This window comes from Zingiber officinale, chromosome 10B (genome assembly GCF_018446385.1).
Source record: "Zingiber officinale cultivar Zhangliang chromosome 10B, Zo_v1.1, whole genome shotgun sequence".
NCBI classification, from domain to species: domain Eukaryota; kingdom Viridiplantae; phylum Streptophyta; class Magnoliopsida; order Zingiberales; family Zingiberaceae; genus Zingiber; species Zingiber officinale.
This window is the reverse complement of record NC_056005.1, coordinates 67,269,663-67,341,751: the sequence shown is the minus strand read 5'-3', so window position 1 is coordinate 67,341,751 and position 72,089 is coordinate 67,269,663. Positions and strand designations below refer to the sequence as shown.

General features: G+C 37.5%; 2 protein-coding genes and 2 long non-coding RNA genes across 6 annotated transcripts; 3 read left to right on the top strand and 1 right to left on the bottom strand.

Moving 5' to 3' along the window:
- Positions 1-22,074: 22,074 nt before the first annotated feature.
- Positions 22,075-22,605, top strand: LOC122028698. The gene is made up of 3 exons (XR_006124919.1): positions 22,075-22,166; positions 22,257-22,353; positions 22,546-22,605. It is a non-coding gene; the product is annotated as an uncharacterized LOC122028698 (long non-coding RNA).
- Positions 22,606-29,142: 6,537 nt separating this feature from the next.
- LOC122028574 lies at positions 29,143-29,761 on the top strand. Its single transcript, XR_006124861.1, has 3 exons — positions 29,143-29,322; positions 29,413-29,509; positions 29,702-29,761. It is a non-coding gene; the product is annotated as an uncharacterized LOC122028574 (long non-coding RNA).
- A 20,030-nt stretch (positions 29,762-49,791) lies between these two features.
- Positions 49,792-59,189, top strand: LOC122030052. 3 transcript variants are annotated; one of them, XM_042589205.1, is made up of 5 exons: positions 49,792-49,941; positions 50,500-50,746; positions 52,609-52,760; positions 58,102-58,238; positions 58,753-59,189. In XM_042589205.1, the coding sequence occupies exons 2-5, from the start codon at positions 50,520-50,522 to the stop codon at positions 58,918-58,920; spliced, it is 684 nt and encodes a 227-aa protein (XP_042445139.1). In that variant the 5' UTR covers positions 49,792-49,941; positions 50,500-50,519; the 3' UTR covers positions 58,921-59,189. The 3 variants fall into 3 exon arrangements, with proteins under 3 accessions (XP_042445139.1, XP_042445137.1, XP_042445138.1); XM_042589203.1 differs by having other exon boundaries at positions 50,373-50,746; XM_042589204.1 differs by having other exon boundaries at positions 49,794-49,941; positions 50,378-50,746.
- A 9,963-nt stretch (positions 59,190-69,152) lies between these two features.
- Positions 69,153-70,383, bottom strand: LOC122029180. The gene is made up of 3 exons (XM_042588120.1): positions 69,762-70,383; positions 69,352-69,546; positions 69,153-69,214 (listed from the first exon to the last, which is right to left on the bottom strand). Exons 1-3 carry the CDS (start codon positions 70,381-70,383, stop codon positions 69,153-69,155), a joined length of 879 nt encoding a protein of 292 aa, XP_042444054.1.
- Positions 70,384-72,089: the final 1,706 nt, after the last annotated feature.

Here is a 72,089-nt window from a genome sequence, read left to right as displayed (position 1 = left end):
TCATCAAATGAATATAATTCTCTTGGTTCATCATATGAACTTAATCTCCATCCAATTGTCCTTAGCGTGTGACCCTATAGGTTCTTGTAACGTTGGCAATGCCCTAAACCCATTTAGGAGCATAAGTAATGAGCGGTATCTAGCAACACATCATTACTACCCAAGTTACAAGAATGTCGAGATCCGACATCACCTTGTGACTACTAATTGTGACTCCTCACAAAATATGACAAGTGTCCTTCTATCCTAGACATCTAGATTGATCAATGTGAGGCATAGACCGTGTCATCCTCTGACCAATCTAAATCTTGAACTCCAAGTAGACTCACTAAATCAAATGAGCTCAATATCCTATATTGACTCATTTGGGCATGACCATGCACTTCGTGGTCTCACTCTATCAAGAATACCGATGTCTCTCCCGTCATATAGGAGGGATAGATCCCATCTACATCACTCACATCCCTCTGCATAATTTGTTATATACCCAGTAATCGCCTTTATAGTCCACCCAGTTACGGGTGACGTTTGACGAAACCAAAGTACATAACTCATTATGTAGGGATCTATGGTGACTTCAGGTCTAAGGACTAGTAGTCATACTAATAGCCACATGAGAAAGTATATGACACTCATATAACGATCCATGATACTTTCTCATGGCGGGTCATTCAGTACACATTCTCTAATGTATACCCATGTGTCAACTTGATATCTCTATATCCATGACTTGTAAGATCAAGTCATCGAGTTGACCTACATGCTAGTTTTATTGCATTAACATTGTCCCTGAATGTTAATACTCGACTAGGAATGATTAAGAGTAGTGTTCCCTATATCATCTCACTATTGGTTCAACTAACCGATTGATATAGGTGAGAACCGTCTACTCAAGGACATTATTATACTTAGTTTATTTGGCACAAATACAAGTAAGTATAATAACCAAAATCCAAATGCCTTTATTTATATAGAATATGATACAATAAGTTCAAAATACAATCATCAAATGATTGGCTCTAGTGCTCTAGCTAACAATCTCTCACTAGCACTAGTGCCAATCAGTGTAGGCTCTAAGCCCAAATGACCTAGTGTGACCATCATGCTTCTTCTGTGCCAAAGCCTTGGTCAAGGGATCTGCGATGTTAGCCTCTGTAGGTACTCTGCAAATCTTCACATCTCCTCTTTCGATGATCTCTCGAATGAGATGGAAGCGTCGTAGTATGTGTTTGGTCCGCTAGTGTGAGCGAGGTTCCTTCGCCTGTGCTATAGCTCCATTGTTGTCACAATAGAGCTCAATAGGGTTAGCAATGCTAGGAACCACCCCAAGTTCAGTGATGAACTTGCGAATCCAAACTGTCTCCTTTCACGCCTCGATGCAAGAATATACTCGACCTCGTAGAATCACATCGTGTCCCGCTCAACTCTTCCACCACAAGACCACCATTAATGCAAAATACAAACCCCGATTGCGATCTATAGTCATCCTGATCGGTCTGGAAGCTTGCATCACTGTAACTCTTTACAGCTAGCTCATCATTGCCTCCATATATCAAGAAATATTCTTTAGTCCTTCTTATGTACTTAAGAATATTCTTGACCGCTATCCAGTGACTTTCACCTGGATCTGACTAGTATCTGCTCGTAATGCTCAAAGCGTACGAGACATCAGGTCGAGTACATAGCATGGCGTACATGATCGATCCTATGGCTGAGGCATAAGGAATCTGATCCATGCGGTCTCTCTCCTCTCTAGAAGAGGGACCTTGAGTCTTCGAAAGACTCACGCCATGTGACATCGGCAGAAATCCCTTCTTGGAGTTCTGCATGGCAAACCGAAGGAGTACCTTGTCAATGTATGTACTCTGACTTAGGCCAAGCAATCTCTTAGATCTATCTCTATAGATCTGTATCCCTAGAATACGGGATGTCTCACCTAAGTCCTTCATTGAGAAGCAACTCCCTAGCCAAGTCTTGACAGACTGGAGCATAGGGATGTCCTTCCCAATGAGTAGTATGTCATCCACATACAATATGAGGAATACAACTATATCCCCTACAACCTTCTTGTAGACACAAGGCTCATCTTTGTTCTTGATGAAACCAAACTGTTTGATTGCATCATCGAATCGAAGATTCCAGCTCCGAGAAGCTTGCTTTAGTCCATAAATGGACCTATGCAGCTTGCATACTCTGCTAGTATGCTGTGGATCTACACATCCTCGAGCAGGTTTCCATTCAGAAACGCAGTTTTGACATCCATCTGCCATATCTCATAGTTATGGTAGGCTGCAATAGCAAGCATGATCCGAATGGACTTAAACATCACTATTGGAGAAAAGGTCTCATCATAATCAATACCATGAATCTGCTTGAAACCTTTAGCTACCAAGCGACCCTTATAAATAAATCCATCCATGTCAGTCTTTCTCTTAAAGACCCACTTGCACCCTATGGGTTTTACCCCTTCAGGTGGATCAACCAAAGTCCAAACTTGGTTGGTGTACATGGATTCCATCTCGGATCTCATGGCCTCTAGCCATCTCTCGGAATCTGGTCTCATCACAGCTTCCTGATAGGTGGTAGGCTCATCCTCAATGAGCATAATGTCATCATGGTCAGACAAGAGAAATGAGTATCTCTCAGGCTGACGACGTACCCTATCAGACCTGCGAAGAGGTATGTCTACATGAACTGGTTGTTGTTCCTCAACTCCTTGTGGAACAACATCATCCACAACACTTTGTGGTTCCAATTTAATTTCCATCGAGGCATCAGTGCTATTGTTCGCATCTTGAACTTCTTCAAGATCGAACGCACTCCTACTAGTCTTTCTAGAAACAAAGTCCCTTTCTAGAAAGACCCCAGTCTTTGCCACAACTACCTTGTGCTGACTGGGAATGTAGAAGTAATATCCCTTAGTTTCCTTGAGATATCCAATAAAATAGCACTTGTCGGATTTGGGTCCTAACTTGTCTGAGACTTGACGTCGAACGTAAGCCTCACAACCCCAAATCCTCATGAAAGACACCTGGGCATCTCTCCCAGTCCATATCCTATATGGTGTCTTTATCACGGCCTTGGATGGAACTCGGTTGAGTATAAAAGCTGCCGTGTCTAGAGCATAGCCCCAAAGGAATGTCGGAAGATCTGTGTGACTCATCATAGACCGTACCATATCTAATAAGGTACGATTCCTCCTTTCGGATACACCATTCCACTGTGGTGTTCCAGGAGGAGTGAGTTGGGATAGAATCCCACACTCAGCTAGGTAGTCACGAAACTCATGGCTAAGGTATTCTCCACCTCGATCTGATCGAAGTATCTTAATACTCTTGCCAAGCTGGTTCTGTACTTCATTCTTGAATTCTTTGAACTTTTCAAAGGATTCAGACTTATGTGTCATCAAGTACACATAACCATATCTACTGAAGTCATCAGTAAATGTGATGAAGTACCTATAACCACCTCTAGCAGCGACATTGAAAGGGCCACATACATCACTATGTATGAGTCCTAACAAATCAGTCGCTCTCTCGCTGTGCCCACTAAAGGGAGTCTTGGTCATCTTGCCTCGTAGGCATGACTCGCATATCTCATATGATTCAAAATCAAATGAGTCCAACAAACCATCCTTATGGAGCTGGGATAAGCGCTTGTCATTTATATGACCTAAGCGACAGTGCCAAAGGTAGGTTTGGTTCATGTCATTAGACTTGAACCTTTTGGTATTTACGTTATAGATATGGCTCTCAAGGTCTAGAATATAGAGTCCGTTTATCATAGGTGCACTACAATAGAACATATCGTTTAAATAGACGGAACAACATTTGTTCTTTATAGTAAACGAGAAACCTTTCTTGTCCAAACAAGAAACTGATATAATGTTCTTAGTTAATGCAGGCACATAACAACAATCGACTAACTCTAGTACAAGCCCAGAGGGCAGAGATAGAAAGTAAGTCCCTACAGCAACAGCAGCAACCCGTGCTCCATTGCCTACTCGTAGGTCCACCTCGCCCTTTGTCAATGCCCTGCTATTTCTCAGCACCTGCATATCAGTACAAATGTGAGAAGCACATCCAGTATCTAATACCCATGATGTAGAAATAGATAGATTGACTTCTATAACATATATACCTGAAGTGGAAGTCTCACTTCGCTTCTTCTTAAGATCTTCCAAGTACACCTTACAGTTCCTCTTCCAGTGCCCGGTCTGACCGCAGTGGAAGCAGCTAGCATCCTTGGCGACCCCTCCTTTAGGCTTCAGTGCCTTGCCTTTGCCCTTGGCTTGGGACTTTCCCTTGCCTTTGGGCTTGCCCTTGCCCTTATGTTTCTGAACCATCAGAACAGTGTTGGGCTTAGCCTTCTTAAGGTTTAGATCAGCATTTCTCAACATGCTAAGCAGCTCGGGCAGTGGCTTGTCAATCTCGTTCATATTGTAGTTTAGAACAAATTGACTGTAGCTATCCGGCAAGGATTGCAAGATCAGGTCAGTAGCCAGCTCTTGGCCAAGAGGGAACCCCAACCTTTGTAGGTTCTCTATGTACCCAATCATTTTGAGTACATATGGGCCTACAGGAGCCCCGTCTGACATCTTGCACTTGAGATCTCAAATCTCTCATGCCTCGCTTGACCTTGATATAGTTGATGAAGATGTTCAACCATATCGTAAGCGCACATTAACTCGTGTTGCTTCTGAAGCTCAGAGTTCATGGTCACGAGCATTAGATAAGACACATCTAATGCGTCATCTTGATGCTTCTTGTAAGCATCTTTGTCAGCTCGCGGGGCATTGGCAAGAGGAGCCTCCGGAATGGGCTGCTCCAGAACGTACAGTTTACGTTCCTGAGTGAGAACTATTCTCAAGTTCCTGTACCAGTCCATGAAGTTTGCTCCGTTGAGCTTGTCCTTCTCAAGGACAGATCGCAGGGAGAAAGTGTTCGTATTCGACGTCATGGTAATCTACAACAGAAATAAAAGCAGAAATAAATATCATATTCTTAATCATTTAATTAGGCTTTTAACTAAATGATGCTCCCACTGAATTCTATAATTCATGTGGGACAAGATCCACATCATACTAACCCTTGAGTTAGCTTTGGCTTATACGCCCAAGACTTAGTATGATCGGTAGGTAACGATTACCAATTACATCTCTATGCAACTCTTGTTTATAGAATCAAAATCCGCATTTATATTAAAACTCGAGTTAGCTTTGGCTAATACGCCCGAGAGTTAATATATATGTGATTTTGACCTAACTTTCCAACCGTTGGAAGAATGCCTATAGTTATACTCGATCCAACCGAGTTAACTAGGAATACTCAATCTAATTGAGTTGTACTCACCCATGCGTTGATAGGCAGGACCAAGATTATCCCTCCGTACCCTACCAAGATAGTATGTGTTGCTCTGCTTTGGCAGATTCAACAACTACATGCGATCGAGGTAGTGGTAGGTATCACGGCATGGTAGGCATTACGAGTTGACGTGATTTAGATCTAATCTAAACGATGATGCGTATCAAATACTTGATTTAGATCTAATATAATCGTGGGGTGCATCATGTGCACGATTTAGATCTAATCTAATCGCTAGACACTAATTAATTACTTAATTAAACATGCATCACATACACAAGTAATTAATTAATTTTTTGTGATTATGTCATGGCCCCTACTACGATCTTCTCAAGCCAATGAGAAGATCGGATGGTCAACCTAAGGTCAACTTCTCAAGCGCCTTCCTTTTGACCACCTTGTGCTGCTTGCGCCTTCCTCGTAACTCCGTCTTGAGTGGACCTTCCACCGCTCCAATTTTGTACGTTACAATTTTTGAAACTCGAGTTACATTCGAGTCTAAATCTAATTTACAACAAGAATATAATCAGGAAAGGCACGACGCCAGATCGCGAATAAAAATAAAATAAAATAAAATACAGCACACACATCACATAACGGCACGCAGGCCGTATTATGAATTACAACACATTTCCAAATCTAATTTGGGTCGTTTGGGCCATGACTATCACAAAATTAATATATAATTTAAAATTATATATTTTTGTAATTTTTCATAATTTTACAGATTTTATGAGTAAATTTTTCCCGGCAGTCCCGATTAGCGATTTCGGGCGCAATCGCGGAGCAAATCCTCTTGCGGGGTTAGGGGCAGTACCCCTACCCACGATCTAACCATCGCGAGTTACTCCTAAGCGATCCAAGAGCGCCTTATCCCGCTGTCCCAAAAAGATTTGGGTCGAAACGATGCCGTTTCGGGAAAAACTTCTTGGTAGTCGAAGCCTACAAGTGTATAAACACTTGTGCTTCGCTTCTACGAGAAAAATTACTCTTAAAACTATAAAAACCATAAATTTACAGAAATGTACAGAAGCTTTAATTTTTTCATAAAAATCAAATTAAACTCGTACAAGCTTCGCACGTGGCTCTGATACTACTGTTGGGTTTTTCCGCTTTTTCGCGTCGCGGAAACCCCGAATCACCCTAGCCAACGGATCTCGTGCGAAGAAAAATTCGAAAACATACGAGTACGAGTTACAAAACTTCTAGATCTACATGATGAAGATCTTTACCCTTGTTGCGTGCCCTTTTGCGTATCCCGCTCGTCCTCGGTACGCCGGATCTCGAAGTTGTCAATGTAGACAACTCTCTACACGTATCCACACGAACACACTAGGTGGAGGTGACCAAAAACCAAGGTGTGCTAGCACCTATGTGGTTCGGCCAAGGAGGGAGGAGAGGGAGAGCTTGAGAGGAAGAAGATGCAATAATTCCACACTTGAATGAATAATGAAAATCAATTCACACCCCATTCAAAATGTGGCCGGCCACCTTTCTCATGTGTAACTCCCCTCATTAATGCATTAAGTTATCATCAAGGAGAGAATGTAACCTCCATGAGGTGGCACTCACTAGTAACTCCCATGAGGTGGCAACCATGATGATGTGGAGTAACATCATTAGTCCAAATCAATGCCAACTCACCAATGAGGTGACATAAAGTCAAGTCAAACTAGACTTTTAATCTTCCTCTCAAGTCAAGTCAAACTTGATCAAATCTCTTCCATGGTTGATCTAATCTAACCATTTGATTCAAGCCAATTTAATATATAATGAATCTAATTCATTAAATTAAATTGATTCAATGAGTCATAATCTAAATTAGACTCATTGAACACATGAATCAACTTGAGTCCAACTCAAGTTAGCCCAATTAGGATTACTCTTAATCCAATTAGATTCATCGAATGAATATAATCCTCTTGGTTCATCATATGAACTTAATCTCCATCTAATTGTCCTTAGTGTGTGACCCTATAGGTTCTTGTAACGTTGGCAATGCCCTAAACCCATTTAGGAGCATAAGTAATGAGCGGTATCTAGCAACACATCATTACTACCCAAGTTACAAGAATGTCGAGATCCGACATCACCTTGTGACTACTAATTGTGACTCCTCACAAAATATGACAAGTGTCTTTCTATCCTAGACATCTAGATTGATCAATGTGAGGCATAGACCGTGTCATCCTCTGACCAATCTAAATCTTGAACTCCAAGTAGACTCACTAAATCAAATGAGCTCAATATCCTATATTGACTCATTTGGGCATGGCCATGCACTTCGTGGTCTCACTCTATCAAGAATACCGATGTCTCTCCCGTCATATAGGAGGGATAGATCTCATCTACATCACTCACATCCCTCTGCATAATTTATTATATACCCAGTAATCGCCTTTATAGTCCACCCAGTTACGGGTGACGTTTGACGAAACCAAAGTACATAACTCATTATGTAGGGATCTATGGTGACTTCAGGTCTAAGGACTAGTAGTCATACTAATAGCCACATGAGAAAGTATATGACACTCATATAACGATCCATGATACTTTCTCATGGCGGGTCATTCAGTATACATTCTCTAATGTATACCCATGTGTCAACTTGATATCTCTATATCCATGACTTATGAGATCAAGTCATCGAGTTGACCTACATGCTAGTCTTATTGCATTAACATTGTCCTTGAATGTTAATACTCGACTAGGAATGATTAAGAGTAGTGTTCCCTATATCATCTCACTATCGGTTCAACTAACCGATTGATATAGGTGAGAACCGTCTACTCAAGGACATTATTATACTTAGTTTATTTGGCACCAATACAAGTAAGTATAATAACCAAAATCCAAATGCCTTTATTTATATAGAATATGATACAATAAGTCCAAAATACAATCATCAAATGATTGGCTCTAGGGCTCTTGCTAACAATATCATGAGAAAGCATATACAAGCATAGTTAGGTTTCAAACTTTTCCCTAAGTCTTCCATTCTTACTTGGCTGAAACCTAAAGTTGAGGTTCCAAACTTTCTAACATAACATGAAGCATAAAACTTAAACCAAACATATATTAGAGATCATACATCATGAGAAAGCATACACAAGCATAGTTAGGTTTCAAACTTTTCCCTAAGTCTTCCATTCTTACTTGGCCGAAACCTAAAGTTGAGGTTCCAAACTTTCTAACATAACATGAAGCATGAAACTTAAACCAAACATATATTAGAGATCATACATCATGAGAAAGCATATACAAGCATAGTTAGGTTTCAAACTTTTCCCTAAGTCTTCCATTCTTACTTGGCTGAAACCTAAAGTTGAGGTTCCAAACTTTCTAACATAACATGAAGCATGAAACTTAAACCAAACATATATTAGAGATCATACATCATGAGAAAGAGCATAGCTAGGTTTCAAACTTTTCCCTAAGTCTTCCATTCTTACTTGGCCGAAACCTAAAGTTGAGGTTCCAAACTTTCTAACATAACATGAAGCATGAAACTTAAACCAAACATATATTAGAGATCATATATCATGAGAAAGCATATACAAGCATAGTTAGGTTTCAAACTTTTCCCTAAGTCTTCCATTCTTACTTGGCCGAAACCTAAAGTTGAGGTTCCAAACTTTCTAACATAACATGAAGCATGAAACTTTAATCACCATAAACAACCTTTTAAACCCATCTTCACCGAAACTTACAAGACAAAAACCCTAGTTTCTAAGAAAACTTTAAGCATAGAACGTATGGAACTATTGTACTGCAGGTGAGGGGAATACTTACTTCCTCTCGCTTGATTCTCTAAGGGAAATAACTTTGCTTGTGAAGCTTTCTTGGAGAAGAAATCTTCTAGTTTGGCTTCGGCAATGGTGAGGAGAGGTAAGAGTGATTTCGGTGAAGAGAAAGGAGGAAGTGAGAAGAAAAATAAATTTTCTCTTTCATTTTCTCCTTTTATTCCAAATGAATGGAAGAAGGAAAAATGAATTTTTCCTTCCCTTTCTCTTTTACTCATCCTAATGAAGGAAGAAAGCAAAACTTTCTTTTCATTGAAAGAAGAAGAAGAAAACTTGAACTTCTCCTTTTTAGTGAAGAGAGCCTTCACTTTCCTTACCTTTAACCGTAAGTTCTCCCTTTTCATAACAGCACACCCCTGCTGGGGCCACTAGTTATGACATGAACCACTTACCAAGAGGTCCAAGGCTCAATCCTTGGTCATGCCTCTTTTTGGTTCTTTTTATTATATTTTCTTTTAAAGAAAAATCCACATGAAACCTATTTAATCATGCATAATTTTATGTAAAATTTCTAGGGATCCTATGGGTGTTACATATTTGGTAGACCCTATATAACTTAGCATGCACATATGATAGTCACAAAGCTACCTTAAACCCTTTTGCTAATATTATCAAAACCATCAAGATTCTTTGTCGCTTAAATGCAAAGGGAGACGACAGTCCTAAAAGGTTTGACCTCCTTTTGCTTTTCCTTCATCTTGGTTGTAACCTAGATTTTCTTCTTCGCTAAACTTGAACACTTGCACTTGTATTATTCTCCTTATACAGAAATCATATAATATATTTTTATTTTTAATAATTAAAATTTATATACCTTTTTGAGTGGCATCATAAGTTTCATATGTTTTTATTCAATAATATAATATTTTAAATTTTAAATTTTAAATTAACTACTCAATTGGCTAGTTGACTCCATTACAAACTAAAATATTTTATTTGCTCAAAATATAGCCTTAATCAATTACTCAATTAGATAACTTATCATGAGTTGTTCAAAGATTCAGTCTACTCATCTTGGAACAAAAACTTTTTATTTTAAATAAGTGCATCAACTGCCTAGTTGACTAATTAAGCATCACTCAATTAAACTAACATCTGGTCAACTCAACCTAAAACAAAACCTTATACGTCCACACTATCGTGGCATACAAAACTCACGGGGATTTTAAGGTGTTGGTCTTGACCAAATATTTTTGTGATTCTTAGGATTTCATATGTTTGTCAATCCCCTAGCCATTATACTATAGAATAGATTTAGTTGTCCCAATTATATTGATTAGAAATAAGACTTGGACATTAAGATGGATTGTCCTCTCAGAACTGGGAACAATATAGGTGTATTTTATTCATTAGTTATTGAAACATATTTAGTGGTATTATCTACCAGTACTTGGTGTGTAGATACGAGGAACCACTGATTATGTCTGCAATTCATTGCAGGGTTCCAGGAAACTCGACAACTACATGAAAGGGAAAACACTGTCTACATGGGCACTACTGCAAAAGTAACAGCTGTTGCAGTGAGAGATGTTTATCCTCTAATAGAAATAAGATATGGATTTTGAGAAATTATCTTTACGTGCCAAGTTTAGAAAGAATTTGATTTTGGTTTCTAAACTATCAAAGAACTTGATGTTCTGTCTCTTTTGATAACAAAGTTGTTATCAAGAAGTTATCTGTTCTGGTACGTTGGTTGACAATTTATAATCCAATAACTCCCATGATGCAACAAATGGAAATTAATAACATATCTTCTAACTCTAATAAGAGAAAGCAACCTTCGGAAATGAACCAATCATATCTTTGGCTACTAAGGCTAGGTTATATTAACTTAAGTAGGATTCAAAGGATAATAGCCGATGAACTTTTGGGTTCATTGGTAGTAGAAATCTTTCCAACCTGCGAGTCTTACTTGCAAGGAAAAATAACCAAGAAGATTTTAAGTCTAAGGGGTATAGAGCTAAAGATGTGATGGAATTGGTTCATTCTGATTTGTGTGGATCTATAACTATCCAGGCAAGATGTGGATTCGAATATTTCGTCTATTTTATAGACAACTATTCAAGATACGGGTATATTTACTTGATGCGTCGCAAGTCTAAGTGCTTTGATAAGTTCAAAGAGTGCAGGGCTGATGTGGGGAAATGTCAAGGTAAAAGTATCAAGACACTACGGTGAGATTGTAGTGGTGAGTATCTCTTGGGAGAGTTTAGGAGTCACTTATCAGAAGTCGGGATTCAATCCCAACTAACTGTACCTGGTACACCCCAACAGAATGGTGTAGTAGAAAGAAGGTATATGACTTTTATATAAATGATTAGATCGATGATGAGTTATTCAGAAAATTATGAAATTTTTTTTAAGGATATACTCTGGAAACAGAAGTGAACATAGTATCTTCTAAGTCAGAACTCTCTACTCACATAGAATTGCAGAATAGGCGTAAGCCTAATTTAAAGCATATTCGGATTCGGGGTAGTCCAGCATATGTGCTGAAGGGAGACACTGATAAGATGGACAGGAGTTCACTTGTTTATGGGTTATCCTAGAGAAATGAAAGGAGGCTTATAGTCTTAAAATTCAGAAGATCATGGTTAGCACCAATGCCCGATTTTTAGAAAATGACTATGTAATGAACCATAAGCCCATAAGTAAATTTATTCTTAATGAAATCACAAAGGACACGTCTAATCTAGTACCAACTATACAAGATGAGATATCACAAGAAACTGCAACACGTACACAATTACAGACAGTGCCACGTTGTAGTAGGAGGGTTGTTAGGCGACCTGAAAATTCATGTTTTGGGAGAGTCTTTGGACTTGATCCCTGATGAACATGAACCTGCTCCCCGGAAATATGACGAAGCACTCGAAGATAAAGATGCAGCATCTTGGCAAAGAGCGATGAATTCAAATATAGAATCCATGTATTCTAATAAAATTCTGGGAGCTTATAGAACCACCAAATGGTGTAAAAACCATTGGGTGAAGATAAGTCTATAATAGAAAAAGAGGAACTGACGGGAAGGTGGAAACTTTCAAAGCAAAGCTTGTTGAAAAAGGGAAACCTTTTATCGGCAGTCATGCTTAATTCTACCCGGATTCTTGTATCTATTGTTGCTCATATTGATTATGAGATTTGGCAAGTGGATGTCAAGACAGCTTTCCTTAATGGAAGTCTTGAAGAAAGCATCCATATAAAGCAACCAGAGGGGTTCATTGCAAAGGGCAAAGAGCATCTAATATGTAAGCTCAATCGGTCTATTTATGGACTGAAGCAAAGCTTCAAGGTCTTGGAACATCCGGTTTAATGAAGTAATCCAGACCTATGGATTTATTCTGTGTCTGGATGAGTTTTGTGTATACAAGAAGTGTGATGGAAACGTGGTGGTATTTATTGTACTATACATAGATGACATTTTTGGTAGTTGGAAACAATATCAAAGTGTTGTCGGAAATAAGGGTATGATTGTCCAAATAATTCGATATGAAGGACTTTGGGGGAGTGCACACATATTCTCGGGATTAAAGGGATCACAAGGAAAGAATGTTGTGCTTATCCTGAGCTTCATACTATCCTAGCTCGTTTAAGCATGCAAGACTCCATGAAAGGTTTTTCTACCTTTTGGGCATGGAGAATCTTTATCTAAAGAGATGTCTCCGAAGACATCAAAATAGATAGAGGACATGAAGGTAGTTCCTTATGCTTCGTCTATCGGAAGCCTAATGTATGTAATGTTGTGTACGAGACTGGATATCTGTTTTTCCCAGGGCATAGTTAGCATATTGATAACTATCATTTTACCATAACATTTTGATCCATATAGGCATACATTTTAACCTTCTCATATGTTAAAGTCATGTTTACACCATGTTTCATGAGTTGGAGTCATTTGTGGACTTAATTACAAATTATATCATATTTGTGATATTTGATGCTAATATTTGGATATAATCTTTGTAGGCATCAAGGGATCATGGATCCGAGGTTGATCAAACCAGATTGAACTCAAATCCGAGCTTGAATGGGAAGATCAAGCTTTGAAGCCACATGAACCGTTCGTTCAAGATTAAGAGAGATCTGACAGATCCGTGAAGAATCTTATCCATCCAAGTAAAGGGGAAGTAGATCATAACCAGTGATCAAGATCTGAAGATTTGGATCAGATTTGGAGCAAGATCCACCGTTGGATCGATCCGGAAGAATCACAGCCGTTTGTCACAGATCTGAGATCTGATTTAAATCACAAGAGAAGCTACAGTTCGTGGGTGAACTTTCTACAGTAGCTTCGCGTCAAGAAGCAGAGGAGCGCGATCGGCTTCGGCGATCTCGATTCCATCCACCGCCGGCGAGCAAGCGAGGTCAAGGGCGTTTCCCTTCCTCCGGTGATCTTCCATCTTCGAGCCGGCGATGCCATTTCAACAACCTGATCCAGATTTGATTGCATTTTCTGCCGCGATTCTGAGAGGGAGAAGAAGAACGGAGAAGTGGAGCGATTTGGAGGTTTCAGCCGAATTTTCTTCCTCCTTCCAACCGGCAACCTTCTTCCTCGAAGCTCTGTTTAGTATTTGCTTCGGACTTCTCTGATTTCTGCATCGATTTCTAGTCCTAGCTGCATTTCATCTGATTTGATTGGTTATTCACCACTTGTGTGCTGTGGACATCTTCGTCCAATCCAATGAGTATTTGGGAATGCCCTAGCTCACTTCGGTTCAATACTTTTCTCTTTAATTTCTGCATTGTCGTTTTCCAATTTCCAGCTTCGTTTATTGTCTCTTGGCTGTTTAGTTTCGTAGATCTGAATTGGTAAGGTTACACGAAGTTTAGATCTGTTTCTTGTTGTCTTTGATGCATCTGAATGTTTGTTAACTCTTTGAGTGGAGATATGATTTGTTCTTGAGTTCATTGTTTAGTTCATAAATGCAAGAATCTGAATTGTTTGCTTTGTTCTTGTCTTGTTCTTATTTTGCTCTTGTTTAGTTTCTAATTTGTTTGGATCTGTTAATGATGAAATTCACAGCATAGTGTGACAATATGTTGTAGGTTCATGATTAATAGATAGATAGATAGGATTTCTTCCATTGCGTTAGATTTAGTTTCATACTTGTCTTGCTATTTCATTCCTTAATCCAAGAAGTCAATAAAACCCAAAACCCCAAGAAAAATAACAATTCAATCCTAAAATATTAAGCATTGGTTACATTCGTTGGGAGACGACCCGAGTTATCTCTATGCTACATTAGTGTAGAATGGATTCGGTCACTTAATTCTTTTGATACCCGTTTCACGACAAAATCGGGCTTATCACATATATCGAAGTAACCCAGGACCGGGACACTAGACTACCGTAAAACATATATTAAAGTACCTTAGAGGGACTAGAGATTATATGCTAGTTTATAAGGTAGATAATTTGATCCCTATGGGTTACACGAATTTTGACTTCCAATCAGATAGGGACAATAGTAAGTTGGCCTCGAGGTTTTGTGTTTACTTTAGGAGGTGAAGCCATAACTATAGAGGAGTGTTAAGCATAGATGCTTTTCCGGACTCCACCATAGAAGCTGAGTATGTGGCAGCCTCTGAGGTAGCCATAGAAGTTATATGACTCAGAAATTTCATGATGGACTTAGACATGATTTCTGGTTTGTCCAAAAATTATTGCAATTTTTGTAATAATAGTGGTGCAGTAGCAAACTCGAAGAAACCATAAGTCCATAAGGCAAGTAAACACAATAGAGCGCAAGTACCACCCAACACGAGACATCGTATAATGAGAAGTTGTTGCCTCCTAGATTGCATCAGGTGATAACCTGGAGATCCTTTCACAAAGGTCCTTAAGGGAAGAGCTTTTGATGGCCATGTTGAAGGTTTGGGAATCAGATGTATGGCAGGGTATATGGCAGCATAGTCTTTTAGTATAAGTGGGAGATTGTTAGAGTGTATACTAAAAGCCTAGCTTTTTGTATAAATATTTATTTAGAAATAAGAATCACATTGGTCAAATGACTACATTTATATGCTAAATGTAGTTGTTCAATTAATCTATATTGTAGATAACATGGTGTGTGGTGTCACATGCAAAAGATCATGTTATCAATTCCTTATAAATTATAAACAGTAGCTCACGACTAAAATGGAAAGGAACAAACCATTGGAATAGTCATAGTGTAATTTGGTATTAGTTTATCTTAACTATAAAATTATACTAGTACACTCTGAGTGTATTGAGTAGGACCATTTAAGGTAAGTTCTTTTTATGCTAACTTAATAAAAGAACAAAACCTTAGTTATTATGGAAGTGTGTGCTCTTAATCCTAATATAATAATAAGCACATATATTTAGTATTTATTTCTTTGACTTATCAAAGGGTGAGATTTAGCTCGATAAATCAATAGGCCCGATAAGTTGGGAAATGATATTACTTATAGTGTGTGTTGTTGATTATAGAAGGAAACTGTGTCCTAGTAATCTAGGTTGATAATGTCCCCATGAGCTCATAAGGATTGTCATGTTAAACCCTGCAGGTGGACTTAGTCCGACACGACAATAAGGTTGAGTGGTACTACTCTTAGACTAAGATATTAATTAAAGTGAGTTGTCAGTAACGCAATTAATTAGTGGATATCTGACATCTTAAACACAGGGAGATTAACACACTCATGATAAGAAGGAGCCCATAATGTAATTTAGGATTGGTGAGGTAGTGCAATAATAACTCTCTAGTGGAATGAGTTATTATTGATGAACTTGAGTTGTGTGTTCAGGGCGAACACGAGATACTCGAGCTCGTCGGGAGGCCAAAACCAATTTCTCCTCTAGGTCCCTGTCGTAGCGTCATTAATGCCTTATATCCACTCATGAAAAGTCTATCTTGGTGTCCAAGAGGGGGCCGGTCCATGGCTTGGTGACCAAGCCATGAGGTCGGCCACTTCCTCCTCAAAGGGGTCGACCTCTTGCTTAGTGCCCAAGCAAGAAGGGGGTCGGCCACATAATTCAAAGTATGAGGGGTGTTTTGAATTTTTAAAATCTTCTCTTTGTAGATATCTATAGTTTTAAAAAGAGAGATTTTAAAATTATAAAACTTTCCTTATTTGAATTAGACCACATGGTTTAAAAGAAAGTTTTAAAAGTTTTAAAACTTTCCTTTTTAAACCATCCACATGGTTTTTTAAAAAGTGAGTTTTAAATTTAAAACTTTCCTTTTTTTTAAGCATGTTAAAAAAGGAAATTTTAAATGAGAAGTTTTAAATCTTAAAACTTGTTTTAAAATTTTCCTTTTTTAAAAACATCCACATTAGGAAATTAAAAGAGAGCTTGTAAAATTTTTTAAGAGCTTTCCTTCTTTGCTTATAAAATTTTTACAAGATATATTTTTCTTCTTTTAAGGGTCGACCACCCTTGCTTGGTACCCAAGCAAGGGGCCAGCCATTCAATCAATTAAGAGGAGGAAAAGGAATTAAAAAGGAGGAAAGGAAAACAAGAGGAAGATTTTATTTTTTTTTTTTGTAAAAATCTTTCCTTATTTGCCTTGGGCAAGTATTATAAAAGAAGGGGAGGAGAGACCTCATGAAATATTCTATTCTTTTCTCTCTTCTCTCTAGTCTTCTCCTAAGGGCCGACCCTTGTTTCTCTTCATGCTAGGGCCGACCACCTCTTGTGGTTGCTTTGTGTGGCCGGATACAAAGAGAAGGAGAAGAAGAGGAGAAGTAGGAATTGCATCAATTCTTATTCTCTTGCTTGTGCTCTCTCTTGTGGCCGACCCTCTCCCCTTTCCTTTCCCCTTGCTCTCTTTTGTTCCTTGCTGGTGGTTGTGGCTGAAACTTAGAGAAAGAGGAGGAGCTTTTGGGTGGTGTTCATCTTGGAGGTTCATCGCCCACACGACGTCCAAGAGGAGGCGAGGAATATGGCAGAAGATCAAGAGGTCGTTGCATACAAAGAAAGGTATAACTAGTAATTATTTTCCGCATCATGCTAGTTTTTCTTTGTATGAATTCCAAACACAAGAGGCATATGATTCTAGAGTTTCGAATTTGTGATTCGAGTTTGTGTTTTTTTTATTTTTCGAATTTGTGATTCGATTGTTCTTTTTGGTTAAACCTAGAGTTATATAAGGAAATTAAATATTAGATTTCTTTAAAAGGCTTTGTCTAGGCGGTGGTCGATGATCCCATACCCAAGAAGGACTAGTGCCTCGCCATGCAGTCCTGGAAGCCAATTTTGGAAATTAATATTTAATTGAATTTATAACATAGGTGGATTTGGATCAATAATGTTAAGCATCGTTTGCGATCTAAATCTAAACCATTAAGAACAGATAAGTTAAATTTGGAATCAATAATGTTAAGTTCCGTTTGCGATTCCTAATTTAATTTCTAAAGAATACAATAGGTTTTTTAGGAAAGGTTCAACACTTGTACAAAATTTTTGTACAGTGAAACCGGTATGATCTTCCTAGGACCAACCAACATAGAAGGCACCCTCTAGAGGATAAAAAAAATCATAGATTGCAGTGATTATCATGACCGAAGCTTAGGGGATTAACTTTGCTATTGGAGGTGCCTTGGACAAGGCTAGAGGCGCCTTCCATAGTCTATAATGTAGGTCTGTGTAGTCCGGCAAGAGGGGGGGAGGGGTGAAAACCTTGAAAATGGTTAGCCAAAGTCTCTTGTTAGGAACTTGGAAAGGATACAAGATTAATAGAAACAAGTGATTAACATAAAAAATAACAACTTAATGAAAAAGTAAGAAGGCTAAGTTTTTTACTTGGTTACAACATAGGTGGTTATTAATCTAAGATGATTAAAAAAGCTCTACTAGAATGACTCCTTCGTTGAAGGCGAAGTAATCTCTTATACTCTTTGAAAGCTTAAAAAAAGATTAGGAATGAATTATAGAAGTTGTTGTTCAAGTTATTTTTAATTCCTAGCATCAGGGGCTTTTATAATCTCCTGGGATGAATTAGTCGTTGCTTTTCATCGTTGGAGGCGCATCCAAGAAGATAAACTTTATCCTCTTGAGATAAAACTTTATCTTCTTCTAACAACAGCCTAGCGGCTATTGAAGGCACCTCCAATAGGATTGAGAGCACCTTCGATGAAGGGTCGAGGGCGCCTCCAACAAGGTTGGAGGCGCCCTCCACAAAATAGCACAGGGGCGCCTCCAACCTTATTGGAGGCGCCTTCCATTAGGCATCTCGTCCAATTAACCTTCAAAAGCTTGTTAACTCTTCCTTGCTTGCTTGGGTGATGCTCCGGCCATCCAGAGTTGAGATGACTCGAACCCAACTCCGACCTCCTCCTTAAGCAGACTTCCTCCCAGGCTTATCATCCCTCAGATATACTACACGCATCTTTCTCATCCACCAGTGTACTCTTCTGTAGCTTCTCGTCCCTCAGACATACTGAGCTCGTCGACTCCCTTCCCGTGTCATCATTTTCGTCCACTGCTTCTTCCACTTGACTTCTTGTGCTCCTAAGTTTCTGCACACTTAGACATAAGACATCAAACACAATAGGACCTAACTTGACTTGGTTTGACAACATCAAAAGTAATTCGAGGTACTTACAATCTTCCTCTTTTTTGACGTGCATCAACCCAAGTTAAGTTAAGTAGAGCAAATAATAAAAAAAATTATAATTTATAATTTATTACAAGTAACAATTCTGAAATAAGTGCAATCATAATTTTACAAAAATTATGCGATTACCTCCTCTTAACTTTCCTCTCCCCCTTTGATCACATAAAAAAACCCCAGGGGTAATTAGTGAAAGAATAAAAAAAATATTTTAAGGTTGAATGAATCAATAAACAAGTTAGAATAGTTTTTAGAGATTTATTTTTCAAATATTCAAATTTTGGGGATTAAAATACTAGTTTTGTTAAAGATAATTTGAAAATTAGGTTTAAGTTTTAAAAAATACTAAAAATAATTTCTGATTGTAAAACAAAAAATCAAAATCGAAATTATGATGATAAATAAATATTTATTTTGGCCAGTATAAATTATTTACTAGGAAGAATAATTTTTGAAGTTAAATGCTTAAAAATAAAATCTAATATCTAAAAATTATGATAATTTTTTAATATATAAAACTTAATATTTATCTAGAGAAAAATAAAAAAAATTATAAATTTAATTAATTTCATACAGAAGGTATACAAAACAATAAATTCAACTATAAGAGAATTTAAGCATGTAATTTAAAAATTAAGGAAAATTTAAATTAAAACTTGCATAAAAAAATTATTTAAACTAAACATGATTTAGGAACCTAAAATAAGTTCCTACCTACTAGATTTATTAAAAATTTGTGTGGTATATAATTTCTAGGAAGTTTTCAAATTTGGCTCTTATGGAATTTAAAATACCAATTTAGCCCTTGATAATTCCTTAAATTTGGAACAGTGGAATTTAACATGCAGAGCTTTTAAAATTTTCTATTTGCTCTTTCAACTTTTCATTTTCGACCTTTAATTTGTTGAAATCTTCTAATAGGCATGATTTTGCTAAGGTAACTCTTAGTTTTAAAATCTCCTTTTTTTTAATTTTTAATTTTTTTTCTAGTTTACATAAATTTCTAGAAAACATTTTGATAAATTTATATAATTTATCAGGAAGTAGAGAACATACCTCACTTACTAGGTCAATCTCATTATTCGATGCTCCCCTTTCATCTCTACTTTCTTCTGAAGTGTCTTCCCCTTCGTCGATGCTCATTTCTAATAAAATCTCATCATCTTCTTGGTGACTTGTCATTAGTGCAAGTTCAGCGTACTACTCTGTCTCGAATTTGGATGACGTCTCATCCCAAGTCGCCCTCAGATTTTTATGCTCCATCCATCTTGGTCCTTTATACTTGCCTTTTTCTTTGGTCTTCAGTTTCGGATAGATTGTCTTTAATGTGCCCTTCTTCTTGGCAGTTATAGCACTGAACTTTTCATTTGCTTCGTAGAAGCTTCTTAGCCCATGACTTGTTAAACTTGTTAGTCTTAAGGAACTTACTAAATTTCCTTACTATAAAGGTTACTTCGTCTTCATCGAGTGATGTGTCAGATTCTGGGTCCTTTTTCTGGTTAGCTTTCAATGCTAAGTTTTGAATTGACTCCTTTTCCCTTTTTAGACCTGTGCATCTTGACTCGTGTAATTCAAAAGTGGAAAATAAATCTTCTAATGTGCTTACCTCAAGGTATTTGTAAATGTAGAAAGAGTCTATTATCGACGTCCACTTGAGTGTTATTGGAAAAGCATTTAAAGCGTATCTTAGCAAATCTCAGTTTGTTACCATTTTCTTTTTCCATGTTGAGAACTCCCCCTCGAACTTTGGCGAGTAGATTTTTGGTCTGACCATTGTCTCGTTGCTTCAATTGGCGGTTAGTCATTTTGAGACGATTGAGCTCTGATGTCAATTGTAGGTCTACATAGACCTGCAAGAGGGGCGTGAATTTCCCTGAAAATGGTTAGTCAAAATCTCTTGCTAGGAACTTGGTAAGGATACAAGATTAATAGAAGCAAGTGATTAACATAAAAAATAACAACTTAATGAAAAAAATAAGAAGGCTAAGTTTTTTATTTGATTACAACCTAGGTAGCTGTTAATCCAAGGTGGTTGAAAATACTCCACTAGAATGACTCCTTCGTTGAAAATAGAGTAGCCTCTTATATTCTTTGAAAGCTCAGAAAAAGACTAGGAATGAATTACAGAAGTTGTTGCTCAAGTTATTTTTAATTCCTAGCATCTGAGGGCTTTTTATGGCCTCCTCGGATGAACTAGCCATTGTTTTTCATCACTTGGAGGCACCTCCAAGGAGGTCCAAGGCGCCTCCAAGAAGATAAACTTTATCCTCTAGGGATAAAGCTTTATCTTCTTCTAACAGTAACCTAATAGCTATTGAAAGCCCCTCCAACAACATTAAGGGTGTCTTCTATGAAGGCTCGAGGGCACCTCCAATAAGGTTGGAGGCGCCTTCCACAAAAAGGCTTGAGGGTGCCTCCAACCTTGTTGGAGGTGCCGTCTAAAACTTCCCCTACGCTAACTAAATGAGTTATGTTTGTTTTCCCAGATGTCTCGAATATAAAAACATTTGAATCTATACATAAATCTTGAATTTATTGAAAGTACCCAAATAGTTCTCAAACAATTAACCACTAGTAAATATTAAGTACTGGTCACCAAGGTCCAGAATTTATACTTCCTAAAGAAAATATCTAAATAATGCGGAGCATGAACTGGAAGGTCTTTAGATTGTATGTAAAATACCGAAAATGATAAGGGAATTTTCCGGAATTTTTATAAATTTTTTGAGAATTTTTCGGAGCTCGTATGGACATGTTAACGGGGACAAAAACAGGGTCCGGGAAAGGTCTGTTTAGGTTACCCTGTTTTAATGAGGAAAAGATTTATTTTCTTTTCCTTTTCCTTTTCTTTTTCTTTTTCTTTATATTTTTCTTTATTTCCTCGCCGTTTCTTTTCTCACTCGCGCACCCGAGCGCACCCTTTCTCCTCGCGCCGATGCCTCTTCCTCGTGCTCGACTCCTTGCCCTAACCGCCGGCCCCTGCGGTTCTCTCCTCTGCCGACGCCAGCGACCCTCCTCTCTGCCTTAGTTCTACCGCCGACCGAACCCCGAACCTTGTTTTCTTCTTCTTTCCGTGTGCCCTAGCGCCGCCACCCGAGAACCCGCGCCTTCTCTCGATTGGTGGCAGCGCCGAGACGAAGCCGAGCGCCGGCCACAGGTTCAGCACCAGTCTCCGGTGCCTAGTTCCTCCCTATGTACTGCCGCTGTTGCTCTTTTGCACAGTGCCGGCCAATTTCTTCTCTGCCGCCGGCGACTAGAGCCACCGCCGATCGCTCTGTGCCCTTCTACTTCTCTGCCGCCACTCTAACCGGAGCCGAGACCTTCTCACAGCAGTGCTGCCGGCCGGGAATCCTCTGTGCCCTAGCTGTGAGCATTTCTTCCTCCTCAGAGCAGTGGTGATACGGTATTGTGACAGAAAGGTGAGGGTTTAGGTCGTGATCTAGTGTTCTGTTCTTGTTCTATAGCTACTGTTGATCATAACATTAGATCGGTACCTTTTGGTTTTTCAGATCCTTGGTACAACAGATCGGCGATATTAGAGTTGCCCTATTCCGGCAGCCACTTTTTGTAGCAATCGACAGCACCTTTCCTGCCTGTTGAATTAAGGTAAGGATTAGGGTTTTGATATTTGTGGTAGATTATTGCTAGTTGAGTTAGCAATAATTAATAATTAGGTTTGGAAGTTATGTAATGGTGTAATTGGGGTTAACGAAACTAACCCTAACTGGTTAGTGGGTTAGAAATTTGTTTAGCTATTTGTTTATAATTAAATTAGCTAAACTGTGCGATTTAACACAGGACTTTGATTCGAGACGAGCATCTCGACGTCCGAGTTGGACCATTTCGATTGGAGGCGGGAACTTTGACTTATGTCTTTTGATATGCATGATAATATGTTTAACATATAACAGTAATTGTGTTACCTGTTTATTTCGGTTGGTCACTACAGGATTGGTACATGTTGTTTGTTTATTTATTCTGCACTGCATATTATCTACCTGATCACATATGCCTTAGGTAGTGACCTAACCACATACTCTGTTATATTCTGGAACTAGGGTTTATTTGATACCCTCTTCGATTTGTGTACCTTCTATTTGATACGTCTTCTTGTGGTACACACTTTGTATCTATTTATATGGATCATGCCATGTTATTCATGAGATTGCCATGTTCAGTATCATGCATCATGATTGCATGCTGTGCGATTGTCGGCTCTACTTTGGTTGAGCTCATCGCCAGTTACATGTACTGCACACATCACCCATGGATTTGTATATCTGGCTGGTGTGTGGCGGTTCTGCTGTTTGGCTCCGTTGGTCGAGGACTCAGCGTGGTAGCTGGCAGTCAGCTCGTCATCGTGTACCGGGAGATGAGAGCATTGAGCTCCCCCATTTATGATTTGGGGTCACAGGACAGGAGTACTCCGACAGCATCCCGTTTACTCTGTCATTGCTCAGGAGCATTGATTTCAGAGTATGGGGTTGACATATGCATTTATTGCATTTTTATTTACTTGTGATTGCTGCACTTATATGCTGCATTTGTTTGGATGCATTGATTGACATGCATACAGGATTATGACTCACTCGGTCTGACGACCTGTTACCTTTATACTTTGATCCGGTCAGTACAGTTATCTTCTGATTTCATTTCAGTTGCATTTATCCTCCTCATATTCAGGAGACTGTACGCATGATTAGTGTTGTCTGTTATTTGTTTTATTATGCATATCAGTTGACCTCCATTGTTGATATTTTCAGGTTGAGGCTGTCCGGAGCAGTTCCAGTCGCTGGCCCCCCATCTGCACGTAGAGCCAGTTCTCTACTAGTTCTTTATTTGTTTATTTTGGCATTTTTCTATATCAGACTTTGTTTTAGTATTGTCTTTGGATTTTTCCTATGGATATTGTATGGAGTGATACCTTTTGATGGATTTTTGATATGATATTGGATTTCATTCTACTACGTGCCTGCCTGGATAGCAGAAGAGGTGAGTTCGTTGGATTTGAGCTTTACGAGTGTAGTGGAGTAGGGTGGATTTCGAGTCAGAGTCCTATTGTTATTGATTACTATTATTAACTGCGTGGTTGTGACAGCCAGAGGCTGAATATCTTTATAAACTGCGTGATGTTTGTTTTTATTTTTGTTATCATTCCAGCCGCCTGTGGCTGATGTATATGTGATATGTAGAAAGTTTCATATTGTCTGCCGTACAGGGGAGATGCTGCCGAAATTTCTTCGGACAGAGACTCCTCTGGGGCGTGACAATTAAGTGGTATCAGAGCCAAGTTATACGATACTTGCTGTGTGTTTTGGATTTTTACGATCTTTGTTTTCGTATTTTTCATAGTTGGTATAACCTGGTACTAATTGATATGGTATCAGAGCGCTAAAGTTTGGCGATACTTGTTGGATTTTCGTGTGTTGGATTTTTGAGATTTATCTGATACCAATTTATTTGGTATCAGAGCGGGTTATGATACCTGCTTTCGGTGTTCTGGTGATTTATCGGATATCTGTTTTTGGGTATTCTGGATTTTTGGATTAGCCCAAGTTTGCGAGTCAAACTGGGTAGTTGTTTGAGTGACATGGATTTTTCCATTACGATTGGGTTTGGATTTCTGTTTCGGATTTATATGGATTTCCGGCGATTTTCTCGTTCGGAATTTTGAGGTCAGAAGTTGGGGGCTGGACAGCGATGGAACATCTCCAGACGGCAAATAGGTATGATGTTTATTTTATGATAGTTATGACATCTATTAGCACTTTATCTTTAGTACCTGTCTGATTGCTATAGCCTATATTACATGTGATGGGTTAGCCATTGAGCATAGTTGACCTTAATAGAGATCAAGGATTATAGTCTCTGGTGATTTTGCACATCATACCATCAGTAGTTTTAGTAGGAGATGGAGGCACATACCAGCCTCTGCTATTGTTAGCTGAGTAGTGGATGATACTACTTATTCCTGTTGACTTAGCCAGTAGAGTTTTTATACTGATATCTTTTGGATATTAGGGTATCAGGTACGATGGAAATTGTTCATTAGGGGAGTTACCATGTTTGATCATTGTTGAGAATGGTTTGAGGTTGAGGGATATTGTGAGATCAGATATTTTGATGTGTTGATTTCTAATGATTTAAGAGAGTAAATGTTATGTGGTTGTTGATGATCTTTTAGTGGATAACTATTTTGATGATTATGGTTGGTGATCAGATTAAAAATTGGGTGCTGGAGAGTTTACGGTTGAATGTGCCTATGAGATTTTAATAAATCTAGTTGGTTATGGATAGTTAACAGGATGGAAAAAAAAAATATGATATATGCTTCCTCTGATTTGGGACTATGTGGATATATAATGATCGATGTTTTGAATGCTAACTTGCCCTCATGGGGAGTAGAGACTGATTCATCTGATATTATGTGAGCTGATATTTTTGAGGATAAAAATGAGAGTGTCTAGATGATCTTGAATTCTGACTTTTTATTTTGGGTCGTACACATTTATACATATGGTATTATGTGGGTTGACATTCTCTAGTTTGAGTTGATGTAATTAGTGTTGAATTGACCCATGAAATGATTTAGTTTTGTTGGTTGATCTGTAAAGGATTGCCATGATCTATTTTTAGAGGTTCGAACCTTTAGGTTATTTGTGCTTAGTTATGTATCTAGAGTACCTTTGAGTACATGTTTTGTACTGACGTGGGAAGGACTGATTTAGTCATAAATCATTTTCAGCTTGGATAGTTTATAAATGATCGATGTATCCTATTCCATGAAGACTTTGACCGTGGACTGTATATACCTGGTGGGATAACTTAGAGGGTGCGTTGGGATATGTGACCCCGCTGGTGTAAGGAAGTGTAGAGCTAATTGCTTAACACTTATGGGATACAATCGTTACTAGTGTATACTGGGAGAGTACATTTGGATTTATGATGATAAAATTTTCCCCATTAGATATAGTCTTGGTAGTGTATGACATTGACTTGCAATGTTATACCATGGTGTGTATATCTTTCTTGTCCGATACCAGTTCCTTTGAACCTAGAGCAGGGTTGTTACTGGATGATTAGGCTGCTTTATTTTGGGTTGCTTTTGATTGATGTATTCATGCTTGATACATATGCATGAATTTTGTTTAGATATACCGTAACCCATGAGTGTTGGTAACATAAGGTTGGTCTCTTTGATTGAGCTGGTATGCTGATTTTGCATGTCTATGTTGCATGTATATTATGATTGTTATGTGTTGTAGGAGTCCTATGGTAGACTGTCCATTTGCCAGTAGTATATATATCCATGTTCTGATATGGTTTGAAGGTTCCTGGTGGATCATAGATATGTAGTTCGGTGTATGTATCTGAAGGTATTATTGAGGATAGCTTGTTGATTAAATCCGAGATGTAGTATAAGTACATCGGTGGTGTTTTGATGGAAGCATTTTGTCGATTTAATCTGAGTTGTGATATGTACATATGTGGTTGGTGTGGTATCTGAGGTAACCTTTTTGATTATGTTTGATTTGTGAGTGCACCTGAGTTTAGTATGCTTTATTGGAAGTATATGTTGGTTATACTCTTGGCATAGGTGAAGATATGTCATATGAGCGTTGTTTGAGGTGTATTGTTGATTTTACCTACATTGATTTTGGACACGTGTTCGGTATGTATTGTTGGAGGTATCATACTGATTATACCTGAGTTGTGAGTATGTTTGGTGTATAATAATTGGAGGATTTTGTTGATCATACATATGTTGTGTGAGCATGTGTGCTAGGTGTATACATTGGTAGCAGTAGGATGATTCTACTTATACTGAATGCAGAATGTGGAGTGACTGCATTATGTCATTTGTTGAATTAACTCATCAACTAATTTTTCTATCAGTGGATGACCCACTAGGATGCTGATAGAGTTGATGATGGATTTGATTAGTTACTAGGTTGTTATATCCTAGGCTAACCACAGCGAATTATGGTAGAGAGATCTTGTACAGTCTCTAGCTGGATAGTTAGGTGCCTTGGGGTACTTGGATATTGTTTTGTGGTGGAGCGTTACTCCCACATATCACGGATTGCTGGTAGCGGAGCATTGCTCCTATATTTATTGCAGATACATATTTCAGATTATTTGTGGTGGAGCGTTGCTCCCACATGTTGAGGATTTCTTGTGATGGAGCGTTGCTCTCACTCTGGAGGATTTATTCTTTGGTGATATATGTTATTGATGATCAGATTTTTTTCGATTTATTATTGGAGATCCTATGGATAGGAATGTCTGTGATACGTACATTATGTGTCTCAGTTTTTGCCATAGAGGCTTACAGTGCCTTAGATGTTTTCAGGGACTCGATGATCCTGGTATGTCGAGGATGTTTGGATGGGTTTCCATTATCTTTGTGGACGATGTTGTGATCTATTACGGATCCGAGGTGAGTCACGTACACTACCTTTGCATAGATCTAGAGATGATTCGACGAGAACATCTATATGTGATTATCAGTAGTGCTGGTTTGGATTGTCTTTTGTTATGATGTTTGGGACACACGGTCACCAGTAGGAGTGTACCGTGGTTCCACAGGAGATAGAGGTTGTTACCGTTGGGAGCAGCCGAAATCAGTGTAGGAGATCCGCAGTCTTTTGTGACTCGCAGGATATTACAGACTTTTCGTCGAGGGTTTCTTCCACATAGCTATGCTACTTTCACGCGTGACCATGAAAGGCGTGAAGTTTACTTGGATTGAGGATTGCAAGATCAGCTTCTAGGAGCTGAAGCGGAGATTGTTGTCGGCTTCGATTTTTGGTTTTTACCTTCTGGAGAGGACGGATTTGTCCTCTACACCGACGCGTTTCTACAGGGTATGGGTGCTATTCTGATGCAGCACGGTTGAGTATTTTTATATGCTTCTCGATAGTTGAGGGAGCCTGAGAAGAAAATACTCAGTTCATGATCTGGAGTTGGCTGCTATTATTTTTTTTTTTTGCCCTGAAGATTTGGCAGCATTACCTGTATGATATTACCTTGAGATTCTCACTGATCATCGAATCTCAAATATCTGTTTTACTTGGAAGGAACTTAATCTTCGACAGAGGAGATGGATGGAGTTCCTGAAGGATTATGAGTGTACCATTAGCTATCACCCGGGAAAAGCTAATGTGGTTGCCGATGCACTTAGACAGAAGTCCAGAGGGACTTTAACTTGCTACCGAGTGGTGGTTATAGACTTGATTCAGGGTTTCTCTGTGTTAGACCTTGAGGAGCAGGGACAGACCGAGCAGGGTAGTCTTGTTACCATAAGTGCTCAGTCGTAGATCAGGATGAGAATCTGAGATGCCCAGTTGTTGGGACCTCATAGAGCTCAGCGAGGCAGAGTGGTCCTTACTATCGGACGGAGGATGTCAGAGGCATAAGACTGCTAGAAGTGTTATGCTGACCGGAGTCGGAGACCCTTAGAGTTCTTCATTTGCGACCAGGTATTTCTGCGAGTTTCACCCACGAAAGAGGTGAAGAGATTGGCCTCAGGGGTAAGCTAGCTCCGCGATACATTGGACCTTTCCAGATCTCGGAAAGGATTGGAGCAGTAGCTTATCGGGTGGCACTATTGCCGTCTTTGGCAGGCGTTCACGTCGTATTCCACATATCTACGCCGAGGAGATACGTACCGATCCGATACATGTGTTGATAGATAATCTCGACCGGAAGGAGCGTCGGTTGCAGAACAAGACTATCCTACTGGTTAAAGTCGGATGGCAGCCTCATTCAGACGAGGTGTCTACTTGAGAGCTTGAGGATACGATCCGAGCTCGATATCCCCATCTTGATATCCCATCTTTTCACTTGAGGTATGTGATTTATTTACCGTTCAGCATTTCTACTATATATCTGTTGTTAGTACTTGCTGATGGTAGATAACGAAATTTGGGGACCAAATTTTTATTAGTGGGGGAGAATGTAAAATACCGAAAATGATAAAGGAATTTTCCGGAATTTTTAGAAATATTTTGATTATTTTTCGCCGTCCCGTTTTCTTTCTTTCCTCGCGCACATTCTTCTCCAACTCCCCCGACGCCTTTTCCTCTGCTTCTTCTCCCCGACGCTCGCCTCTCCTTGCCCTAACCGCCGGCCCCGGCGGTTCTCTCCTCTGCCGACGCCAGCGACCCTCCTCTCTGCCTTAGTTCTACCGCCGGCCGAACCCCGAACCTTGTTTTCTTCTTCTTTCCGTGTGCCCTAGCGCCGCCACCCGAGAACCCGCGCCTTCTCTCGATTGGTGGCAGCGCCGAGACGAAGCCGAGCGCCGGCCACAGGTTCAGCACCAGTCTCCGGTGCCTAGTTCCTCCCTGTGTACTGCCGCTGTTGCTCTTTTGCACAGTGCCGGCCAATTTCTTCTCTGCCGCCGGCGACTAGAGCCACCGCCGATCGCTCTGTGCCCTTCTACTTCTCTGCCGCCACTCTAACCGGAGCCGAGACCTTCTCACAGCAGTGCTGCCGGCCGGAAATCCTCTGTGCCCTAGCTGTGAGCATTTCTTCCTCCTCAGAGCAGTGGTGATACGGTATTGTGACAGAAAGGTGAGGGTTTAGGTCGTGATCTAGTGTTCTGTTCTTGTTCTATAGCTACTGTTGATCATAACATTAGATCGGTACCTTTTGGTTTTTCAGATCCTTGGTACAACAGATCGGCGATATTAGAGTTGCCCTATTCCGGCAGCCACTTTTTGTAGCAATCGACAGCACCTTTCCTGCCTGTTGAATTAAGGTAAGGATTAGGGTTTTGATATTTGTGGTAGATTATTGCTAGTTGAGTTAGCAATAATTAATAATTAGGTTTGGAAGTTATGTAATGGTGTAATTGGGGTTAACGAAACTAACCCTAACTGGTTAGTGGGTTAGAAATTTGTTTAGCTATTTGTTTATAATTAAATTAGCTAAACTGTGCGATTTAACACAGGACTTTGATTCGAGACGAGCATCTCGACGTCCGAGTTGGACCATTTCGATTGGAGGCGGGAACTTTGACTTATGTCTTTTGATATGCATGATAATATGTTTAACATATAACAATAATTGTGTTACCTGTTTATTTCGGTTGGTCACTACATGATTGGTTACATGTTTGTTTGTTTATTTATTCTGCACTGCATATTATCTACCTGATCACATATGCCTTAGGTAGTGACCTAACCACATACTCTGTTATATTCTGGAACTAGGGTTTATTTGATACCCTCTTCGATTTGTGTACCTTCTATTTGATACGTCTTCTTGTGGTACACACTTTGTATCTATTTATATGGATCATGCCATGTTATTCATGAGATTGCCATGTTCAGTATCATGCATCATGATTGCATGCTGTGCGATTGTCGGCTCTACTTTGGTTGAGCTCATCGCCAGTTACATGTACTGCACACATCACCCATGGATTTGTATATCTGGCTGGTGTGTGGCGGTTCTGCTGTTTGGCTCCGTTGGTCAGGTGACTCAGCGTGGTAGCCGGCAGAGATATCCTCCCCGTCATCGTGTACCGGGAGATGAGAGCATTGAGCTCCCCCATTTATGATTTGGGGTCACAGGACAGGAGTACTCCGACAGCATCCCGTTTACTCTGTCATTGCACAGGAGCATTGATTTCAGAGTATGGGGTTGACATATGCATTTATTGCATTTTTTATTTGCTTGTGATTGCTGCACTTATATGCTGCATTTGTTTGGATGCATTGATTGACATGCATACAGGATTATGACTCACTCGGTCTGACGACCTGTTACCTTTATACTTTGATCCGGTCAGTACAGTTATCTTCTGATTTCATTTCAGTTGCATTTATCCTCCTCATATTCAGGAGACTGTACGCATGATTAGTGTTGTCTGTTATTTGTTTTATTATGCATATCAGTTGTACCTGCTGAGTGTTGGACTCACCCCGCCTCCATTGTTGATATTTTCCGGAGCAGTTCCAGTCGCTGGCCCCCCATCTGCACGTAGAGCCAGTTCTCTACTAGTTCTTTATTTGTTTATTTTGGCATTTTTCTATATCAGACTTTGTTTTAGTATTGTCTTTGGATTTTTCCTATGGATATTGTATGGAGTGATACCTTTTGATGGATTTTTGATATGATATTGGATTTCATTCTACTACGTGCCTGCCTGGATAGCAGAAGAGGTGAGTTCGTTGGATTTGAACTTTACGAGTGTAGTGGAGTAGGGTGGATTTCGAGTCAGAGTCCTATTGTTATTGATTACTATTATTAACTGCGTGGTTGTGACAGCCAGAGGCTGAATATCTTTATAAACTGCGTGGTGTTTGTTTTTATTTTTGTTATCATTCCAGCCGCCTGTGGCTGATGTATATGTGATATGTAGAAAGTTTCATATTGTCCGCCGTACAGGGGAGATGCTGCCGAAATTTCTTCGGACAGAGACTCCTCTGGGGCGTGACATTGTACTACCTTTGTCCCGAGCCTGCTCACTGGTCGAAGCCTCCTATCACATGTGTCTCCTCTCCTAAAACAATCAGAGCTATAAGTCTAAAGACTTAGCACGTCCTAAACCATAATATGCATTAATTAATTCATATAACCATATGGTCTAAAAGTAGACATACGTTGAACCATCCTAAACTTAACATCTTGTATAGCATAGATATAACCATGGTTTTATCATTGTGTCTAGTTTGTAACCATTTCCATATCATAAATATAAACTCTTTGTTAAGCATACACATAAATATGGATTTTTTGTAACACCCGTAAATTTCCTCTCGTCCAAAAGAGCAAAAAAAAAAAAAAAAAATAGAAGAAGAGAAAAGAAATAAAAATATAACCATATGATCTAAAAGTAGACATACGTTGAACCATCCTAAACTTAACATCTTGTATAGCATAGATATAACCATGGTTTTATCATTGTGTCTATTTTGCAACCATTTCCATATCATAAATATAAACTCTTTGTTAAGCATACACATAAATATGGATTTTTTGTAACACCCGTAAATTTCCTCTCTTCCAAAAGAGCAAAAAAAAAAAAAATAGAAGAAGAGAAAAGAAATAAAAATATATACATAAATAACCTGGGCTAGGATTTAAACCCTAGACTATTGTTCTAAGATTGGTTTAAGTAGTCATTAGGGTGGTGGTAAAGCATCACATTGGAAATAAGAAACTATTCATTATATGTAGATTATGTGTGAAGAGATGCTTCAACTTCCACTTAGTATAAAAGGGAATGGAAGAGACCAAAACATAACTTTTCATTTTCCTCTTCTCCTCTTTAGCCGAAACTCCCTCTTTCCCCTTTTTAGTTTTCGACCAAGAACCTTAGGGTTCCAAGTTTCTAAGTTCTTTAAGAGGAGAATCTAATAGGAGAGTTTTCACAAGGATTAGTACGCGCGTGAAGAGTGACTTGGAGATTAAGGCATACAAGAGAGAATTGTCTTTCCTACACCCTATAATAGTAAGATATAGCGAAAGGATGTAAGTACTACTCACCTGCAGTATGAGTTGCTTCAATGATGCAAGTTGTGATATGTTTTATGCATGTTAAAGAAGATACATGTTATGATATGTTTTATGCATGTTAAAGAAGATACATGTTATGATTGTAAGAGGCCCTCTAAAGTTTTGGGATTAAGAGCATGTTTGGAGTATCTTGAATTGCTTCCCATTTAGTTTTGGGGCTAAGAAGCATATTCAAGTGCCCTAAAGTGCTTCCCTATAAGTGTGGGGGATTAAGCGCACATAAGGTGCTTGTTTAAATGACAAGTAAGTACGAGTATAAGAAAGTAATATTTAAAAGAAAGTATTTTACTTTAAAGTGACATGTACTAGACACAAGGTCCATGGGTGGGCTCCTCGATCTCCCCTAGGCCCTAGATCGCCTAGTAGTACCTTAATAGATTCGGGATTAGCTACCTCGGATCTTATTAAGGATGCGCACAAAGTGGTACAATGTCGGGTCCAAGCAAGTTTATTATTATTTTCACTAGTTATGTAATATAAAGTTTTCAAAATTCATTGTTTGTCTTAGTGGAAGCCTTCCTAAGTTTGAGAACTTGAGGTATAAAGTGTAGCATTGATGAACTCTATAGTATGACAAGACTTATATTTCCATTACATGTTTACATTACTAGCATGGTTTTAAGTTGATGTTTTACATGATAAACCTATTTAAAAAATACATGTCATGTACATATTTTCGAATTATGCGTTTTAGCGTGAATTACAGTCAAGTGAAAGTTTTGTGTTTTCCCCAAGCAGTTTTGAAAAGCATGTTCCCTTTTTAATGCTTGTTTTGTGAGTAGATGGTATTTACTAAACATTCGCTTATAGATTTGTATTTCCTTATACTACAGATAAAGGTAAAGGAAAGCTCGAGTAAGGGGAGGCAACAGGAGCGGTGTTTTGTGTGTGTGTGTGTGACGGAACAGTGGAAGAAGATCTTGGAACTTGCTAATGCATGGAAGGTGTTAGATCTTGGTGCTGATGTATTTTCTTATTTCCGCTCTACAAAAAAAAAAGGAAATACTACCAAGAGTTGTTTATGATGAATTTATCAGTTTGACAGTAATTAGAGTGGCAAAGAGGGAAGATCTAGGGTCTCCCCAAAGAGGAGGACCCCTCTTCAAGCAATAGAAGAGAATCCTAACCCAAGGATGAGTACAAAGGGGAGAACAACCCCTTTTGTAGAGCAGGGTGTGACCCCCACACGGCCTGTGACACGGTCGTGTGGATTCACACGACCTCGGACTCCTTCCTCTCGGCCAAGGTGACACGGTCGTGTGACCTTCACACGGTCGTGCCCTGCGCCAGCAGGGAACGCCTTACACGGTCGTGTGGCACACACGGTCGTGCCAAATTTCGGCCTCGTCAAGGCTACACGGTCGGTCATCACCACACGGCCATGTCATGTTCCTTCTTGAGTAAGGCTACACGACCAGTCATCACCACACGCCCATGTCATGTTCCTTCTCGGGTAAGGCTACACGACCGGTCATCACCACACGGCCTTGCCTTGCTCCTTCATGGGTTGGGCTACACGGTCGATCAGGGCCACACGACCCAGACTCTCTAAAAATTCTAGACTCCCTCCCAACTCTGCTTTGCTGCAAATCATGTCCTATCAATCGAAACAAGTTCAGAGTAGATCTCTGAACTGAACAGTAGATAAAAAAATTAGAATTGAAAGAGTAATATCTGCCCTGTAAGGTAAGGATAGAAGGGCGAATGTTACATTTTTATATTAGAACATATGTTAAATAGTTTTAACCTTGACTACTTGCATAAATGTAAACATGATTTTCATACTAGAACATATGTTAGACAGTTTTAGCCTAAACTACTTGCATAAACATAAACATAATTTTGTTGGCTTAATTGCATGTGATGACACCATAACTTAGGTGTTAATCAAACACCTCCCCTAGCACTAGGTTGGTAGGGATCTGAACCTTGGAATGAAAACCACTACCCATACATAATTTTGGACAAGCTCTATGTTCGTAGGCCCTCGGTTCATAACAAACTCATAGGGGTTCGAACCTTGTGATCTGATGTTGCATAGACAACACTTTGTGATCTGATGTTGCATAGACAATCATTATCATCTCAAACTTAAGGATAGAAAAGAGGAAAACAATCACTTGACAAAATTTCTTAGCATTCATCATTAAGTGTAAGTAAACAAAAGGACAATTGTAATGTACTGAAATAATTATGTCAGAAACATGGCCTTCCAACTAAATCACAACAGGATGTTACGAATGTAACCAACTAGTGACAATTGGAGTAGGCAAGGAAGGGAGCACCAATAGTAAATTGTGAGAGCATGGTAGAGCAAGTAAACAATGAAGTTTTCCTTTCAGATGATAAAGTTCAACCTATACCAAAAATCTAAGAAAAAAAATTAACAACTATAAGAAATTTTTCAACCCAAACATAAACCCGCATTACCAAGCAATGTACATGGAGAATAGACTCCAACTTATTGTTGATATAGTTGTTTAATTAGCTTAAAAGTCACAATCAAATAGCATACAAATCTCTACAACTTGTTCAAGATCCTCTTCCAGAGATTCAGTTGCTAAAACAAAGTGGATTGGAAGAGGAGCCAAATGCAACTGCAACCCATGCACTCCATAACTATGAACAACTATGAACAGGTAGCCAAATGCAACTGCAACCCAGAAATGCATACCAATTTTGCCCCAGTAAATAGAAAGCTTATAGAATCTACAATCTGGAGAGCTATCTCGAGAAGAGGAGTCAATTGAAGAATGTGAGGTAGCCCAACCTACGAGTACAAATGAAGACAAGTGCATAAAATTTTGTTATTCTAATCTAGGAAATGCAACCAAATCGAACACCATATAATAGATATTACCAAATCATTGAAGAACTCTCCAACGAATATAATAGATATTACACTATAAGTTATTCTTGCAATTGAAGACTAGCACAGAGATTTGAATCATTTAAACACAAGCGAGATGCAAAAGTAAGAGATAAACTTCAAATATTTCAATGTCATTTACAAAGGGCAACCAGTAAAAATTAACCTAACAACCAGGAATATGTACCTACCTCTTGTGTGCAAAGGATCACATTTGAATCTCTCTTTTCTTAGGCATTAATGACCATAAACATGGACAATGTCAATCCAAATTGTTGTCTCTCATAGTTTAGTCAATGAGATGCCCATCGCCACAAGAGAATCTTAGAAAAACATAATTTTATAGCTCTAACTATTATCAGAGATTTCTAAGTCGCATCATTCCTAACTTGACTTCTTAGTCTTGAACAAGGAAGGGCATGAGAAAGAAAAGGATCTGATGCTCTTCCCTACTTTTTTTATGAGAGAGGCAAACTACTGTAACCAGAGATACCACTAAAAGCTTCATTTGGATAAAAGGAAAAAATCTAGGACTAAATTCTTAGTGAGAGCAAGAAGGCATCTCTGATTAATAAAACTTGACTAAATTCTCTTGTACAATTTCTAACATGAAAATAATTCAGAGATCTAAAAATGTATGCATGCTCTAATATTCTGATTCATCACATCCTAGATATCCTTGAGACTCATGACATAATGCTCGAGGAAGAAATTGTTGGTTAATCCTAGGAAAACGTACTAGTTCCACTGTACAAAATTTTTTTGTACAAGTGTCGAACCTTTCCTTAAATAACCTATTGTGTTCTTTAGAAGTTAAATTAGGAATCGCATACGGAACTTAACATCATTGATTCCAAATTTAACTTATCTGTTCTTAATGGTTTAGATTTGAATCGCAAGCAGAACTTAACACTATTGATTCAAATCCACATATGTTATTAATTCCATTAAATATTAATTTCCAAAATTGACTTCCAGGACTGCATGGCGAGGCACGTGGCCTTCTTGGATAGGGAGCAACCACCGCCGCCTAGACAAAGCCTTTTAAGGAAAGCTAATATTTAATTTCCTTAAATAACTCTAGGTTAACCAAAAAAAATAATCGAATCACAAATTCGAAAAAGAAGAAAACACAAACTCGAAAAACTAATTCGAAAAACTAGATCTAATTGTCTCTTGTATTTAGAATTCTTACAAAGAAAATAACTAGTATGATGCAGAAGAAAATTACTAGTTATACCTTCTCTTTGTAAGCTAATGACCTTGAGATCTTCTGTCGTATTCCTCGCCTCACCTTGGACGTCGTGTGGGAGACGATCCTCCAAGATGAACACCACCCAAAAGCTTCTTCCTCTTCTTCTAAAATCCGGCCACCACCACCACCAAGGAGGAGAGAGCAAAAGGGAAAAGAGAAGGGAGAGGGCCGACCACACCAAGAGAGTCTCCAAGCAAGAGAATAAGAGTTGTATCTCATGAAGCCTCCCCACCCCTTCTTTTATATTAGTTGCCCAAGGCAAATAAGGGAAGAATTTTTACAAAAATTAAAATCTTCCTCTAGCTTTTCCTTTTTCCTTTTAATTTTCCTTTTCTTTCCTCTTGATTGAATCAATCACCAAAATTAATTGATGATGATTTTATTTTTTAAAAATGGTCGGCCACCTTACTTGGACACCAAGCAAGGGTGGTCGGCCCCTATAAGAGGAAAAGAATTTTTATTTTTTAATAAAATTTTACAAGAAAAATTCTTATAAAATTTTACAAGCTCTCTTTCCTAAAGTAGGAGTTAAAAAAAAAGTTCTAAAAATTAAAACCATGTTTTAAAATTTAAAACTTTTCTTATAAAATTTCCTTTTTTAACATGGTGATAGAAAATTTTAATTTTAAAACTTATCTTCCTTTTTTTCCTAAACCATGAGGATGGTTAAAAAGGAAAGTTTTAAAATTTTTAAAACTCTCTATTAAAACATGTGGCCTAATTCAAATAAGGAAAGCTTTAAAAATTAAAATCTCTCTTTTAAAACTTATAGTTTTCTACAAAGAGAAGATTTTAAAAATTCAAAACAACCCTCCCCTTTTGAATTATTGTGGTCGGCCCCTTCATGCTTGGTCACCAAGCAAAGGGTCGACCCCTATAGAAGAGGATGTGGCTGGCCCTTGCTTGGTCACCAAGCATTAGACCGACCCCCTTCTTGGTCACCAAAAAGAGTCTTATATTTGTATAGACTTGAGGCTATAATGAGGCTACGACAGGGACCTAGAGGAGAAATTGGTTTTGGCCTTCCGATGAGCTTGAGTATCCCGTGTTCACCCCGAACACACAACTCAAGTTCATCGATAATAACTCATTCCACTATAGAGTTATTACCGCATTACCGCACCATTCCCAAATTACATTATGAGCTCCTTCTTATCATGAGTGTGTTAGTCTCCCTGTGTTTAAGATAACAAATGTCCACTAATTAAGTAAGTTACTGACAACTCACTTAATTAATATCTAGATCCAAGAGTAGTACCACTCAACTTCATTGTCATATTGGACTAAGTCCACCTGCAGGGTTTAACATGACAATCCTTATGAGCTCCTCTTGGGGACATTCTCAACCTAGATAACTAGGACACAGATTCCTTCTATAATCAACAATACACACTATAAGTAATATCATTTCCTAACTTATCGGGCATATTGATTTATCGAGCTAAACCTCACCCTTTGACAAGTCAAAGAAATAAATATTAAATATATGTGCTTGTTATTATATTAGGATTAAGAGCACACACTTCCATAATAACTAAGGTCTAGTTCTTTTACTAAGTCAGTACAAAAATAACTTACCTAAATGGTTCTACTCAATACACTTTAGAATGTATCAGTGTCATTTATTAATCAAGACAAACTAATACTTAATTACACTACGACTATTCCGATGGTTTGTTCCTTTCCATCTTAGTCGTAAGTAACTGTTTATAATTTATAAAGAATTGTCAACATGATCTTTTGTGTGTGACACTACACACCATGTTGTCTACTATATAAATTAATTGAATAATTACATTTAACAAATAAATATAGATATTGACCAATATAATTCTTTTATTTCAAAAATAAATATTTACAAAAGCTAGGCTTTTAGTATACACTCCAACAGAAATTAAGGATACAAAAAAGTTTGAAAAGAGAGTACATTTCAGTTCTTTTTCCGGATATCGCATGCAAGTTTTAAGTAAGTCATTGAATTGTAATTCAACAACAAAATATCAAAAAGTAAAGCACCAGTTATCTACAAAAATTAAAAAAAGTAAGTTAGTAATTATATTTGCATTACTGATCTAGCTCAATAAAAGAAAGATGAAATGTATTTTCTAATTGTGCAAACAAAGGAAATAGACGATTACCGGTCGTCATAGATAATTACAAATATCCTACCGCATGTTGTTAGAACCTACAACCATAAAGATAATTATTAACTTTATTTTCTCAATGATCCACTATAATTTAAGAAAATAAAACTTTGATAGTACCAGCTCTAGATGTCAAATTTGTTTCATATGTATCGTCAATGTTGTTATGATAATTATCTTCAATTGATATGACAATCGACACATTGTCATATTTACAAAATGTAATATAATAAAAATAATTTGAGTTTGCAAGTAAAATAATAATAGAAATATAGAATTAATTGGCATATACCTTTGTTGAAAAATTGGACAGTTGCGCTTGTCATGTGACACACCTCGATGTCCATATCCATGACATATCTTGGACTTTGAGATTGACTTCTCCTTTGATGATTTTAATCCTTTCCCAGATCCCTTTGTTCTTACTGAAGAAGGATCAATAATACCAAGACCTTCATCCATGGATTTCTTCCTTTTACTTCCATCATCGCATGTTTTACTAATGTTTATCTCTTGAATTTTGTTATAGATATAATCAAATGATTTATCCAAGAAGTTTGTCCCCTCATCAGTCAAAGATGCATCATTAATTAGCATTGAAACTTTATAGGATAACCTCATGTGTTTCGATATCAAAAATCTTTCAGGATCTGGATCATCGATGAAATTTTGCTTCCACAAAGCATATATTGCTCCAACCTTTGCATCTCGTGTCCATCGTTTGAATATATACATATTAGGTAAATGAACCACTTGGTTGATACGAAAAAATGCTAACATATGTCTGCATGGAATGCCCTCAAACTCAAATTTCATACAACTACACGATATATAGTCCCTCTGTTTGTCATGTGTAAGCACCCTTGGTTTGGAGGAAGAACAACTTTGAAATTTCATCACATGATAAACCACTAAGTCAACTTCTGTAAGTGTCTGTTGTACATAATAACCATGACTCTCGCCCATTTCACTTTGAAATTCCAGCCATTTCTTTTTTGTATACAACTTAACAATTTAAGTTTTCATTGGCCAATTTGTTTTAATCTTGGGTTGCTCATTTATATCATGGGTTGCATTTATATCAATATGGTTCACAACTAACTCATTATGTCTTTGGTGTCTCAGTGCTCTATTGAAACAGGTGATAAAATTCATCAATGAGTTCTTATTTGAGATATATACCTCTTGAAAAATGAATGTGAGCTTTCATATCTCTGACTACTTGACATTCCAACACAAAATACATGCCTAAAATATATCGGCACCCACTGTGCCACAATTCATACATCGACGATAACCAATCATTTGTCTCTAAGTTAGTACACTTGATAACTTCTTCCCATGACTTCTCAAAATTATCAAGTGTTGTTGAATTTGCAATGACATTCTTTATGCTTTGATAATAAGTTTGAAAAGTCAAAGGGTCTAATTTATCTGAAAATTTGTTTAGTATGTGCCACAAATAATATCGATGCACTATTTGAGTGAAAACTTGTGCAATGGCTTTCGTCATAGCAGGATCCTGATCAGTGATGATAATATTTGGTGGACCTTTAGGTATTCTTCTATGAACTTCTTAAGCAACCAAAGAAAAGATTCAGTTTTTTCATCACTTAAAAAACCCGCAACCAAAAATGATTGTCTGATGATGATGATTAACTCCTACAAATGGTGTCAAAATCAAGTCATATTTGTTTGTGTTATATGTTGTATCAAATACAACTACATCACCAAATACACTATATGCCCTCCTTGATACATGATCAACCCAAAAATACCTACTAAATTTGTTATCTGAATCGGTCCTGTAATCAAAGAAAAAAGATGAATTCTTCTCTTTTTCGGATGTAAATAACTCGATTAGTGTTTCAGCATCAATACCCTTTTGTTCATCTCTTAGGGTTTTTTTAAAGTTTCTAATATCTCTTTCTGTGCAACCTATGCTCTCAGGCCCTCCATATTCTATCTCTAATAAATGCATTTGTTGACAAGTTGGTACATTGGCCTCTGAAAACTGTTTAGTTAATGTTTTCTTTGCTGTTGAAACATTACGATGTGAGCGTAGTAAATGCACCTTTGATGGAGTCGAGAGTGGATGATTATGGATTTCTATAAAGTTACTGACAACCTAATTAGGTTCGATCTATTTCTTAACAAATGCAATATTTGACTTACAACCCGTTCTAACTGTGTCACGTGCTCTTTCCCTTGTTAGTTGATCAATTTTTGCATGTTTAGCATTCCGCATTAGATCAGTATGCCCTTCTTTAAAGTATATAATTTGTTTCCACATCACTTCATTTGTTATCTTATTTTTCTTTCTTGTGTTTATCCTTGAATTAAATCTGACTTCTCGTGCATATTGGTTATAGAATGAATATATATCCTCTAGCGATGAGACTTCCATCCCAATTTTTGGGTTTCTAACATCTGCAACTTGAGGAATATATTCATAATCATCAACTCTATTTCCGTCCATTTCTGGAAATGTCACATTATATTTGAGAACAGATAAGTAGATAAATAAATAAAAACTATAACTTATTTTAATTTAAACTCAAAATTACAAATTTCAGATCATTTGATAAAAACTACAACTTATTTCAATTTTAATTTCTACCATTTTATAATTTGACTACTTCAATCAAAAATATATAATTAGTATCACTATCATAATTTCAGAAAATGATGATCAAATCAAATTAAGATCTTCATACCTAGTTTGTTGCTCAAATCAGAAAATGATGATCAATATCACTACCAGTTTTGTTGTTGTCACTAGTTGCAAAAAACTTGTATACTTGGAGAGATCAACCAGAATTAAGATCTTCATATCAAATGCAATAGCAGAACTAGTAGAACAAAGAAATTCTCATTAGCTGTGAGTAAATAAGAACGCATGATTATTTGAATAGAAATGTCGTCAGGTTTCAAGAACCTCTGTGCTTATCGGTAGGAGATGGATCGATGAGAGAGGGAAAACGTAGCTTCGTCGCAGCAAGTGAGGGACGTGTGGGGAAAATTAGTTTCGTCGCAGTATAGGGAAAACCTAGTTCCCTTGCGGCGAGGGAGGGAGGCTCGACACAACGACGGTCGAAATCGCAGTGAGGGAGGGCAGGGCACGGAAAGGGTTGGAAAGCCTAAACTCGCAGGAGGGTGCTACGAGAGAGGGCAGGGCGTGGTGAGGTATTGTTGTGGCACAACGTCGCGGTGAGGGTCGACGACGAGGAGAGCGACGAGGAGGGGTTTGGCGGATTCGGATCGGAGGGCGACGTCGTTGGCAGTGTCGCTGAAGAGGGAAGGTGTTGCAGCGAGAGAGGGCAGGGCATGACGAGGGAGGGTTGGTGTGGGTCGACGCGCGAGGAGAGCGGCGAGGAGGGGTTCGACGGAAGAAAAATAGATTTTAAGGGGAAAAAATGACGCAGATTTTTTTTTTAGAATCATATAATGACGAGGATATGCCACATGAGCAGCCCATATGATTCCGTAATAAGAGGTTCGTAGGCTAACAATTCTATATATGTAGTTAAGCTAGGTCCATATTTAAATAATTTCATACCAAATATGTTATATCCTATACGTATAATTAAAAATAGGTCCTATGTTTAAATAATTTAATTCCAATTATTTTAAATCTCATACGTGCCATGATCTTATATCCATATATAAGCTAATATTAATTAAATCCTATTTACCACATTATGAGAGAGAGAAAATGCTACAATTATTTATTTATTATTTTCATTATTTTATCTTATTTAAATTAAATGATTTATTGACTGTACATGGTCGATTTTAGGACACTACACCATCCATAAGGCATCTCGCCCAATTAACCTTCAAAAACTGGTTAACTCTTCCTCTTTTATTTGGGTGATGCTTCAACCATCTTGAGTTGATCACACTTGAACCCAACTCCGACCTCCTCCTCGGACAAACTTTCTCCTTGGTTTATCGTCTCTCAGATATGTCATGCACATCTTTCTCGTCTGTCGGTATACTCTTCCGCAGCTTCTCGTTCATCGGATGCATTAAGCCCATCTGATTCCCTTTCCGTGTCATTTTGCTCGTCTGGTCGATTTTTTATGCTATTGAGTTTCTACACACTTAGACACAAGGCATCAAATACAATATGGCCTAACTTGACTTGGTTTGATCACATCAAAACCAGCCCAAGTACTTACATATAAAACCCCTGTTAGAGCAGCCAACAAGACAGAACTCAATTTCAACAATCTTCTCTTGCACGTTGCTCCAAAGACAACTCGACGACGCCCAAACATTGCTCCAATAACCTACGATCAAGTTTTTCAATTCTCTTTATTGTAAGTAACTTTACGTTATAGTTCTTATACTTCATTTTTGTAATTTATTCAAGCTATTAGTTGATTGTCCATCGAAAGTACTCAACGAGTGTGAACTTCCTTTACTTTACTTTCTGCTACATTTTCTCCGATAGTTTTTAACGGAAAACATAAAAAGTCATGAGCACTATTCACCCCCTCCCTCAAAAAGCACTTTCCGATCCAACATACCCAAGACCCAAAATATAAGTCATTCATATCCTCTACAACTCACATGAGATTTAACCTTAGGACTTCTCATGTTTAGATATCTGAACAATCTTAAAGTATCAAAATTTTATATGTCAAGAGTCCTCACCTTCAAGTCTTCTTCATTTTCCAAGAGCCTCACCTGTGGGTCTTTCTTGTTCACTAAGAGCCCACGCCTTTGTCTCTCCCTCGCCTACTATCATGGCTAAATTTGTCCTTTGTTAAATGTTTGATTAACCTTGATTCCCTTGAACTTCATGAAGCTCACCTTAACTTGTATCTGCACATTTGACACACTTTAGTAGTAATAATAATATTAGCCTAATTTATTTTTTTTTCAAAAACATTAGAACCATATGGTTGGACTTTACCATTAGGATATGATTGCACCAATACTTTCCATTACATTTTAGAAATTGGCATAATGGTGTAGCTTGGAGCAAAGTCATCTGTGCTAGTAACTAGTCAACTAGTTCTTGGTTCAATCTATTGTCAACCTATTGAGAGTTGATTGATGTTGTACAAAAAATTTAGAATGAAATTTTAAACACTTTTTTTATCATGATAACTTAGGGTATTCATGTAAATCGATTTAGGCGATTATAAATATTGTTCTATGATCAAATTTCATGCCTTTACCCATTCTTGGTGATTTATATATATATATGTTAAAGTGTGTAGAAGGGAAGAGGTTTAAACTAGAAATATCACTTCAGGAAGTGATTTAGAAACCTCATCTTCTCTTGGAAAATTTCAAGCTCTAGGGAAAGATTAGGTATAGAGAGAGTTTGGAGTCCCATAATATTTGTTAATTTCCTTAACTTTAAATTGTTGTTAAACATCAAAAAATGAAGAATGTTAGTGCAATTGTGCCGTAAGTGATCAACTCAACCATGGATTTTAATATTTAGGCAAAAGTTATAAGTTAGACTTTTGCTTGTGTATTTGATTTATGCATTGAATTTTATAGGAACTTGTTAGGAGACAGATGAAGCTTATAGAGCTTGTAAGTTGACAAGGTCGAGTGTAGTTGATGATTCGGCATGGCCAAAGAGACATGTTCAATGACTTGAAGGTCCAATTGAGTTTGGAAAAGGATGCACAAGGTATTTGAGGGATCATAGAATGAGAAGCATTGTGTGGTAGTGGAGTAGCTTGTGGAGCTTAACTTGGTGCAACCAAGTTGGTTGGCTAGTCGCCCGAGGTTCATTGGAGATTGGAGAAGGATGGAATGAGATAGGTTAGTGACTGTAGATTGAGGAACATTGAGATGCAACATTGATGGTAATTTGAAGAAGACGAACTATGTTGGTAAAGATTGAAGGATGACGTGTGGAGCAAACTATGAGTTTAATGCATTCGAGGGACTTAAGACTTAATGAGAGATAACCTTACTGGAGAAGTTAGTTGCGAAAGGTAAGGTCTTGAGTGAGTTGTGAGAGTTGAACAATTTTTATTTTAGGGTTAGGGTAGCACTTGATATAGGCAAAGACTCGATCATTATGATGATCATAGTCGAGGCTCCAATCGACTGGAAGGTGTCTCCATTCAACTAGTAAGATAAGTTGACTCAAGTTTAGAGTTGACTAGTGAACAAAACATATGTTTATGGGAATAATCAAATGATTCCCTACCGAGTTAAAAAGAAGACCATTAATCATGTGGAGGAAAGTTATAACTCTTAGTAGAAGTGGTTAGGTTGACCAGTCAATTGAAGTTGTGGCCAATTGACTAAGATGCAAGTAATCAATTGATAGATGGTAGAACAAAATAATAAAGGTTGCATACATCTTGAAGGCCACTTAAGGAAGATTAAAAGGATCAAGTTTTAAATTTAATGAATTAATGGATGAATTTTTTTTTAATGGACACTTAAAAATATTGGACCGATGGATCATTTGTTGGGAATGATTCCTTATTTATCCTAATAGCTAATGAAAAATTTATATAGGACTGGCTAGTCACCCCTAAGATAATCGACGTAAGTTGAATACTTACCCTCTGTTTGGATGAGGTGAGACAAGGTTCATTAATGGAAGGGGAAGGGAGGGGAAGGAAGGGAAAGTAATATATTTATCTTACCCTTGTTTGGAAGGGAGGAAAAGTTCATTTGAGAGGAAAGGGATGGAAATGAAGGTTAAATATATAAATTTATAAAAATAACCTCTTATTTTTTTAATAAATCTGTATGTGAAAAAATAAATAAGGATAAAATTGAAATAATTTCTTCTTCCCCTTCCTTACACCCCAAATTGGGGTGTAAGAAATTTCGCTGATTCTCGAGCATGCAAGGGGAAGCTTTACCCTTCTCTCCCCCTTCCCCTTCATGACTCACTCTCTCCCAAACAAGTGTAAAAATGTAAAATACCGGAAATAGACGAATATTAATAAGGGAATTTTCCGGAATTTTTAGAAATTTTTCGGGAATTTTTCGGAGCTCGTACGGACGAGTTAATGGGGATAAAAACGGGGTCGGAAAAGCCTGTTTAGGTTACCCCATTTAAATGAGGAAAAGTTGAATTTTTCTTAATTCTTTTCCTTTATTTAATTTTCCTTTTTCCTTTATTTTTCGCCGGTTCCTCTGTTTCTCCTCCCCGAAAAAAAAAACCGCCCGCGCCCTCTTCCCTTCTTCTCTCACGCCGAAGCCCTAATCTCCCTGCCCTAGCCACCCGACGCCGCCCGACCGCCGACTACCGCAGTCTCCGCCGGCCATTCCGTGCCCTAGCCGAGCTTCCTCCTGCCGAGGTTGCGCCCTAGCATCCTCTCCCGCCACCACAGCGAGCGCCGGACCCGATCCCTAGCCGCGTCGCCGCCACTCCGACCCGACGCCATTGTCGCCGGCGACGCACAGAGCAGCACCGCTTATTCATCTGTGCTCTTCTTCCTCTCTGCCACATCTCTGCACCGCACCGTCGTTGCCCGGAAGGGTTGCCATCTCCTCCCTTCTTCCGGCCTCCACCTCACCCGACGCTTGTGCCAGCCGTGCCCTAGATCCGTCGTCGGCTGCCACTCACAGAGCCGACAACGAGCAGTGCTGGTTTTCCCTCCTCTGTTTCCCGATTTTTCCTTCCTTCCTCTGTGTCGAACCCCAGTGCCAACGCCACCTTGCCTGCCGAGTTTGATCTCTGCCCTAGTTCCGAGTCTTGGCTCCTCCTCACTGATTTGTGGTGATCGGCTCTTGGGACCAGAGGTCCTCCCTCCCGCGGCTTAGCTTCCACTGTCGTTCGGTCATTCTTCTTTCCCCGCTCACAGGTAAGTGAGGTGAGCAACGTACCCTTGCTATTTCTTCTTATCAGTAGTATTCTTTTGATCTGCGTTTGGATTACAGATCCAAGTAGTAACACTAAAACTTGTTGGTTTCTTGGTCAGCAACCATTGATTGGGGCGTTTGCTTTGGAAGACAACAGGTCTACAATCTCGACCACAAATCTTGATCCAGCAGCAACTATATCTTGGCATTGGATCAGTGATCACGACTGTGATTTTGAGGTAAGGTGTAATAATTTGGAATTTCTTAATGTGATTAGGAATTCAGATACGTATTGAGATGATGTGGTCTATGGATTTAAGCATTTGCTTAGTTGTAGATCATAAGGGATTGGATTTATGTTGTTGATCATGTATAGGTTGATTAGGATCTTATCCTATTGGTCGTTGAGATTTTATTTAGCTATTCGTTGAGTTCTAGCTAAATAAATGTATGTATTTTTGTTTACACAGGACTTTGACGCGAGATGAGTATCTCGGAGTCAAATTGGACCTTTCTATTTTCGGAGGCGGATACTTTTGACTTATTGTCTTTGATATGCTTAGTAATGATATTAACAATTTGCATTAATTGTGTTTTCTTATTTGTTTCGGTTAATCACTACCCGATACATGCTACCTGCTTGATTGATTGTTTATTTGCATCTCGTATTGATACCTATCTGATTTCACATGCTCATGGGTAGTGATATAACCATGTTTTACCATGTCAGGACCTAGGTTTGATACCTTAATTGATCAATATACCTTGATATGATTTATTTACTTTGGTGCACATTATCATATGTCCAGAGATTGATTTAGCATATTACCATGCTTAGTGACATGCACCATTCGCATGATTGCATGCTGTGTGAGAGATTGCTCCATTATTGTCGAGTACTTTGCCAGTTTTCATCACTGTTCGGTGCTCCGTTGTAGCGTGTAGCACGTCAGTTTGACTCTTCCGGTGCTCCGTTGATCCGCTCATGGGTAGTGTGACGCAGCGTGTAGCACGTTAGAGATTCCTCCCCGTCATAGTGTACTGGGAGATGAGAGCATTGCGCTCCCCCATTTATGATTTGGGGTAGGAGTACGTATGTACTCCGACAGCATCCCGTCCACTCGATCACTCATCAGGAGTAGTGTTGCTGAGCGGTTGTCACAACCCTACCCACTTGGTCCCACTTTTGTTGTGAGTTGGCTGACTGGCGTCAGGGGTGACCATGACATTGGCATCATATGCATGATGCATTTATTGTTTGTGATTGTGTTTGCTGCATATAATTTGGATACCTATGTTTGACATGCATACAGGTCTTCTATACCTTTCGGACTGTTTGTCCTTATACCGGGTCCTGGTTAGTACAGATTCTCTTCTGTCTTCTTCGGTTTGCATTTACCTTTATCTTTATCAGGAGACTGTACGCATGATTAGTGCTAGGTGTTATTTCTTTACTTTGCATATCAACTGTACCTGCTGAGTGTTGGACTCACCCCGTCTCCATTGTTGTTATTTTCAGGTTGATGCTGTCAGGAGGGAGTTCCAGTCGCTAGTCCCCACTGCACGTAGTGCTAGATCCCATGCAGACCTTGAGGATTGATTGACTTTTGAGTTTTCTTCTCGTTTGTCTATGTTTAGACTTGATTTGTTTGATACTTGGATGTTGTATTTATTTTTGTGATGTCGATGGATTTTATTTGGTCTTATTCTACTACATGCCTGCCGGGTCGGCATAAGAGGTGAGTTTCGTCGGATTTGAGTTTACGAGTGTAGTTGAGTAGGGTGGTTTTCGAGTCAGAGTATTACTGCTTGTTTGATTATATATATAACTGCGTGGATGTTTGTGTGGTTGTGTTATATTTATTGTTATTATTCCAGCCGCATGTGGCTGAGGTATGGAGATATGTAGAAAGTTTCAGATTGTCCGCCGTACAAGGGAGATGCTGCCGAAATTTCTTCGGATTGGGACTCCTCTGGGGCGTGACAAAAAATTCTTTTTATCAATGTTTACTCTTCCCTCCCCTTTACTCACATCCTCCCAAACAGAGGGTTAGTATCAATTTTTTTTTTAAAAAAAAAAAATTAAAAGGAACCTGAGGGTTGGAGTTGGAGTTGGTCTCTAATTTCATTGTTGTTATTGTCTTTATTTCTTTTATCTTCTTATAAGAAATTTGTAAAAAGGTTGTTTCTGTTTTTAAAAGGTTTTTTAGAAAGAGAAAATATAGTAAAAGTTCAACATGACTCAATGAGGAATCATATATGGTGAAGTAGAAATATAAATTTTAAACCATATCATTAATATCATCTTGCAGGATAAATAATGCCAACTAAAAAACAAGGAAGATTAAAAGGAGCCTTGGGGGTTGGAGTTGGTGGATCTTGACCAATATTTTCATAAATCCATAAGCCTCCTTATTGTATTCATAACCTAGTTTCATTGTTGTTATTGTCTTTATTTCTTGGAGGCCATGGAATCTGTTTTCGACGGATGTATGCCCTTGGAAAATAAATTTCTTTCACCTTTAACCATTTAATAGTCGGCTATAAGTTGATTCCATAATTTACCTTTCTTTATATAACCCAAACACATATTGTGATGGTCGCTCACCTTTTTGCTACAAAAGTTAATATCGTCTTGTATATATATTTTATTTTTGTAGTCAAGAGTATACATTGTTATTTGTATGTCAAGCAAGATTCACCTCTCAAACCATTGGTCCTAACTAGGGGTAGGAACGAATAAAACATGTTTGCGAGTTTTTCAAGTTAAATTGAAAAATATTTAATTCATATTTGAAATTTTTGAATTCAAGTAGAATTCAAACATGTTTGATAGTTTTTTTAGTCACATTCAAACTTATAATATGTTCAGATAATTTATATTGCAAGACATCTTTGATTATCTTTATAAAAAATTTTAATTTACATATGCCTAAATGAAAGTTCTAAAATTCAAATCAAATTCAAATTTAAGGTATTTCTAACTTTAATTTGATTCTGCTCCAATTGAATTGAGGTCCAAACAATTCGAATTGAACTCAAGCTCAAATCTATTTCAAATTAAACTCGAACCAAAATCATTAATATTTTTTAGCTTTGAATCCAATTGGAATATCATATATATTTTTCATATTCAAACTTAAATATAAATATTTTCATATTATTTAACTTACCCCTTCCTAACTCCTAACATAGAAATAAATAAATAAATAAAGTGATTTCAATTTCTATAATACTAAGAAAGTTATCTTTGGCAATCCCATTAAAATAGGCAATCTTTTAATTTTTATTCTTGTTTTTTTTTTTTTAAAAAAAAAATTAAGAATCTACCGATGACCTAACTAGGTTAAGTTTGGCAGCCGGCATGTCAACAGACTGGTGATGTAAACGGAGACATGACGGCGTAACCGCTCCATCTTTATTTCCAATAAAAGTTAAAATGGTTGCGCATTTGCCAACTATCGATCCCACCCAAGGCAGTCCACAGCTTTCCTGTATCTTCAAACCACCCCTTCCTCTCTCCGCTTACCATTGTTATCTGAGCTTCCTCGGTTTCATCTCTCCCCTTCGCGCTACCTCCGCCTCGGAGCTCACGGGTATCGGTTTCTCTTTGCTTTTCCTTTTCCTTTTCCTTTTTTCTAATGTTTCAATGATATAGTATTATGCGAGATTCTCATTCGCCCCACATGATTTTAATCTTTGTCATGCTGTCGTGCAAATTTTCCATTTGATATCGGGAAGTGCGATAGCGCAGAGAATCTTTTGATTTGCTATTAGTTTTTTTAAGCATATAGAGATTGGTTTTCGGTGGCTATTTGGGCGTTTTGAGTCTGGATAAGACGGAAGAATAGGGTTTGTACAAGTTGCATAGAACCTGAAACGCTCGTTGGATTCCACTTATATTCATGAAAAAAATGGAGTTTTTATTTTATTTTATTTTTGTTTCTCCGAGAAGTTTTGCTGAAGCGTGCAAAAATTTTGGCCTTTGATGAGACGTGCGATATTGAGTTTTTCTTTATTATGATAGGGTAGGCGAAGGGTTTGGTTTGTGCTGGAGTTCTACTGCCTTAATATCTTCGGCTAGTTATTTGGAAAACAATAGATTCTGTGCCATACGTTTATAGAGAAAAAGGTTCATTGGAAGGAATTTGCAGAAAGAGAGAGCGTGACTCTTATGACGCACTGCGGACATGAGTTTGGAAAGCTTCCTGATCATCTCCTTATAGAAATTTTTGTCCGCCTACCTCTCTGCGAGTGGTCTCGGATTTCTTGTGTTAACAAGCACTGGGCTGCAATTTTTAGGGGGGAGAGCTTGTGGCAAACCGCGATCATCAAGACCTGGCCTTTTGCGTGCCAGAGGAAACGATGGCCTGGACCTATTCCTCGTGGTTCCAGTAGAAGGTCAGTTATTTGAAGAAATGAATGGCTCCTATTTGTTTGTACTTATGATTTGTTTCTTTCGTATGAGAATTATTGGTCCAATTTCTTCCCTATTAGCTCTTAATTTTCATGACACTGTTAATTCCTAAGAACAAAATAATGAATTCATTCCAGACTGATTTTTTTTTTTATTTCACTACTGTAGCACATATTTTAGCTTTGTTCAAACATGTTCATTCTGATTATTAGATTAACTGATAAGGATCTTGGTGGTTCTACATTACAAAGTCTTGGTCATATTACAATAAATTATCTCATTTAGGGCTCACTCCTGCATATAAGGATCATCAAGGATCTGTGACTTAGTAATAAGATATTAGGGAAGCCTTCATTTCATCCTTTGGCACATCTGGCAAGCACATCCTGTGCTTGTACAGTTGGTTCTTGTTTCATCACTATATATCGCCCGCTATCATATATAATCATGCTGATGGTTCATTCACTCCAAAAGGGCCAAGGAATCACGCATATGGGTGAAGCTCACTCCCACGTATAAGAAAAAGGACTTCAAGACAGAAATTTCGATAAAGGAGCCTTGCTTGCCTCTGGCAACACACCTTGCAAAAAACTTGGATGTCTCCCTTGGCATGCTACATAGTAGTACACATATTCACCTCAAAAAAGTTCTGGGAACCTAGATACATCTATGTGCTAGACCACCATAGTCGAGCTGTATCACTAGAGGCCAAGCTATGATAACATTTAGACTTCTGTACATGTGATAAAATGTTCAAGAGCATTTATTTTAGACTAGACAAGACCTCAAAATCTATATATTGGATATTCTGTAGAACACCTATAAAAAGGTTCTTTACATGACTACACCTGCGTTCTCTATTATTATCAAGTTTGAATATTAAGATGTTTTTTTTCATCTTCTGAAACATATGTTTTTTAATTTCATTTTACTTGATCATAACTAAATTTTGAACATTAATCATGATTATTTTGGCCCTCTATAAATTTACAAATTGGATAAATAGATATGATTTAAATCACCTATCCCATAAATAACTCACTATGGTTTATGGTGCAACTGGATGCATTAACATTTTTTATTGCAATCATAAACATGAACTTATGTAATTGTTACAATTGGTTCCATCCATAAGATTAACTCATTGTACCTATTGGAAAATTGACTGGTCAATGGGACAATATTTTTAATCGTTTTTAAGTTTCTTACCAACGAAAAAATTGTGTATCCATTTTGCACATGGAGCATAAGTGAAGTAGGTAATATACCCATTCATTGAAGAAGTGATATCTAAAATCTTCCCTTAGTTTTGTATTCATTAGGGAATACTTATTTTCTTATATGATTTTTTTCTCCTACCAAAAAATTATCTTTTATCTTGAGTGAGTTAAATTTTTTAGTCATCATTGCCACGACCTATTTACAGGAAGATTGACTCTGCTTCTTGTTGATTACATCATCTGTGAAGGCAGTGATAGCTGCATCAATCATCTTGGTATAACATAAAGAATGGGTGGTACAGATTTTGGTCATTTGAAGCAATTCCAATAGCCGATTTATATAGATAGTAGAAAACTAAAATTTAAATTAGGAACAGAAAGAGACATTGGCTTAGATAATTTGCTGAAAGTTTTAAAAAGGGCAGAAATATTTCATTTACTATTGAAATCTTTACGAGTAATTTAGGTGCAGCTATAATGTAATTTTTTTTCTATCTTCTTAAAGAGGTGTTTGTGCTTGTAGATGTAATTCTATTGTCCATCTTTTTTAGACTACGTGAACAAAAAATTATCTGCATTTATTCTAACAAAATTTACTATTTTGTCCTATCTTCTTGATTAAACAGGAGATATGAAGCACTGTATGCAAGCAAACACTTCATTTCCTCTAATGGTGAAGTAGATGAACTATTAGGTCACACTTATTTGTATTTGAAGGAGCAGCTTGAGCTATCAATGATGCCACCTCCTTCTAGCATACTTCATGGAACCATGATTGGTGGGTTCTTGATCTAGTGTCTCTGTTTAATACTCTACATAATACTTGTTGACTAACTGAGCAATCAAAAAATGATTTGTGAATTGGGATAATGACTTCAAAAGAGTTAAAGGGGCATAAGTTTGTGTCCTTTATTGAGAGATAAGATGTCTTTAGTGTTGGAGCAACCTATGTGCCCTAGGTTTTGATGTTTGGACAAAGATTTAAGTCAGGTTTATTATTGTATTTGATATGCATTGTGAGTGCGCAAGATACAGGTACAACAAGGAGAGTCCAAGTGTGATCTTGGCAAAGAAGGAAAGTCTAAGGGTGAGTCTTGGCGGTGTAAGTCCAAGTATGTAGTCTTGGCAACGTAAAGCCGAGTGTGACTTGGCAATGGATGAAGTCCTGGAGGCGCAACCTCTTGGCAAAGGAAGACCCGACAATAATGACAAGGCCGATGGAAGCTCTAGGAGGTAAGACATGAAGGATGAGGAGGTATTAGAGAGACGCGAGGCTGATGGAGAAGGCTAGAAGGCTAGGTTTAGGTTGTGTGGGCAAGGACGAGTGTACGAGAGATTGTAAAATTCCAAGTTACTATAGCAGTTATTGTAGCGCTATTATGCATTATTGTAGTAGTCGACTGGTACTTTCATCAGTCGACTGGTATCGAGTCGTTGACATGTAATGGTCGAATTCCATAGAGGACTAAAATCGACTAGTGGTGGAAAACATAGCTAGGTGTTTCCTCTCGAGTTCTATTTAAGAGAACTCGGGATACTTGACTATGGTTGACGAAATTAGTGGTGGTTAACCCTAATTAGAGTTTCCAAGTGCTTAAGTGATCTAGTATGGTCGTGTGCGAGTTGTGGTGAGGTTTCTCCACCCACAAGGAGCTATGCGAGCTAGCCGGAAGTTCTCCGGGGAATCATCCACCGACGGATTGGGATCGTCTACCTTATAGATAGTCGTGGAGTAGGAGTAAGTGATCTTCGATCTACATTACATAAACGTGTTAGATGTTTGATTGTCTTTGTTATTGCCTCTAGGTTTAACTTTCTATTTGCTTGTTTTGTTTTGTATTTCCACTGTGCACTAACAAGTGTAGGAAGGGACGATTTGGGTGACGAGCTATTCACCTCCCTCTAGCGACGTCAAGGTCCCAACAATTTGGTATTTATAAGTGTAGGTAATTACGAGAACACAAGTAATCTTTGGAAAAAGATCATTGCATTCCATGAAGATCCTACAAAACTCCAAGGAGTGAAGGAGCCCAAGGAGAAGGGTTTATTGGTCCAAGAGGAGAAGGACTAATCGGATGTTGACACATGTTCAACATCCGAGGAGGAGAAGGAAGATGAGGAAGTGTCATCCACATCTTCAAGGGAGGAGGATGTGAAATCGTTCACATCTTCGAAGGAAAAAGAAGAAGAGCAATCCAAGGAAGAGGAGGTCTTGGAAGCTCAACCTTTAACCACACCCACCGAGAAGAGCACTAAACTCACATCAAGTGCTTTGAGTGCGGGGAGATGAGATACTACAAGAGTAGGTGCCCTTCGCTCAACAAGGTAAAGGAGGTAAACCCTAAACCTGGTAAAGTTCTTTTAAAGACTAATGTGAGTTGTAGGGATGGTGTCAAGGAAAAGAGGTACATTCGATACTTCACATGTGGTGAGTGGGGTCACTACCACACAAAGTGCTCAAGAAATTGGCACCCTTGAAGAAATGAGAGAAGAAAAGGAGCTCAAGTCAAGGGGGAGCTCTAAAAGTAAAAGGGAAGGTTAAATTCCTTCATACTTGTTAGGAATAATGAAAATTATGGATTTAGGTATAATGATAGGAATAGGGTTAACACGGTAGATAACCCTAGGAAATCATACACTAAGGTTAAATCTAAAAAGAAACGACCTACCTTGCCTAAGGAGAGGAAGGTGGTTGAAAACCTATGCATTAATCCCAATAAGGGAGACATATGCCTAGGAAGGGTAGGTCTAGAAATGTCCAAGGTGGACACGTTGATTCTAGGGTTAGAACTCTAGAATTGGAAAATCAAGCCTTGAAAGCAAGGCTTGAGGAAATAAAGAAAGTCCTAGATAGGTTCATTATTAGACCTAGAGAACTTGATATGTGTTTGGGTGGTTAAGGATCCAAAAATGTCAAATTGGGTCCCTCTAAGACCAAAAGGAGGTCAAGTATTAGGGTGACACATTACATTGATAAGGGAGGAGTGACCAAGGATAAGGGAGTGTCATCCAAAGCCAATGAGAAGAAATATATTGGGGTTGCATATAATTATGGCAAGTATGAGGTGTCCAAGGTTAAGGACAAAAATAAATTAACCAAAGACAAGGTGTTTAAGGTTAAGAAAGTCAAGTTTGTAGGCCAAGTGTCACCCGAGGTGCACCGAAGTAGCCTAGCCATAGTGAATGAGTCACCTAGGTAGGTGATTAAGGTTAAGATTCCTAAAGTTAGGAAGAGCCTATGGGACCCATGGTAGATGAGTTATCAAATATGCCAAGTGGTTAGGAGACGGACTTAAGTCTCTAACCTAGTGAATTTGTACAATTGGGATGATATCATACATGAAAATATGATATTGGGGTCATATTACATGACACTTGGTTTTTGATATATAAATGTCATATAAACTAATGCTAGGAATGCATTATGGTTTAGTATGGGTAGATACATCAAAAGAAAGCCAAAACTAGGACTTTAGATCAAGGTTCAATTGAACCATTTAGCTAGTTTTGAATTTTGTGTCAATCTTGGGATCTGTGATAAAAGATATTTTTGTATATATTTTTTCCAAGTAGACATGAATAAAACAAACCTCTCCTCAAAATTTAAGAATTTTTAGAGGTTTGTGGAATTTCTGGTGCATTTCTGAAGTTGGGTAAGAAATGTTGTTTTTGGCTAAAATATTGTACCAATCGAAGTCGTCTGATACAATATGAAAATATGTTTTAGCAATAAGAAATGACCAAAAGGATGGTGAACATGTATGTTAATCTTATAAGGGATTAATAGATGATGTTTATGGTCATTAGAGGTTAAAGAGCCAATAATTGAATATTATTGGAGCTCTTTTTGATATATGACAAATGGGAGAAGTGTTGAGTTTAAGTGGGAAACCTACACACCTTTGCAAGAAAACCTAGCTCAAGGGGGAGCTTAGGTGAAGGAGGAGCAATTGCTCATTTGTTGGCAAAGGGGGAGAAGTTTAACTTTACGAAAAAGCCTAGCTTAAGGGGGAGTTTGGGTGAAGGGGGAGCCTAAGGTTAGGTTTCATGACTTATATATGAGTAGATATGTATGTTTATTTGCATTGTTATTGCATTTATGTTTTCTTAACTTAAATGGGTTGCCAAATATCAAAAAGGGAGAGATTATTGGAGCAATTTAGGTACCCTAAGTTTTGATGTTTGGGCAAATGTTTAAGTTAGGTTTATTGTTGTATTTTATATGTATTGTGAGTGTGCAAGATACAAGTACAAGAAGGAGAGTCCAAGTTTGATCTTGGCAAAGGAAGAAAGTCGAAGGGTGAGTCTTGACGATGTAAGTCCAAGCATGTAGTCTTGGCAACGTAAGTCCAAGTGTGACTTAGCAATGAATGAAATCCTGGAGGCGCGACCTCTTGGCAAAGGAAGATCCGACAACAATGGCAAGGTCGATGGAAGTTTTAGAAGGTAAGGCGTGAAGGATGGGGAAGCATTCGAGGGACGCGAGGCTGATGGAGAAGGCTAGGTCTAGGTTGTGCGGGCAAGGACGAGTGCATGAGAAACTGTACTCAGGATAAAATTCCAGGTTAATGTAGCAGTTACTGTAGCACTACTATATCATTACTGTAGTGTTACTGTTGCAGTCGACTGATACTTTCATCAGTCGACTGGTATCGAGCCGTTGCATGTAATGGTCGAATTCCACATAAGACCAGTCGATTTTACCCGTCAACAGGTGACGGCAAACACAACTAGGTGTTTCCTCTCGAGCTCTATTTAAGAGAGCTCGGGATGTTTGGCTAAGGTTGACGAAATTAGTGGTGGTTAATCCTAATTAGAGGCTTCAAGTGCTCAAGTGATCTAGTGTGGTCTTGTGCGAGTTGTGGTGAGGTTTCTCCACCCACAAGGAGCTACACGAGTTAGCCATAAGTTCTTCCATCGATGGATTGATATCGTCCACCTCATAGAGTAGGAGTAAGTGATCTCCGAATCACGTTACATAAACGTGTTAGAGGTCTGATTGTCTTGGTTATTACCTTTAGGTTTAACTTTCTATTTGTTAGTTTTATTTTGTATTTCCGCTGTGCACTAACAAGTTTAGGAAGTGACGATTTGGGTGGCGAGCTATTCACCCCCCTTCTAGCGGCATCAAGGTCCCAACATTTAGTTGATTGAATATTGTATTTTCATCTTCTTTGTTCTCTCATGATAGTTTGACAATAAGAAATTCTTTTGCCTAGATATGATAAGATCTTAAGTTGCTGAGGTTGTTCTTAGTCATGGATCCTTGCTTCTTATCCATTGTGACTTTGATAATGTAAGATACTTGGCTTTAGTTTCCAACTTTGCTATTAATGCAAAATTAATGGACTTGGAATTAGTTAATGTACATGTTAAGAAATTGTTGATGGATCTTAATTGAGCCGGTATATGTTATCAATAAATTCTGTAGAATGAAAGCGTCAGATATGATTTGTGGCTTGTTGATATACTTATCAGATAAACCACCATATAATACTATATCAGAAAAGGCAAGAAGGGTTCATCCTATCCAATATCCACCAATAATATATGAATTTTCAAGTCCATGTTCCTAAACTAAGGGGGAAGGATATAAACTTCTTCTTCATGCAAAATTAGCAACTGTAATGTCTTATGTCGTAAGTGATTATTTGATGAATGCTATTTGTTGATTGTTATTTGATGGCCTTTAGGCTTTAAGACTGCAGATTGTTCATGTGTACAAGATTTTGTTTCTTAATCTTCTATCTTCACAGTCTGGTCATTACTACATATGATTTTGCTGTAGCTGAAAATCCAAAGTGTTCAAAAGAGGGCAATAAATCTCCTTGCCATATATAAGCATCTCAAGTACTTAACTAATTTAATTGAAGTTGGAAGTGTATTTGATCCATTCAATACTTAATTTCATGAAATTTACAAAATTAACTTCATTTGTAGTTTCTACTTTCTACTTTATGCTACACATTACCAGTGAACAAATCCACATATTGTTGAACTACTAGAGCTTATCTTGTTGTGCCTCTTGCCAAACTTTATCTCCTTCCTCATCAAATAATGGCACTGGCTAATCTGTATCATCCATGTGACTAATCACAAAGTTCCTCTTCTCCTGTCAGATCAATTTATTGCCTGTGAGAAGTCAATAGACAAGGCCCATGAGCTTTCTTCAGAGGTTTGGCTCTCAGTCATCAATAATCTTGAAGAGAACAAGCGAACATTTTTGCTGCTTAAACGTCTTGCACAAGAAGGCGAAGTAAATTTTCTTATCACTAGTTATTTTGTGTTCTATTAGATTTTGGTCTATTCATGGTTCATAGTCATACTGATAGGTAGATGTTAGTTTATTCGTGGATTACAGGTATAAAAGAACTATTATGCTACTTAAGGAATGTTCAAGTTGAGACTCCAACAATAGAGTTTGGAGGTACTTTATCTCTGTAGATGGAATAATTGTAGTGTGCTTTAGGAAGCACTAATAACGTCTTGATGGTTATTGTTCTTTCACTTCATTAATGGTACAGTTGGATCGTGTTTTAGTGTACTGGATGCTAGGAAAAGAAGATTAACATGTACACAATCTAGCATCTCCTTATCTCGTCATCATCATACCGTTTTAATGAATGCTTAATTTACAACCACATTAAACGATAATACTTCATCAGATGATAAAGTTAACTTGCTGAAGTCCGGGTAACTTGGCCCATAAATATGAGCCATAGTCAATGCTTTTACTTCATTCATTAAGCAGGTAACTTTCTTTCACGCAGTTCTTTCTTCCTTTTCCCTACTCAAGATCTTACAAGGTGTTATGGATGGTATTTGAGAAGCTTTTCACCGACTTCCGTGACTGCTTAAACCCCACAGATTACTATGATGTTCTAGCATGTGCCAAGGCCAGTTTCCAGCCGATCCCCTCCACTTGGCTAGGATACTAGCTCCGGACGGCATCTGCTACTGTTTTGTGCTGAAAATCCACTTAACTATAGTTGTTGCCCTGGGTTAGCTCTTGGCCAAAGTGGCCATCTTGTTTCAAGACCTGTTGATAATGTATCACATAGATTGGTTAATCTTGCATTCGAGGAGGGAGAGTGAGCTCTATACATGCTATGAAAATGCAATCTGATCAATTGTTCTTCTCAGATTGTAATTGTATATGTGATAGTTGAACCAACACATGAATTAGACTATAGAAAAATTTTATCTACTTGCCCAAATGATACCCTATTAGTGATAATCCCTCTATTTGTCATGTCGAAGCAATAATCTAAGGTTAAATTTCACCATTTCACTACTGTTTTTTTTCCCACTATATTGCCATCTCTTTTTTCCTCCCCGATGGGGATCATTCTTCTCCACAGCGAGTTGATAACAATATGGGTAGGCCATGTTTGTGTGATTTATATTTGTTTCATTGTTTTTGCATCTCATAGAGAAGTTATTTTTATAGAATTTCTATCTCATGAATATCATACTTTGACGAACTAGTCATAGCTCGTTTCAAGTCTGGATAAAAGAAGAGGGTTATGTTACATTGTTAGTTAGCGTTAAATTATGAAAAATATTTAATGAATGGATTCATTAAATTATTATGCTAATGTTAGGTTGTTCTCTTGAAGGAATGCGTTGTAAGATCTAATTGTAATGTCTCGGCAAGGACGACTACATCTCCAGAATTTGGGCATAGTGTAAATATGTTAGAGTTCATATTGTAGGGTTCGATTGTAATATATCGGTAATGACCATTATATCTTCATGAGAACTTGAGTATAGTGTTAAATATACAAAATTCTCAAACCATATGATGAATAAGAATAAATATTATAAGAAATTAATAGTCTAATATTTGAAATATAAGATATAGAAACACTTAGTGGTAAATCAGTGGAGGTAGTATATGTAAATGATTAGGAGAAGAATTAGTATTTTATGTATATAAGAAATAAAATGGGTAGACGAGAAAGTAAGATGATAGAGAACTCGTATTTTAAGTTGTGGTACACAAAAAAAGAGTAAAATAAGAAATGAATTGGGTATTGTTGTAGATAGTTCATTAAAAGATGAAGTTGTAGGAGTAGTTAGAAAAGAGGATAGAATTATGTTGGATTGAGACGCGCTAGAGGGGGGGGGGGAGGGGGTGAATAGCGCTCGTGGCTTTCACTTTCGTTTTTAAAGCGATCGAGTAAACACAGCGGAATAAAAGAAAACACAAGAAAAACACACCAAGTACGCAGGTTGATTTTACTTGGTTCGGAGCATGTGGCGACTCCTATTCCAAGGCCCACACTCGTTGAGTGTTTACTTTGGGCAATTCACTATCAGTTCAAAAATCTTACAAAAGAGTCTTACAATTTAGAATGCTATAAAGAAATTATACCGACTATAAGGAATCGTAAATTCGAAGCTTCTAGTCGTCGGTGTCTTGTTGTAGCTCAACCGAATCGTCTCGTTAGCAGTGCGTTGAAGAAGGATTGCTTAGAAGGTGTTTTGTTAAGTCTCTGTTCGAGACAGGCTTATATAAGCCCTTAAGGGCACCTTCATTATCGGTAGATTCGCAGTATGGATGAGCTTTGACTCCTTTGCAGCCTATCCACCTGAAGGCGCCTCCAATGCCATGGAGGGTGCCTTCAAGGCTGTCCGAGGCGCCTCAGCACTCCATGAGGGTGCCTCCAGCTTTATTGCGCATGCTCTCCAGCTCTTGCATCCGAGGCGCCTCTAAGCTCCATGGAGGGCGCATCGGGTACTGTTCATCCGAGGCAAACCATGCTATTTTGTCCCTGCAAGATACGTTAATCCCAAAATACCAAGCATACCTTGCAACACAAAGTTAGCATGCAATAATAAGACAAACATAAATGTTTTGACAATCATCGGACTATCCGGTTCTGACTTTGGATTTCTGACCGGAAACCCTAGGTCGAATCGACGCCTACTGTTCCCTCTTCTGGGGAACCCGTCCTCACCTACTCCACTCAGGAAAGTATACCTGTTGCTAGTTCGATCCTCCCGATCGACTTGACTTTTACTCAGCGCCCGAATCTTCAGGTATTTCCGCTGGACGTCCGCTCCACGACCCGTCCAGACTTTCCACCCGATCCGCGACATCGGGATTTTCACCTAGAGTTTCCGACTCTAGGACTTTTGTCTAAAGACCTCGACCTGCCAAGGCTTTCCGCCTAGGGTTACCGCCCCCTAGGACCTAGGGTTACCACCTCCTAGGGGTTTTGTGTCTTCCTAACCGCAGCTAGGACTTTTGTATACCTTAGGACTTTTCCTGCAAACTCATTCAACCACATTAGATCACAAATAATCTTAACTTTTGAATTTGTTGCCATTATCAAAACTCAGGTTCGATCGTCGGATGCTTCCCGCACCAACAAATTATAGTTTTTAAGATAATAGTGACGAAAAAAACTACGAATGTAATTAACATATATGTACCTTAAGTAACATTAGATGAAACTACCAAATCAAATTTTAGGATGACCTAGATGAAATATTATAAAACATTCTACCAAATGAAATGATTTTAATAAAAGATGATCTAAATGAACATATTGGAGTAAAAATGAGAAATATGAGAGGGTGTATGAGAGTTATGAGTTTGGAACAAAAAATGAAGAAGGTAAAACTATATTAGATTTTGTGATAACATATAACCTTATATTATCTAATATGTTTTTTAAGGACAGAAAAGAGCACTTGGCCAGGTTTGAAAGTGAGAATAATAAATTACAAATTGACTTCCTTATAGTTAGCAAGAGGAATAAAAAGAATTGTAAAGATTGCAAGGTCATCATTGGAGAAAGTTTAACTACCCAATATAAGTTAGTAGTGTTGAATACGCATCGAGCATAATATCAATATAAAGAAAATACATACGATTCCTAGAATTAAGTAGTTTAAGTTAAAAGATGTGAAGTAAAATATATTTAATGAGAAGGTATGAGTACAAGAATTATGTAAAATATACAGTGACTCTAATACGACATGAGATAAGAAGATATCAAAGTTAAAAATAGTAACTAAGAGTGTGCTCAGTAAGTTAAAGGGATATGCGCCACTAAGTAAGGAATTTTGATGGTTGAATGAGAAAGTACATGAAAAAGTGAAGGAAAAACGAATAGTTTATAAGAAATTATATATTTGTAAGAATGATGAAAACTTAAGAAAATATATAATAGCCAAGAAAGAGACTAAAAAAACAGTGAATAAAGCAAAGAATAAACTTTTAAACGATTATATAAAAAATTAGATACAAAAGAAGGGAAAAAATATTTATAGAATAGTTAAAGTGGGAGAAAAAAAGACAAGAGATCTTATTCAAATAAAATGTATTAAAGATGAATACAATATAGTACTAATAAATGATAGAAAAATAAAATAACAGTGAAAAAAATATTTTATCAATTTTTTAATGAAGGTTTAGGTGATCAACTTAACTTAGATAATTTAAGTAAGTTAAATGAGTATAGAAATTTAAATTTTTATCGTAGAATTCAAACTTCAAAAGTAGAACAAGTTTTAAATGAGATGCACAATGGAAAAGTCATTGGACTAGATAATATTCCAATAGAGATATGAAAGTGTTTAGGGAAACAAATTGTTGAATGACTTACAAAATTATTTAATATGATATTGAAAATGAAAAAATTTGTGTGATCAATGAGGGTAAAGACTCTAATTCCCTTATATAAGAACAAGTGATATGTACAAAATTGTGCAAACTATAGAGGTATTAAACTAATTAATTATATCATGAAACTTTGTAAAAGAGTAATATGAAAAAGATTAAGGAGGGAGAACAGGGTGATCGAAAATCAATTTAGGTTTATGTTTGGAAGGTCAACGATAAAAGCTATACATTTTTTAAAATAGCTAATTGAAAAATATCAGAAACAAAAATAAGATCTACATATGATATTCATTGACTTAGAAAAAGCTTATAAAATAGTCACAAGAGAAATTATATAGAGAATTCTAGAAAAGAAATATGTTAGCTTAACATATATTGAACTAATTAAGGATATGTATGAGGATGTAATGATCAGAGTAAAAATTTCAGACGGAGTAACTGAAGTATTTCCAATAAAGATAGGGTTACATCAAGGATCAGTTTTAAGTCCTATCTTTTTACACTAATTATGGATAAATTCACTGTACACATTCAAGACACGGTACCGTAGTGCATGTTGTTTACAGATGATATTATTTTGATAGATGAAACACTTGAAAGAGTAAATGCTAAACTAGTTACAAGGAAACACTAGAAGAGAAAAATTTTATGCTTAGTAGAATAAAGACAATATATAAAATTTAAGTTTAACAATATTAGACGTAATGAGGCAATTGTCAAGATAGGAGAAGATGAGTTGTATGGAATTGAGAGCTTTAAATATTTATTATCATTTTTACAAAACGATGGAGAAGTTGAGAGAGATGTCTTACATATAATAAAGCATGATGATTGAAATAGAGGAGAGCATCGGGTGTTTTATATAATCGTAAAATACCTCTAAAACTTAAAAGAAAGTTTTACAAAATTGTAATTAAACTTTTATATGGAGTCGAATATTAAGCTATGACTCAAGCACATGAACAAAAGATGAGAGTTACAGAGATAAAAGATGTTAGATGAGAGTTGCAGAGATGAGGATGTTAAGATAAATGTGTAGACATATGAGGATAAATATAATTAAACATGAAAACATTAGAGAGAAAATCAGAGTTGTATTTATTGAGGGAAAAAAATCTTAGAGACACGTTTAAGATGGTACGAACATGTATTTAGATGGTCAATAAATGTTTCGGTTAGACGATGTGAAACTATGATAAACACGCACATCAAATGAGGAGGAAGATAAAAAAAGACTAGTTAATAATAATAAATAAGATAAAATTTATTTAAGTATAGATGAGCTCAATGGTATAAAAGAATCTATATAGTCAATCTTATCTAGTAGGATAATCATGGGTTATTATTTATTGTTATTAATAGAAATCATGGGTAGATAAAATGTACATTTTTTTATACCACAATTTAAAATGATTATTGCACTCGAGCAAGCTTTGACGAACCTTCAGATGTAAATGGAAACAAAATGAATAGATGTAGAAGATAGATAGAGGGAAGCCATGTATGCCCTTCAATGTACACACTATCCAAGGAAGAATAAATAAATACAAAGATGCTAAATAAAATGGATTAAGCTTAGTGAATTACATGAAGCATCTTTGGAGTTTAAGCTTGGAAAGGGAGACTTATTAAATGCAAAGATGACTATATAATATTAATCACGATTCAAAATCGACAGTTCAAATTTTACGCTTTGATGATTTGACAGCTTGAAAATTATTGACCCTTAATATTAACCTTCGAGGACAATTCAGTATTTAGAACCATCAGTTAGTTAACGTTTGATGCCCATCCAGAATATTATTTATATTTTAATTTTTAAAAAATATTTTAAATATTTTTTCAAAATTAAAAAAATAAAAAGAACTAGAATTTATTTGCTATGTATTTTTTAGGGTATAAAGGAATTAAAGTTCACGTGCTTCGGTTACATTTTTATCCTTATTATCTTAACAAATGATATAATAACTCATTTTTATTTTCCATTCCTATAGTGGCAGTTTATTCTATATCAAAATTTTCTACCTCGTCCTTTGAAATGTGCATTCTTGTTTTTTTTTTCAACTCTTGTTCAATCGCCAAATAATACTCATGCTTAGAAAGAATCAAGATATAAAATAAATCATCTTTCATCTAATATATTACTTTTGAACTTAAGTGTTTATTCTACCACAACGGTTGACATTAGATAAGTTGATAGAGAGGATGCAATAACGTTAAGTTTTCTGTGACTATCATCATAAAATATTGAAATTCACTTCACTATCTATTTCAATGAACTCAAAATAAATCGTAAAATAATTCTTAAATTTCTATCTAAAACTTAAGGATCGTAAAATAATTCCGTAACTAATTGTCTTAAAGTCATAAATTTTAAAAACCTTCTAATCACTGTTGTTAATAACTTTAAGTTGATATCTCTAGGCATATATAGATTCCGAGGCACTTCAGAAACTTGTTCCGATCAAAACTCTCTAAATCTATCAATGAGTTTTGATTGAAACTATGGATCCAAAAAAGCTTAAATTATATTTTTGGGTTCAAAACTGGGTTATTATAGTTTCACAGGTTAACAAATGTAGATTTCTAAACGAGTTTTAATTTAGCACGTAAAATATTCCGTTTTGACGCCTGAGTCAAAGGTTATTACTTTTGGAAGCAAGAAATTGATACAATTTATTGTAGGGATATCAGAATTAGGCATGAATACCATAAATGCCTTAATTACACTACCCTCTTTCATTACATGTTAACCTTTTAGAAATCCAAATCTCCTAGGTCTAGGTTTTGGTCAAGACCCATTAATAAAATTAGACAGTTTTGATCAAACTCATTTCAAGCGCTACATGTTTCTAAAGTGCCCCAGAGTTTATATATGCCCAGAGATATCAATTTAAAGTCATTAACAACAATGATCAGAAAATTTTCAAAATTAACAACTTTAAGGCAATTGACATATAAATATAACCTATTGTAGTGATGTTAGAACAAGACATGAACACTATAAATACCTTTATTACACTATCCTAACTTTTAAGAAATCCAAACCCTCTAGATCCATCAATGAATTTCGGTCAAAATTCATTGATGCTCTAGAGAGTTCTGATTGGACTCATTCCAACTCCTATAGATTTATACAATGCTCTAGAATCCAAATATTGTATTATTTACCATTAACAAGAATAGCACTATGATGCTAGTGTGTTAAACTGTGATGCTGATATTTAAAAACTAACACCACAATGATACTATTATTTAAGTTATGGTACTAGTTTTTAAAAAGTAATACCAAAGAGATTTTTTATTGATAAAATCAGTTTTAGTTATTAATTTTATTTTATTTTTTTATTTTTTATAATTAAATAATAAAAATAGAAAAAAATATTTTTTTATTTTTAATTAACTTTCTTTTGTATTTTTTTTATTTTTATTAAAAAATTAAAATTAAAATTAATAAATTTAGAGAATTTTTTAATTCAAGTTTAATTTAATTTAGGAGTGAAGAAAAGAAATGAGATGTGGTATGTAAATAAATGAGAGGAAAGAGAAAAAAAACAACAACAACCATTGAATTTGGATGTGCCGTTTGGAAGGAATAAATTTGACAATACCAAACTTAGATGTGCCTTTAAGAAATTATCCAAAAAACCTCTCAACTGATAAATTTTTTTTTTCTAGTTAATCGTGTCACACATGTGACAACACCAATGAGATGACTAACCTGCATGGTAAAATGAATGATAAGGAAAAATTGATACACGACGACGACAGACAAACAAAAAAAACAGAAGATATTCTATAATCGAAGAAGATATATTGAAAGGGCACAATAAAAAAAAAGAAAGAAAATTGAAAATAGTCATCAAAGGCGACCTTGGATTTTGTTGTTGAAATCGTGCTTCAAGTGGTCCAGTACGATCTAGGATTTTAATATTTTAATAAAAGATTTAAGTTAGTCTTTGTCTTATGATTTCATAAGTGTATCTACGTGGTAAGAATTTGTAGGAATGTATAGGGATCTTAGAGAGTGCTTAATGAGGTTGAGTGATGATATGAATGATGACTTAGAATGAGGTAGCGCTCACTTCTTAGAGGTCTATAAAGATTAGGAAGGATGGTAGGAGATATCATAGGGGCCGCAAGACGTGAGTGTTAAAATCATATCACAACAAACGAGAAGAATCGCTAAAGAAGAAATTTAAGAGGAAGAAGAATTGAGAGATAAGAGAAGACGACAATGAATTATCGTGGTTCGATGATGTGCTTACTCTATAAACAACCAAGATCTCTCTATTAGTTGTTAGGTTTAGAGTTTGAATGATCAGATATATACAACCCAAGTTGTACATGTAAGATACGATAATTAAATAATAAATGTTATTGGAAAAATAATTTTATTGAATTTTTCAAGAATTTTTAAAAATCTTTTAAAATTTAAACGGAGCTCGTATGATATATTTAAGGGGATGAAATGATTAGCATTAGAGAAAGTCTATCTAGAATATCTATTAAATAGATGTTGATTTATTTAATTAATAAAAGGTTTAATTCATTATTAAATTGTGGAGTTACTGTGCCAAACTTTGGACCTCCTAGATTCTTCCTCTTCCCCTCCCGATCTTCATTCGCTGTTGCCCACTCGATCATTGATCGCCCGACACCGACCAGCTCTCGATTGCCCGACATGAGCTGTTGAGAGAGCCTCCGGTCTCCATCTGCCACGCCCCCAGAGGAGTCCCTGCCAGACAAAAATCCGGCAGCATCTCCCCTGTACTGGTGACAATATGAAGCATACATACATACATCACACTATATAAACATAAACAACATATTCATCAGCCCACACGGCTAGAACATACATAAAATAGAAACAACATAACCACGAAATGTATCAACTATATGTATATGTCATAGTTTTCATAAACTACAATTACTATACAGATAAACGACATCTGTAACAAAATTGCAAAATGTAAATACAGCGAAACAAAAGTAAAACAAACCAGAAAATCAGCACGTCGAGATCTATGAGCAACTCTATGAAAGTCCAAAATCAACTATAATATCAAAAGGATCCCTGTGTCTGCAAAACTGGAGACCAAGGAATGTAGCAAGTTAGCCAAATAGCTAAGTGGATACTCAAGAAAGATGTGCATGAATTTAATCTTATTGAAGAAGTCAAGGAAGTAGAATAAATCATCACCTTTTGTTACAACTTTAGGATTATTCTTAAAGTTCTATATTTATACATATATATGTATAATCATCTTCTCATTATCTATAATCAGGTAAAATTTTTAGATAGAGTTTGGGATCTTCACCTTACCATCACTTATCATCATTAATAAAATCAATTCTTCAATCTTATTATTTAATCACTCAATTGTAAGTTATCATGGTAAGATCAACATGTATATCAATAGTCTGAATCTGATAAATCAACTAAAAAGTGAATCACTAGAGCCAATATCATCAGAGTGAAATATCATATGGATAGGCTAAAAGCCTCCTAAGAGTATAAAATTGTTGCATACGTTATTTGACGTACGGGCTATCAGCCTTCACCGGTGGAAGACGCAATAAACACTGACCGAGGGCTACATCACGCCAACACGCCTCAGGTGTACGATCAGGTACTCTGGACCGCGGGCCGCCGCGCTACCACAAGAACATGTGGGCGGTTCAGTACTCTAGTATAAAGCTCTGGTACAAAGCTAGGCTCATGGTCTTCACTTTTTAATATTCTTCATTTACCATCTTTCTTATTTCACTTTAAGGATTCCATTTTATCCATTTATCATAATTATTCTCTTTTCATAATAAATGGTCAATCAAGGTAATATTTTTGTATCAAGTCTATTAATTTATCATTATAAGGTTCACAAATAAAACAAAACTAAAAGTATCAACAGATAGAGTATCAAAAGCATGGGAGCATGCAAGGTCAAGCAAGTCAAAAGACAAGGTATCAACAGAAGAGTAATTCAGAATATTTCTTTAATTTTTAAAAATAACCCTTCCCATAAAAATCCCAGTATGAACCCACATATGAACAAGGAATAAGATCAATTAACTACCCTCCAATGATTTTAATATTTTAGCCCATCTCGCTATTTATGATATCAGTTTAATCCCCATTTTGAAAACAATGATACAACATATATATAATCCAATTTATATATTTATTCATGCACAAGGAAATATACAAGAGTAGATTTATCCACCTTATGTACAACAAAATCCGCGGGTGTCGGCAGGTCACCGCGCTCCACTCGAGCTCGTATCTACAAAATATAATAACTCGAATAATTAAAATGATAATAAACTCATGATACAAAAATCTAAACATGATTTACGACTTGAAGCCACTAGATCATTATTTTTGATCTTACTATCTCGTACCACTTCACATTCCTAAATGAAAACTCTTCTCCAACCTAGATAGCCCTCCTAACTACACATCAATTTAACCCAAAGAAACCTAAAATATACCTTCTAAGGGTTTTGTGTGGTTGCTAGAAATGAGGGCAGCAATTAGGGTTCTCTTCCCCTCTTTGTTGGCAACTCCAGCAAGTTGCGGCGAGCTCTGATGGTTGCTGCAAAGAAGCAAGGACAACAAGAGTAGGTATTTGCTAGGAAAAGGAAAGGCAAGGTACTGCCGTTGAAGCTATTAGAGAAGAAGAGAAGGCTGAAATCAAAAGAGCACGAAAATGGATGATCTTTCTCTCTTTACCAGTGACCTCGGCGAGTTCGGCGTGACCACAGCTAGCTCCGGCGGAGATCCGGTGGTGCTGCCCAGATGCAGGAGAACAAGGAAGAAGAGAGGGAAGGGAGGGCTGTTGCTTGCGTCCCTCTTGCTGGTTGGTGAGGATGAAGGAGAAGGAGGTCTCGTGCTGGAGAAGAGGAGTGAGATGCTGCGGTTTCACTTCTGTCGTTGAAGAGAAACAGAACAGAGAAGAGGGAATGGGAGAAAAAGAGAAGTCATGGGGGAAGAGGAGAAAAGAAAGGGGGAAAAGGAGGAGGTGGGGGTGCACGTGGGTAGGTATGGGTGTGTTAGTGGGTTTTTTTTTTCTCACACTTAACATTCTCCCCCACAAAAAGAAATTTGGTCCCCAAATTTAAGTAAGTGTGAAGTACTGATACCTGGGGGAAATAAATGAGGATATCTGATACGCATGTCCTCCTCACGCTCCCAAGTTGCTTCTTGATCAGAGTGGTGCTGCCACCCAATCTTTACGAGACGGAGGCATTTGTTACTCAGCCGATGTTCCTTGCGATCTAGAATACGAACAGGGAATTCTTCGTATGTCGCATCAGACTGTAGGGGAACTATAAGATCCTTCAAGACATGTGTCGGATCCGGAACATACTTCCGCAGCATAGAAACATGAAAGACATTATGTACTCCTGCTAAAGCTGGGGGTAACGCAAGTCGATATGCAACAGCACCAATCCGCTCAAGATTCTGGAAAGGTCCGATAAATCTGGGTGCTAACTTCCCTTTTAACCCAAATCTCTTAACCCCTTTTATGGGTGAAACACGAAGAAATACGTGATCACCTACCGCAAATTCTAACATTCTTCGTCTTCTATCTGCGTAACTCTTTTGCCGACTCTGAGCAGTCAACAATCTCTGTCTAATAGTTCGTACTAGCTCAGCATCCTGCTGAACACTCTGAGGGCCTAAGAGTTGACGTTCACCGACCTTGTCCCATAAGATAGGAGATCTACATGCTCTGCCGTAGAGTGCCTCAAACGGTGCCATTTGAATAGCAGAGTGGTAACTGTTATTATAAGCAAATTCTACCAAATGTAGATGGTCCTCCTAACTACCCCCAAGATCTAGCACACAAGCACGCAACAGATCCTCTAGAGTCTGGATAGTGCGCTCCGACTGTCCATCAGTCTGAGGATGAAAAGCGGTGCTAAAACGTAGCTCGGTACCCAACGCCTTTTGGAAACTTTGCCAAAATATCGAAGTAAAGCGTGGATCTCTATCAGAAATAATACTGAGGGGAATACCATGGAGTTTAGTAATCTCTTTGCAATATAACTCTGCTAGACGATCTAGAGATTCTGTCTTACGAATCGGTAAGAAATGGGCGGATTTAGTTAACCGATCGACAATCACCCAGATTGAATCATGTCTCCTCTGGGTCCTTGGTAACCCCGTGAAAAAATCCATAGTGACATGCTCCCACTTCCATTCCGGCACTACAATCTTCTGAAGTAACCCAGCCGGTCTCTGGTGTTCTGCCTTAACTTGTTGGCAAACTAGACACCGAGCTACAAAGTCTGCAATATCTCTTTTCATACCTTTCCACCAATATGATCGCTTCAAGTCTTGATACATCCGTGTACCACCAGGATGAACTGCAAATCTCGATCGGTGGGCTTCTCGAAGGAGATCCTCCTTAACAGGATGTACCTCTGGGACACATAATCTGCTTCGGAACCGAAGAGATCCATCCATATCACGTGTGAATTCTGGCTTGGGGCCTAACTCCAACTCACTAGCTATAGATCTGAGATACTGGTCTTCCATTTGACTTTCCTTAATCCGCTCCACCAATGGGGACTGTGCGATCAAGGAGACCAGTATACCACGCTGTGTTTGCCCTACTTCAGATAAATCTAATTTTGAAAACTGTCTGACTATATCTATAACTGCCACCCTGTGAGTTGCCAATACTCCTCTAGACTTCCTGCTCAATGCATCTGCGACTACATTAGCTTTTCCAAGATGGTAGTTGATAGTGCAGTCATAGTCTTTCAGAAACTCCATCACCTTCTCTGTCGAAGGTTTAACTCTTTCTGAGTGAAAAGATATTTCAGACTCTTGTGATCGATGAATATCTCAAAGGTAATACCGTAGAGATAATGTGTCCAAATTTTAAGGGCAATAATGATGGCTGCTAATTCTAAATCATGCACGGGATAATTCTTCTCATGATCTTTTAGCTGACGAGAAGCATAAGCTACTACTCTGTCATACTGCATCAAAACTGCCCCTAATCCTTGAATAGATGCATCCGTGTAAAGAATGAATCCATCATCTCCAGAGGGAATAACTAATACTGGAGCACTCACCAATCTCTGCTTGAGCTCTTGGAAGCTTGCTTCACAAGCCTCAGACCAAGTAAACTTGACTCCTTTTCTAGTCAATCGAGTCAAAGGTGCAGCAATACTAGAAAATCCTTCCACAAATCTCCGATAGTACCCAGCTAATCCGAGAAAGCTACGGATTTCCTGCACTGACTTTGGTTGTTCCCATCGGTCAACTGCTTCAATCTTTTGGGGGTCTATTAAAATCCCTTTGCTAGAGATTACATACCCTAGAAATCCCACAGAACTCAGCCAAAAAGCACATTTACTGAACTTAGCATATAAGCGTTCCTTCCGTAAAGTTTCTAGAGCTATTCTGAGATGTTGTTCGTGCTCCTCTTCTGATCGCGAATATACCAGAATGTC

What these genes read in the sequence shown, in the direction of transcription:
- LOC122030052 (XM_042589205.1), top strand. Translation starts at nt 50,520, where the DNA reads ATGACGCACTGCGGACATGAGTTTGGAAAGCTTCCTGATCATCTCCTT. An exon ending in ACTTCATGGAACCATGATTG is followed by an intron (nt 52,761 to 58,101) that starts GTGGGTTCTTGA and finishes TTCTCCTGTCAG; the next exon opens with ATCAATTTATTGCCTGTGAG. An exon ending in GTCTTGCACAAGAAGGCGAA is followed by an intron (nt 58,239 to 58,752) that starts GTAAATTTTCTT and finishes TCTTTCACGCAG; the next exon opens with TTCTTTCTTCCTTTTCCCTA.
- LOC122029180 (XM_042588120.1), bottom strand. Translation starts at nt 70,383, where the DNA reads ATGGCACCGTTTGAGGCACTCTACGGCAGAGCATGTAGATCTCCTATC. An exon ending in TCCTCATTTATTTCCCCCAG is followed by an intron (nt 69,547 to 69,761) that starts GTATCAGTACTT and finishes CTTCAACGACAG; the next exon opens with AAGTGAAACCGCAGCATCTC. An exon ending in CGAACTCGCCGAGGTCACTG is followed by an intron (nt 69,215 to 69,351) that starts GTAAAGAGAGAA and finishes GCTTCTTTGCAG; the next exon opens with CAACCATCAGAGCTCGCCGC.